The sequence below is a fragment of the Passer montanus genome, unplaced genomic scaffold (genome assembly GCF_014805655.1).
Source record: "Passer montanus isolate IOZ18808 unplaced genomic scaffold, ASM1480565v1 scaffold2, whole genome shotgun sequence".
In the NCBI taxonomy this organism is placed as follows: Eukaryota; Metazoa; Chordata; class Aves; order Passeriformes; family Passeridae; genus Passer; species Passer montanus.
The window spans coordinates 22,809,820-22,881,908 of record NW_024366591.1 but is presented as its reverse complement, the minus strand read 5'-3'; the positions used below and the strand labels follow the sequence as shown (position 1 = coordinate 22,881,908).

The 72,089-nt window shown below is 39.9% G+C and overlaps 1 long non-coding RNA gene across 12 annotated transcripts; it reads right to left on the bottom strand.

Moving 5' to 3' along the window:
• Positions 1 to 22,634: 22,634 nt before the first annotated feature.
• LOC120501407 lies at positions 22,635 to 64,161 on the bottom strand. 12 transcript variants are annotated; one of them, XR_005627283.1, is made up of 7 exons: positions 64,088 to 64,161; positions 63,787 to 63,845; positions 50,077 to 50,172; positions 47,110 to 47,273; positions 34,472 to 38,173; positions 28,801 to 28,915; positions 22,635 to 23,415 (listed from the first exon to the last, which is right to left on the bottom strand). It is a non-coding gene; the product is annotated as an uncharacterized LOC120501407 (long non-coding RNA). The 12 variants fall into 12 exon arrangements; XR_005627284.1 differs by lacking the exons at positions 63,787 to 63,845; positions 64,088 to 64,161 and adding an exon at positions 51,095 to 51,229 and having other exon boundaries at positions 34,472 to 35,176; positions 36,078 to 38,173; XR_005627282.1 differs by lacking the exons at positions 63,787 to 63,845; positions 64,088 to 64,161 and adding an exon at positions 51,095 to 51,229 and having other exon boundaries at positions 34,472 to 36,414; positions 37,822 to 38,173.
• Positions 64,162 to 72,089: the final 7,928 nt, after the last annotated feature.

The following is a 72,089-nucleotide window of genomic DNA, read 5'->3' as shown; positions in this document are numbered from 1 at the left end:
TAAAAAAATTGACTGAAGTTGGCCACAGACTACAGTTAAGCATTTCTGTCGAACATGAGAAACCAAGCTGTGTGATTCTAACCTTAACAGACCTTACAGAAAAAGTTTCACTGTCCTCCTTGGGTATGACACGAATCTGACACACAGCTCATGTCCTAAGTGAAGTTAAATGGAGCAAGGGAACAGAAAAAAGCAGAGAAAAATTTAAAACCCTCAAAAAACTGCTCAAAAGTAATGTCTTTGCTTTTTTTCCCCTTCCCTTTTCTTTAATGAATAGGTTGGTTTTTAAATAACAGCTGCTGAAAATATCTAGAGAGACTTAGCTCCCTGTATTAACACAAGGAACCTGTCATTACATGGAGAGACTTGACCAGGAGGGTTTCCTCCTGCAACTGTTTGTGTAAGGAACCATGTTGAGGAGTCATCCCCCTTGGTTCAGGGAGAGGTTTTGATCTCATTCAAATGATTCATGACATTACAGTGCTATGTTCTCTTTGGATGTTTGATGTTTACAGTGATGTAATTTCTTATGTTTTGAAGCATTGTGACTTTTTCTTTTCCTTCTACCTGCCTGTTTTTGAGGTAGTCATCAGACAAGGCAAATGTTCTTCTGAAGGAGTACTCTGAGTTCTCATAAAAAGATACTCTAATTGTCCAGGCACTTGCACAGCCCAGCCCTGTTTATAATAACCTAAGGGGCAACCTCTGTGCCAGAAATAGTTTACTAGGGAAACTGGAAGTGTTTAAGTCACTCTGTAACTTGCCCAAGGTCAATGTAAATGTTCCACCTGGGCAAACAACGAGGGAGGACATGTCATTGCAAACCTTGAACAAGGGATGCCAGAGCAAAAGCTGAACCAACTCAGAACAGCGTGTCAGACTCTAAAGATTTCGAAAACTAAGTGTTTAGGAACAAACCCTAGATTCAAACCAGTCAGGTCCCACTGACTGAACACAACATCATCTTCTTTACATCCCGTTTTGACCATCCAGCTTGGCATTGCTCCTACTCACCACACACCACCAGTGTCCCCTGCAGCAGCACCTGTGGTGCCAGGCAGGGTCTCTGGGGGAAGTGTGACCCAGAGCTGTGACAGAGATGTCCAAGTGCACAGGACAAGCTGCAGTGCAAGATGCAATGGAATCAGGGGATCAAGTCACCCTGGAGGATGTATTCTCTGTTCCCACAGCTTCTCCCCATCTTGACATATTACATTTCGGCCTCACCAGCATGTTTGATGCTCTCAGAGATATCAGAATTTCAGCATTTTAGAGGTCCAGTTCAAATATCCATACTACTGAAACCAGCACATTAATCCAAAACAATCCTCCAATTCCATGAAAGCACAGATTGAAAACAATCCTCTTCATCCATTTTCACAATCACATTTGCTTCAGAAAGCCTATTTTCAGTTTGAAATTTGAAACATGTGGGTAAGCTTGTTACAAACACTGGCTCTGATTAAAAGAAAAGCTTTACTTTTGGGTCTCTTTAGATTAGGAGAAGCAAAGTTTCTTTCTGTTACTTTACATCTCTAACTCTTTGCATCTTTCTCTGAGTTTGACAGTGCCAAGATTGCTTTGCAATGCTGTTTTGGCAGTGGTGAAATAGCATATGCTAACAAAAATATTCATTCATAATTTGTTCCTAAGTATTCCAGCCAACCTTTTGTCTTCAGCCAAGGCAAGCAAGTGAACAAACATATTCAGGCTTCAGTTTTCAAGCACTTTATTCACTGCACTTAGAATTAGCTGTGCTTCACTTTTCTGAAAACATTTGTACCCGCTGTTTCTGGCAGGTGCTTCCTTTTGGATCATTGCAGTAGAACATTAGATAATTCAAGAATATCCTTAGAACACTCAATGACATTTCTTCCCTCCATTAACTCTTCTAGCTCATCTCCACCTTTGCAGATATTTTTTCCCAGTGTATAGTAAGGAAAAAGAAAAAGTAATTATTTTAGACATGACTGCATCTACTCACATTGTGGTTTAGCCACTCTCACATGCATAGACTTAGTACTCAGAGTCTGTACAAAGTTCTAAAAACAGAGCTAAACACATTGTCAAAGAAACTATTTACACATCAGCCCAACTTTTCTGCACAATTAGCTTTTGCCACATGCATGTGCCTCTTTTTACAAGCATGTCACATGCTTCCTACAGTGAAAGTAAGGGAGTGCTGTTGGACCCCTAGGCTTCAAATGTTATGTGTGCTTTGTGTCCAAGTATTGTCTATCTAACAATGGAGCTATTGCACGGAAGCAGCAGAGCAGCTGCTTCTTTCCCCCCAGTCTTTGTAGAACAAAGCACCAGGCTCCTCAGGAGTCAGCTTTGTTGTTCTGCTGTTGTATAACTGAGCTGTCATCCGGCCACAGGCACCAGTGGCCACAGCCCCCCTTACGGGAGCAAGCAGTTCAAAAGCAGGGCTGGGTTTATGCAGTTTAATTTGATGTGTCAAGCATCTTTATTACAAGCATTCCTGCAATGTTTGCTGTTAACACTCAGAAAAGAACATGTATCAAATCTAGCCAGGACATGGGGAGGGGCAGAGGACAATTTGGGCAGCAACTCTAACTTGCTCTGACAGAAACTGCAGTTTTCAGGGCCTGCATGCAAAATTAGCAAGAGTATACTTTTGCATGCTATAATATTGATCTTCCCTGAACTTCAGATGGGATTTAAAACAGTAGTGTTTGCCAATAGCAATCTAGTCTTTGCCACTTCTCTATATCCTTGAATGTCACTTCCAAGGAGAGAATAGAAATCTTTTTGCAAACAAGAAATTTATGGCTATACTAGTCAGGTCAGATGTGAATTAAATAGTATGACACACCATCCCACTCAGTGAATGCTCAGTAGAAATCCTTCTGCCAGAGATATAACATATATCATGCCACAAAACTGTAAATATTACTGTGCTCACTGATCTCAGCATAGGAAATGACACTCCTCATCAACATGTTCTTCAAGGATTCACAACAAAATGAAAAATCTGGAACCACAACCATAACCAGTTGCTGACAGTTAGACCAAACCCTTCTGGAAATTTGCCAGTGTTTTCTTCTGCCATGTCTATGCACAGGCACCACAGCAATAAAGGATTCAGAAATATTCCTGATTAAATCCAAGGGAGATTAACTACTTGATAATAATGATATGCAGATGGACAGAATTATTTAAAATGCAGTCTGTTCATTCCGGTTTCTCACAATACCTGCATGCATTTTGATTCACAGTTTAAACTTCCTGTCTCCAGCTAACCCTTTCGTAAATAAAACTGACATACTGGGCAATAATAGACTTCATATAAGTGGAAAAGCTTTTCTTCGCTGCAAACCCCGTGACTAGCTCATCTTTCAATCTTTGCTCCCAACATGTTTCTTACAACAAATCCTCTGCCACTAACAACTGTGCATGAGCTGTCCATTGTAACTGCTGACAAGAAAGAAATGGAAACAAGCTGTTTGTTTGCACAGGACCAAGAATGGTCTTGTGGCTACGATACTTTTCCTGCGACTGAAGACATATGGATTCTCATCTTAATGCAGAGCCATGATTTCTGTGTGAGCTTGTACTATTTACCTTAGCTTTTGCCTCAATTCTCCTTCTCCTAAAGAGACCATTATGACACCAGGGCTGTGGAACCACCCTGGGACAATGTCGGTATTTACTTCATTTTGATAATGAAAAGGACATTAATCATGTTTAGTTGCAGATATGAGTAATCTACAGCAACTTTCTTAACCAAACTTTCCCTAAAGTCTGTATCTAAGGCTGTTGGGGAAGCAAACACCAGCTGAGCAGGACCAAGCCGTGTTATGGTAAGTAGATAGGCACCACCCAAGGAAAGTTGCCCAAGGCCATGGGCAACTGGATAGAAAACAAAGAAAATTCCTTTTTCATAAATGAGCTCCTCCCCGGCAGCACACAAACACGCCTAAACTAGCTCTCTGCACTTAAAAAAGCCCCACCCCAACCTTCCAGACTTTTCTACCTGGCAACAGAGTCCTTTACAGGAATTGCATGCTCTTATCCAAGCATTTATGCTGCTGTGCTATGTGATAATTCCCTCACTTTTCTTCAAAAGTATAAGGCAAAAATCTCTGGTGAGCATGTTAAAGAATAAACCTTGTTATGCCTCCTCCTTCTAATGGCACACTGTTACCAGAGAACTGACTAATCAGTTGCTTAATAAAAGATGTCCTTCCCAGTACCAAGTGGAAAACAAGCGTGCTTTCCAATTAGCAAGTTCTTGGAATCCTTTCCAGCAAATATGCTTTCCCAGCCTGATGGTGCTGCACAAAATGGTGCAACTGTGAGAAAATGTGTTTGCCAATGGTAAAAAAGAAGGAAAGGTGGTTCAAATTCTTTACCCCCTGTTCTTACATGCTTTATTTCAAACAGCGCTGTTTCCCTTTCTGCTCCATGCTCTCCCCTGCCCATTACCCCTGTGCAGGACTGGAAGCACTTAACCTGACCCCACATTCTTCATTAAAAGGTAAGCAACACACTCTTCAGAGAGCTGCTCTGTCTGCTTATCTTAGCACCAATCTCACCCACCATATTTTTAATCACTCTGATGTCTGCACCCGTGTGCTGCATGCCCTTGGGCTCATGAACCTTATCATAATGTCAGTCTGTATAGAGCCATGCACTCTCTCTGTCTATAAATAACAGAAGTAATTATTACTAGTAAATAATATATACTAGCTCATCTAAAATGAATCATGTTCTCCAGTCACCCTGGAGAATGAATAAAATAGGCAAAGCTACAAGGCATCACTTCAAAATACTTCTTATATAATTATTATGAAATTGCATTAGGCTATGACTCATTCCTGCAAATGTAAGGTTCATTAAGGGTAATTAAAATAAGTTACTATCTCTTCAAAGCAGTGACTCAGAGGCTGCTGCCCATAGTGGAGTGCAGTGAAGTCAGAGAGAAGCTCCTCTATTCCCACCAAAAAAGCAATTGCAGCTTATTGATGCACTGAGTAGGCTCAGTCTGCTCTTCCCTTTAGTCCATTTAGCCACCAGGTTTGGATTTTTTCCATATTCATGAAGTTAAAGCATCTACATATTAACTGTCTTACCAGGGCTGTAGGGAAAAAGAAGGGGCCTAAACACAACTGTGATATACCCAAATGCCCTTTCCCTAAATGATTGTTTTCAGGATTAAAAAAAAATGGTGTTGTCTGTGTGTAATGTGTAACAACATAGCAGTCATCTGACCAAACTAGCAGCTTGCTAAGGGTAAGCTGCCATCCTTAGTAGGCATATATGGATCATTTCATGACAGAAGTCAAGCTGCAGCTGAGATCACCAACTGTGGGAGGAATTACAGCAAGGCAAGAGATACACTGCGCCCATGTATATCTGTACCATAGCTGACAAGAGTTTGTATTATCAAATCTTCTTTAAAATGCATGCCTTAGCTGAGTCACATCAGAATAATTAATGCAGTTAGGGAAATTTGTCACCAAAATATAAAGCTACTGAATAAAAATGAGTGTAAAAACCAGGAGAATTTGGCTGCACTCCTCTCCCACTCTCCAGCACTAATGACAGCTCATAAGTAGCTCTTTGTTTATCTCTGTCATGGTTTTCCATGCTCTACAGTTGGTGCTCTGTATTTTCTAGTATGATTTGTTTTGCTAAATGCATTTTATTTTTCATAAGTATATCCTTTTCATGAGCTTTTTAGTTCTTTTGATGTCGGAAAAGCCAAACATCAAATACATTTCTCATTGATATTCTTAACAGTATGTCCTATCAGCAGATTGCTGCCCACATGATCAGAATTAACTTAAGGAAAGAGTATGCTTTCAATATTTAAATTAAATCAACATATAAAACTAGTGCTGAGAAATATATTTCTTGGGAATACATGATTAAACCAATATCAGGTTAAAGAATGTTTTCTCATTATAAAACCCTTTGCAATAACACAGATCATAACTGTAGTAATCCATGATAGTTCAATATTAATTAACCAGCTTATTTTGCTTAAAACTTAGCAGCCCTTCTAAAGCTTGAGAAAGTGTTGTGCAATATCCCTAATGGAACACATGCAGAGTTGAACCTGTTTATAAGCCTAAGCAGAATGAATCTAATAGAAGAAGCTGTCAGATACACTGAAGGAGGTGGAGAGTTCACACTGTCCAAGTCAGGTTAAGTGTAAACAGAGTTTAGAAAACCTACCTTCTCTTTCAGGCCTTGCAGGCACATTCCCAGTATTGAGTGGTTGCTTCATCACTTTTTCTACACCAAGGGGACACTAACAAACCATCTTGAGACAAGACCCAGCTGAATATAACACATGATATTGTCCATTGACCCCAGGGCCTCAAAGCCAGGGTGGAATTCATTTAGCAAACTAATATTCAAATAAATTTAATTGCCAATTGCATATATATATATGTAAAAAGTATGTGTGTGGGTTCTTTTGGTTTTCTTTTGGGTTTTTTTTTTGGGGTTTTCTTGGTTTTGGTTTTTTTTGTGGGCTTTTTTTTGGTTGGTTGGTTGGTTGTTTTTTTCTTTGTGATTGGGAACAGAGATTGTAACTGTTGAAACCAGTCTGATCTGAATTCATATCTAGGTTTCCGAATAACCATGGTACATCATTGGGTATAAGCCCACTGGTGTAAGAGGAGGTGTGCATTTATTTACATTTTTGTGATTGTACAGGATCTGGCCAGGATGGAGTTAGCTTTCCTTGTGCAGAGCAGTGCCTTGCATCTCTGGTTAGAGTGGTGTTGATACCACCCTGGTGTTTTGGCTGCTGCTCGGCAGCACCTGCAGAGCATCAAGGCTGTCACTCTAGTCTTTCCCACCAAATGCTGGCAGGATGGAGGTGGGCAAAAGGTTGGAAGGGGAAATAGTCAGGACAGCTGACCCCAACAGACCAAAGGCCTATTCTATACCATGTGGTGCCATGCGTGGCAACAGAAGTTGAGAGAAAGGGTACTGAGCTGGGGGAGACCGGAGCTAAAGCATTTGCCTTCCAAAGCAACCACTGCATGTGCTGAGGTCCTGCTTTGCAGGAAGTGGCTGGACACTGCCTGCTGGTGGGAATAGAGAATTCATCTCCTCATTTTGCTTTGCTTCTGTCTGCAGCCCTTTATTTTCTTATTAAACTGCCTTTATGCCAACCCATGAGCTTGTCCATCTCATTTTCTCTCCCTGACTTCTTAAGAGGGAGTGAGAAAACAAATTGTGCAGAGATAGGTGTCTGGCAACCAGACAAGGTCAAGTCACCACAATAATATTCACTAAATTTAATCTCCTATGCCTTGATATGACTGATCTTTCTGTTCTGAGCTCATCACTGAATCTGTCTGTTCTTCAGGCCTCATCTGTACATCTCCTTGTCCTTATGATTCAGGACCTCATGTGATAAAAGCTATAAAGGCACTCTGTTAATTAGGTCTTGCACCAATCTTTTACACAGAAACATCACATTACCGTTTTGGCAGATCACTTTGCACAGCAGCTCTCTTGTATAAAATGAATTTTTCATCCCAAAGCAGTGAGTCATGGATGTGCAACAGCACTCTAAAATAATCAGCATGACAAATAATTAGCCCCAGTAAATAAAATCCTGTTGACTCTTTAGGGATAGAGGTGATAATTTTTTACACAGAAGTACAGCAGATCATACTAAAATCCTTAATTGACACATTAGGACAATTGTAATGATATTAATCAGTGTTCTGGCAACTGTATCAAATGTTTCCTTCATATAAAGTTAGTCCCTCTCTTTGTTCCTCAGAAATCTTTGAAGAGCTTAACTAGACAAGCAAGGAAGCTTACTAAAATATTGCTCTGTCCCCCTTTTCACAGGAATGTTCTCAGCACTCCAGAAGAAATTCAGTATTTTTCACTAAAATTGCTTCTTAATGAAAAAAATGTAAAAATCCCTACTAAGTTATATTAGTCACCTCATATGCAAGAAATCTTGAACTTTGCTCTGTATTTCTAAAAGAAATAGTTCAGACTCCAAATTATTTGCCTTCCTGAAATATGATGGACTTAGGTTCCCTTATTAGTGTCCCTCCTATAAAGCATCCATTGCTTCATCAATGGAATTTCATTAGTGTGAAAAAAGAACCACCAAAGACATTATTGTAGTACCTGGAAAAAATGCATATGAATTATGCATAATTGTGTGTTATAGAACCGTGGGAGATTGTTTTTATTATAACCATTATCTTGTCCTTCACACTCCTTCTTTCTTATTTATGCTTTTGATTTGTCTCCATATAAACTCCCAGAGACCTTGTCCCTGTAATATCTGTGGCACTAATGGGTGGCACTAGGACATCAATAACTACAATGTTATTGCTTATAATGCTCATCCAAAAGACTTAGAAGCAAACTAGCATAGGTACAAAATTAGTTAGGGTATACATATATAAAAAGCAATTTCCTTTAATCAATACATCACTTTTATTGAACAAAACTGGGCATTCAACTGTCTGAATTGTGTCTAATGACTGCATTTAGTGCTATTCTTCATGTTAACCAGTACTATAGTGAATATCAGAGCATGTTGGTCAGTTTCTATGTGCCATCATCCAAAACAAAGATTTGTGCTTTCACTGGAGAAAGCATACTCACAGCCAGATCCTGATCAAATCACTACAGATGCAGTTTATCGAAGAGCATATCCTTCAAATACTTGTTGTAGTATTCCAGGATAAACTGAAACCAAAAATTCAAGTTATTCTTGATTACATATGCTTTCTTTAATCCACTGTATTTAATCCAATGAGTTCAAGGAAGAAATAAGCTGTTTGTCCTGTGAGTTTGTATCCATTGAGACAGCTTTTGATAGAATCTTACTTTTATTCCTCCCAGCTACTTTCATGTAGCACAGTCATGGTTTTAATGTATGTAATTTTGAAAAGTTGGTTTGATTTTCAGTGGAAAATCCCAGACATTGCCATGCCTCAGCAGCTTTGGAAGGCGTTCACAAACTCAGTGGCCCATTTATTTAAAAGCTGAGCTTTAAATTGTTTCTGTGCCACAGGAAACATTTTCAGCCATATTTTCAAATAGTGCAAGGAATGTCTGAAAGACAGACATTCTGCACTAAGACATGTAATTAATTTTGTCATTGAGGAACACATCCCCAGGCCCCTGTGAGGATGAGATTGATTACCATTTCCCTCTTTTTCTTGGTCACTTTGTCACTTTTTTTTTTCTTAATAATAAAAGAATTAAAAGTGGACAACAAGTACTTTCTAAGGTAGGTAATTGGTTTGGCACAAGGATGTCTGAGTAGGCTGGGCCCCTTCAGCTTGGGGAAAAGAGAACTCGTGACAACAAGTGACAGTGACCACATGACAATGTTACAAGTGCTTGGGAGGGAGTGAAGAGGCATCAGGATTTTTGCCACTCTCAGTAAAAATCGAGGGCCCATCAAATGAAGATGGTGGGAGCCAGGTAAAATGAGAGCTGGTTCTTTGTGCAGCAGGTGCTAGAACTATGAAATTCACTGCCCAAAGTCAGACTACAGGCCAACTGAGGTCTCCAGGAAACTGGGTGTGTGCATAGAAAAGATACCTTTTATTCTGGAGATTCTATCAAAGAAGCTTATATTGTTATCACTGCTCCTGAAGAACGTACTTTTGTCCAGTGTTGCAGAAAAAAATAAAGGACTAGATGGACTCTTTGTCTTATATCTTTGTAACAGTTTTAATATTTTTTTGCTATATATTCTTGTGACTCCACTTTCTAGGAATTGAGAAAAATGTTCCATTGTGAGAGTCCTTACAAATGCTTTTGAAGCAGCTCACCAGCTTTAGCCAAGGCTGACAGCTGCAGCAACATTTCTGAAATAGTAATGGGGTAGAAGTTTTTTGAAAATCATTGGGAAGAACAATAAACACATACAGATTATTCCTGGAATTACAGAATGGCCAGGCTTGGTAGGGAATTCTGGAGGTCATCTTGTCCAACCATCATGCAGGGAAGGCCACTCAGAGCCAGTTATCCAGACCCCAGGAAAAGACTTAAGCATTCATCCAAAACAGCAGAGAAGGTGTAAAGAAGAAACATAGGGGGAAAGATTTGCTTAATTTCATGGCTCATGTATCTCAGTTCTTCCTGCAGAAATTTTACTCTGAAATATTTGGGAGGACAGAGATGATATGAATTGTACTTTCAAAATCTGAATTTGATTTTATTGAGCTGGTTAGTACTTAGTCTTCCTATTTATTACCTCATTTCCTTGGCATAATTGCACTATGCCCTATGACTAAGATGTTATAAATAAACTTCATCTAAAAATGACTCATAGCTCTCAAATATATAATATCAAATTATGAAAGTAATACATATACAATGCATCAATATTTCATCAGAATCCAAATAATTGTTATGTATTGAATTGAATATATCTAAAAATATACAGATCTGACCATAACTTGGACTCCTATTGTAATAGTACAAAATAGCATGATGGACTTCAAAGAAATTGTACTGTCAGGTCCATGAGGAGCTTTCAAACACCACAGATCTGCCTTGGCCCACAAATTCTCCTTTTGTAAAGAAAGTAAAAGCCTTTCTCTCTGTTGTTATGTCCAGGATGTGGCTGGTTACCTAATACCCACTCAGCCTTTCTTCATATAATTTAGAATTTTAGTTCAAAAATATGCCTTGGGATATTTCAAGTATGAAGGGAACAATTTAAATCCCATTTTTATTTTTTGTCATGCCAAAGGGCAAATGTAATAGCCTTACACAATGTTGCACCACGTTGCATAGGCTGATGTGATATTACATAACATTGTCTAGGCACTGAAAGAAACAAATGTTTCCAACATGCACACAAAAAGCCCCAAAAGCAGGGGTCCTTTCAGTGCTGTGAATGAGCACAACAATACAGACACCATGAGGAACAAATCTGGCTTTCAGCCGAACTCATTCAGATAAGATGTAAGACCAGTGCTCCGACTGTGCTCACTTTGGCCAGGAATGAACCGGGAAATATTCTGTTTAATCTCCCAGCAAAAGGAACTGGATCCTGCCCTGTAAAACAGTGTTCCTCTTTTCCCTCAAAATTTACAGTGTTGGTAAGTTTGACAATTATTTTTGTGTCTTCTATTTCTATTTCAGTCACAAAACCAAGGTCAAAATTGAAATCTACTGTTTGTCTACATTCCTGTGGAAATATAAGGGGTGTTCAAGAAGCCAGCCATACTCCAGAGACAAGGGTCACTAGTGGACCATTACCAAGCATCTACACGCTGTTCCCTGTGTGATATTTGGGGCTGTCCTGTGCAGAAGTCCATCAGAAGATGGACTCAATGATCCTTGTGAGTCTCTTCCAACTCAGGATATTCTATTGTTCTATGAAGGTTCAGAGAATGACTTAACAATCTGTTACCAAATTTGACCTTTTTCCTTTCTCTCTTGCACATGTTCAGCATACTACCTCTGCTACTCAGACAGTAAATGCAGCCTCTGCTCAAGGAACATACTGCTGCTGCAGCAGGGAGCCCAGACTGGGATCATCCTTTTGAGTAAAGACCTGTGTGTGAGCAACAAGGGCACAACTTCAGAGTGAGATGGTTTCTAACAATCAGACTTCAGACACTGTTGGAAGAAAAAAACAAAAAGATTAGACAGCAAAATTTTAAGCCAAAGGTAAGACTGTGCCTTGAAGCATATGTCCTCCACAAAGTACTTGCACTAAGCCATTTACACAGTCATGTTAGAAAAAGGTGGCAATGTATCTGGCTAAAGTTCTCATGAGAGGTTTATATGCTCAGGTACTGTAATTGCCAACTCCATCTGGGATAAAGAAAAATAGCAATATTTCATATTTCTGTTCTTGCAAAAAAAGTGTAGCATAAACCCTGAGAAACTGCTGGACATTAGTGACTTAATGAAGGATGCCATGAATCAATTATAAACCAATCATTTTTCAATCTTTCAGATGATGACAATAAAAATAAAGTGAAAGAAAGGAAAATACAAACAAAAGTTGGTGATAGACAGGTTACAGAATGTGAAAATATGAAGCAAAGCTGTGCTTCCTCCTGCTTGGCAAATTGATATAATACAGCCAACAGAGGAAACAGAGGCATCACATCTTTAGCAGATAGAACATTACATATTTATGAGTAAAGCTGAAGAAAACATATGAATATTCATCTAATTATCTATTCAAATACATGTCCATTTTCTAAGTTAACGTGTTCAGTTTTCTTTCTCAAGGTCTTGAGGAAGCTTTTCCCATTATAATTTCAAGTGTGATATTTACAACAATAATGAGGAACCACTTTTCTGCAATATTGAATCATGAAGGATCACTGGAGAATTAAGGCAAAAAACAGGCTAGTTTAGAGAAACTGTCAAAGAATATATGAGATCTGCCCTAGAGATACTTCTTCTCTTAAACTCTGTGAAACAAAGTCTTATTTATGTAGTGGGGGATTTTAAAAATCTTTCCCTACCATAAAGAAGGATGTTCTGATGATGACAGCCAAAAGACCTCCTGGAAGTGATATGGCTCTTCAGTCCTAAGTGGTGTTATAAATAACTACATTACAAATAAGTGGCTGTCTCAGTTTAGGACTGGTACTGCTCAGTTTAGTGCCCCACTGAGACTCTCCAAACCATGTGCCATTCTCTTGTTCCCCTGCTTTCTCCTCCCACTCTCCTCTGCAGTAGGATGGAGAGGAGAATTGGGGGCACAAAAGACAAAGATCATGGGCTGAAATAACAACAATTTACTGGAAACAAAAGTGAGGTAAGACAATGAACAGCAACAGCAACAATACCAATGACAGAGGGTACAAGAAAGAAACAATTCACATGGAACATTCCCCCCCCACCTCCACCCCTCAACAACAGACAAAACCAGATGACTCCCTCTGCCACATTTGCTACACCAGAGCCACTTCTCCACAGAAGAGAGTCCCTTTTCCCTACCCTAGGCAATGATGTGAGGAGGTATAGAATGACCTCTGGGTCCTGGCCACGGCAAAAAATTAACTCTGTCCTGACCAGAACCATGATAGTGGTTAAATAAAAACTCAGTTGAAGTTTATCAGAGTTCATGCACTTCAGTGAAGTGAGATAACAGTGTCCAGTGTCTGCCACAAATATTAGCTCAGTTAGTGGTCCCACTTGTATAACATTAAAAATCTGCTTTTACAGTATTTTACATTTAAACTAAGCCAAGCCAGCAGTGCCACAACAAAGTGCACCTGAGGGTGATGAACTCAGTTTGATGGATGTCTCAAAGCCACCACAATCTGCATGTAAGGTACAACTGCCAGGTTCAGCTGCTGATCAGACAGTGTGTCTCTTTCACATCCCAATCTGGGAATTAATCTTCAATTCCAAGTCGCAGAACAGAGGAGAGAAAGGCGACGTACAGATTCAACTAACAGAAAAAAATTTGGAAGGAAGCTGAATGCATCACTGATTGTTCCTGCTTCCTAGGGCAGGGCAGGCATCTGTACATGAGGTGCTTCCTCGGAGCCTTTCCCTAGGGTATACTCAGGGACCTCCTGGTACTTGCAGCCATTCCTCAACCAGTCTATTCCAGCACTTTACTATCATTTTGAAGAAAAAGAAAAAAAGGAAAAAATGTAGAACGTCTAAGTCCCTATAAAGAACAATTGTTAGTTTTATACAGTTTCATATATTGTCACTGTCTGAGGATAAATCACACTAACACAGTTTAAATTGTCAGAGTAAAACAGTCTAAGTAGGAAACATAGTATTTTCTTTCCAAACAAAAGAAAAATGCTAGCTCCTGAGGTTTTTCTGGAATATAGGCAAAAATCATCTCATGGGTCAACACAAGTCTGTTGCAGAAAAGAAAAGCAATTTCTGTAATAGTTATGGCTCTCTTGTCCAGATCCATGTCAAAGTCGTTCTGAGTCAGAGAAATGCTTATGCCCACAAAGAAAGCTCCACACAATCTTTTTGTTCACAAAAAGATGAAAGCTAAGGGTGATCTAAGCAGAGGTCCTACTCTGAAGAATAGGAGGTTATTCTTAATAAATAGCAAAATACTGGAAGAGCAAGACAGAAGAATTATTGCGAAGTGGTGAGAAAGAGGGTAACTGAGGACAGGAGAGAACCACCTGGGATATGGCAGATCTAATTTCACACTAACAGGGCCAAGAACTTTGTATAAATGAGAGTATGAATATACTGTGCTCTGTCTTTGCTTCCCTGGTTATCTTTAGCTATAGGCAGCGTGAATTATGCAGGCCCCCAGCTAGGCTGTGCATTTACAGATGCAAAATAAAAGCCAAGTCAAAAAGATTGCTACCCTTTTTTGCTTGTTATTTTCATCTCACTCACCATTTATTATGAGGAAGGTGATGATATCTCAATCCTATACAAAACTGGGCTGAAAAATCCCCAAACACTAAGATATGCCCTGGGGCAACAAGGCAGTTACTCATGGGTCTGACACTAAGTGCACAGATAGCCTCCCTGAACCAGGAGAGATTGTTTGAATGATGCTCTGCCTAGTCTTAGGGTCTTCATGGGATGTGAGATGGGATGTGTGTCTTTGCAGGTATTAGGGGACACACAGTAAATCATACACAATGCTATCCATATTCAGGATGTTTTATTTTTGTGTACTGCAAATAGTCTGACCATACACCCTGCTTGCTTACAAAGTGACTGCTTGTCGCTGGAGGTATCATAGGCCCACTAAAGCAAGATTACTCCCATACAAGACAGTGATGAACAGCTTTCATTTCAGTCACATCCCTTTTTTTGTCTACCATAGCAAGAGCTATTCCACTGCTCTGAATGATAAAACAACTACAGACACCAGAGCAATTAAAGATTTATAGTAGCGTAAATAATTAACACTCCCCTTTCCACTGAACATAAAAGTCATGCTTAGATGAATACAAAACCAGCAGTAAACTCATAGCAGGCAGTTGAAACCAATTTATCTATGATATATCTCAGAAGTCTCACATCATCTCTCAAAAGAACATTTTCTGTTAGTCAGGCTATATTGGATATAAAGTTATATATTGCATATTTACTTGATTTTAGAAAACAATGAAGATGTCCCCTATTTCAGAATTCTTTTATGAAACCAGTCTGTTTTGTGTTTAAATGCAGCATAGTTATGTGCTGAGCTCTTCACACTCTGGAGACTGTACCATCCTTTCATCCAGACACCAGCACTCTTGTTGCCATCTGGAAACTTCATGATAAGATAATTTTTTCCCATTTGCAATTTAGGTGCTACTCTATTAGGTACCACTTTTTTCCCCCCCAGTCATTTTTCCACCATAAAAACCACAACCACAAGTTTTGAAAACAAACTCTTGAGCAGTACTTAACACAAATGCAGGCCTTAATTTAGAGGCATGCACTATTATGTCCCTACTTTTTTATCATAATGGGATGGCTTAAAATTCCTTTAGAATGTGCTTTTAAAGAACTGTTCAAAAAACAAAAAGCATGCCCAAGTTAAAATGTTAAAGTTGCAAAGACCAGCTATCAGAAGGGATGAAGCAACGCCAGAAAAAAGTGACAACATGGTAAATGTAATATAGATCCTTCTGTTGCATACATCATGGTAATGTCATTAGCTGCTTGGTCACCTGCTCTTTACTTACAGGTATTTTTCTTTCAGTCTTTGCACATAACAATGTTCTTCTGGTATGAATGAAATGGCAAAGGTTATTCTCTGCAATTTCTCTGCCTCGGTTGCTGCAGAAGCTGAAGCATGAATAGCAAAGTTGAATAAGCTCAAAAATTCTGTCTCCTAGGGAATTCCAATGTTCTCTTTCAGGTACTTCAAGTCACAATTAAAAGCAATACTTCCTGCAAGATGGAAATTATGATGAGGATTTGTTCTGTAAAACTGAAAAGCCAAGTAATTTGTCTCAGAAATGTGTTCAGAGCTTGCAAGTTCCTGCTTTCTTAGGGGCAGACTGTTACCAGATTGCCTAGTAGCCAAGAGGAAAGGTGATTTCATGTGTCTGTATTTCTGTGTGGCCAGAGAAAAGGCCCTGTCCCCACGGTCAAGGGGAGAGAGAGCTTTTGCCCAGGAAACCATGAAGACTTTGCTGACAAGCAGTAATGTGGAGGCAGTGCCGGCCCCAGGCTGGTGCTTCTTTCACAGAAGAGTTTGGGTATTCTTGTACCTGGGCCAGGATTTCTGTGCCAAAACCCATCTAATGAATAAGCCTCCAGGCCTTCCTTATAAACCAGTTTCATTCCACAGTCATTTTTTACAGACAGGGAAACATTATTTTTGTGACAGTCTATTTGTAATATGTCTTTTTTTCCTTTGTCTCCTTCTCTTTCCTTCTTTTCAGAGTGGTGTAATGTGACCCTTGGCTGCTGGCACCCACATGCCCAGGAGCACCTGCAGGAGCCTTTCATGTACAGAGCTGGTCTCCAAGTACACAGGGGTCATATTCATTTCTCTTGGAGTTTCTTAAAGACATTTGATTCCTGTGACACAAAACTGGTTACTAATTAACAGAGATTCAAAGATTCATGTTACTGATTCTCCTCCTCCTGCAGCCAGGCAGTGAGGGAGAGGAGGAAGGCCATTATGTGAGCTGCAGAGGACACTGAGCCTGCTACTGCCAATGAAAAGACTCATTATTCATCAGGGTTTCAAGCTGAAAAATTAAATTCAGCTGTTTTTTGTGGCCAGTATTGATTCTCTATATTGCATCACCAACACCTGCACAAGGTATAACATTGCCTTGCTATCAAAATTTCGCTTAGGCTTGCCAGTGGTGAAAAAAAAGCTTAGAAAATAATTTGTTGTAACATGAATTTGCAGTGCTTTGCAAATTACGGAAATTAAGTGACAGTTGAGGAGAGGCCTTCCCTGTTCCATAGAATCAGAATCATTAAGGTTGGAAAAGACCTCCAATATCATCAAGTCTGACTTTCAACCAAATTCCGTCATGCCCACTAAACCGTATGTCAATGAATATGTTTCCCTGAGACAAAAAGGGATGTACAGAGAGAAGAGACTGAGACACAGCAAAGATTAGGTTCAGTGACTGTGTGTACATGCTGCATAGTTTCTTGTGCTGGGAATGGGGGAAATATTTGCAATCTAAATCACACCCATAAAGCAGACTGGATATGGGTCAGCTCAGCTTTTTTGTGTGTTGTGCTTTGAATACAGACTCCTAGACAGCCTGTTGGTCACTGGGTGCAAGGAGTTCCCATTCCTAAATGCACACAATGCAAAACATGAAATGTCTGAAAAGACAGAAGGCTTTTTCATTTTAATTAATTTTAATTAGTGAACAAAAAAAATGTTTAAAACCCCAACAACCATCAGTGAAGCAAGAAGGTGTATCTTTTTGTCTCCCTGAGACTATAATGGTCTTCTTTACTTCTATTCAAGAAAACTCTGAAGCAGTCTATAGATGTTTTAAAGCTTTTCATTGCATTAAAATATACTGAGATTAGGGCATATTCTCAATAATATCCTTCTGCAAAGTATTCAAATACTCATATAATGAAGAAAAGGGCTGTATGTTTTAGTTATCTGCAGTAGTAGTTCAGGTGTTTAGAAGTCCTGTTTTTCAGACAACCATTCACTGAATCTCTGCCTTTAAGCACAGAAGATTATCCCAGTACTTCTTGAAAGCATTGCAAATAGCTTTATGAATCCATAGATTCTTCGAGAAGTTTCCCCTGGAGTCAGAAGATGAACCCTGGGACCATTCAGAAGCACAAAGCACCTAAGAGTTTTGCACTTCAGGCTTGTAGAGCAGATATGAAAAAGCTGCTGTGCCAAGGGAGTCTGGGAAACCCACTCTCAAGGTTTTGCAGGAATTTCTGGGTTCAGCTGGTGCTTTCTGCCAGCCTGCAGTAATCCCTGAACCAGCTCTGACCACGCAGAGCCCCAGCAAAGAGCAGGAGTGAGTGCACAGCTGATTCCTTTTCACCTGCCAACTTACATCCACATCTCAGAAAGTTGATCTCCCACTGTGTACTGCTGCCTCTCTATCCTGCTCCTGTGACAGCAAGGAAGCAGCTTTGAAAGGGCTGAAAACACAAGCTAGACTGTGACTGGGACCTTATTGTTCTTGTACATATGCTTCATCTCAGCCACCGCATTCATTCCAAAACATAGGAAAGCTTGTTAGAGAAAGGTTTGTCATGCACAGGTGTATGATTTCCCCCAGAGTTTACCAATTCATTTCGTATCTATCTGAAGAAGGCAGGAAGAAGGAAGAACAAACTCTAATTTTAATTTTTATACATGTAGTGAATAAAAGAAACATGCTAAAAGGCCAGAACACTTAAAAAATCTCATCTCTATCTGTCGATACCAAAAACTTTTTTTCTTTTTTTACCTATGTAGTATTTTTCTAGCAATCCCTAAATAGAATTAGGAGTGTAAGAAATTATCAAAGAAATCTGGTGATGATTCTGAGGATTATCCTGTGTGTTGAGGATGTCTGAATAACTTGAATAACTCTGGTGCTCATGGACTTCAACCACCCCAAAATCTGTTGGATGGACAACACAACAGGGCATAAGCAGTCCAGGACCTCCTGCATTGATTATAATTTCCTTTTCCAAGTGGCAGAAGAACCAGCAAGGAGAGGTGCTATGCTGGATCTTGTATTCACCAACATGAAGAGACTGGTGGGCAACGTAAACTCCAAGTGCAGCCAAGGCTGCAGTGATGATGAATTGGTGAGGTCCAAAATCCTTAGGATGGCAAGGAGGTTGCACAGCAAGGTCCCCAACCTGGTCTTGAGGAGAGTAGACTTTTTCTTGGTGAAACACTGGAACAGGTTGCATAGAGAAATTGTGGATGCCTCATTCCTAAAAGTGTCTGTGGCCACGCTGGATGGCACTTTGAGCAACCTAGTCTAGTGGAAGGTGTCCCTGCCCATGGCAAGGAGTTTGGAACTAGATGACCTTTAAGGAAGGCCCCTTTCAACACAAAACATTCTTTGATTTTATGATTTTATAATAAGTGCTGATGACAAGGCCTGAGATATCATGCTGGTTGGAGTAGGTTTTAAATTTTCACCCATGACTACAGTAGTTAAAGTCTCCACCATCAGTTTTCTCTGGCTCAGTAACCAGAAAAACAGAACTGGTTAGCCCTTCCCCTAATGAAGAATAAGTATTTCATCCTGCAGGCAACAACCATCCTCTTCTTTCACAATTATTCATTGTGCATGTTCATTGACTTATTAGCAGAAGAGTTATAGTCAAGCAGACTTCCTGAATAAACGCTGGGTTATTTTACCCTTACTACTGCATGATACTTTGGAATTATTTCAAAGAACAGAAATAAGTTGTTCAAAGAGTTTATCACAGAGGCATACATGACTGACAGCCCCTTCCTGTATCATTTCATGCATTTTTGGTTTGAGAACACTTTGATCCCGTGATCCCTTTGGGTTCTCAGTTAAGGACATGACATTGGTATATCTTTGCTGACACTTATTTGCCCATCTCTTGTGCCTTCTTCATTTTCTTGGCAGTTTGAAAGGTTCTTCAGACATGAAGCAAGGAAACACTCCTTCCTTTCCTTGTGATCAAATTATCATTCCCGTTCTACCTTCAGACTTGCTGTCTCTTTCCTACTTCATATCACATCAATGAATCAGAATCTGGCTTTCTAGTAAAAGCTGCCATTGTGTCCACAAAAGAACAACCTCTCCATGTACCTCAGCATCCCCTTCTTACTTTTCTTTCATTTCCAACCCTGTGTGTGAGCTATCCCAAGCATATTTCTTTTACTAAAATTAATTGCCATTACAATGTCTTTATCTTCTGGCAGGTATGAGGCATTGCTCAGGGTGAATTTCACCCAAATTCAATGCTTTGCTTTGCATGTAGCAATGATTATAGAAGAAAAGTAAGCACTGTCTTGTCTTTCCTACCGAGACCAAAGCAGAGATTTGCTGTATTTCAGATGCAAAACAAGCCTTTTTTGTTCAGGCTGCTGCTGTTGATACTTGGAGCTGTACCAGTTGCACTGTTTTTAATTTGGAGAATAGCAAGCATAGGGGATTATTGGATGCAGCCACATGGTCTACATTTTCCCTCTGACACCTTTTCCTGTGTGACCCTAGTCCCTTCCCAAGAGCCAGGCTAAGATGCTTCCATTTGATAACACAGAAAAAACCTTCCAATTTTAGTAGCCTTCATATTTCTCTTATGTGAAATAAAGACCATACCTTGAATTTGATACAAGAGCACTTAGATCATTAAAGAACCTGGCAACATACCCCAAGGGTACAGAGGCTCCTATATGGGGAAATTTTTATGTAAACATTTCATTCTGATAGTGAAGAGTTAAAAGTAGTCCTTTAATATGTACTTTCCACAATCATCAGATAATGCCCAGCCTTCTCTCATATTTTTTTTCAAACACTTCTTGTCATCTATATGTGTGCATTGCCATGCAACATTATGTTGCATAACCACTAGACAGATTACCTGATTTTGCAAACTGAAATTCACTGTAAGCTAACATGTATCTGATAAATTAAATCTGTAATAAAGCCATGTCCATTGCAGATCACCTTGGCTTTTAAATGCTGAAGAGTGGGAACTTCTTCACAAATGCTTTGATTTTTTTTTCATTGTTTCCTTGTGGCAAAACACTCAGAATAGCTGCTTTCATGCATCAAATGTTTTATAGCATTGGGACAATCTAGCCTCCCCTTTATTATTTTAATCATATTTCTGCTTTGAATTTTTGGCTGTGTTTTATTCTCTGAGATTCTAGTAGGTTCTTATGATGAGAGGTCAAACTAAAAAAAAAACAGCCCTGCTGGTTCTGTCAACTAAATTCAAACATTACTGTGAAGCTTTATAACAATAATACCTTCCGTGCTACTATATTCTGTAAGCAATTCAAGCGGAATCCCTCTTCTGTGTGGTTTATTATAACTCAACCATAGAAATGTGCTTTGGGCTGAAAGTGGATTTATAAGATTTCTGCCCAGAAGCATACGCTTTGTAAAATTTAATTTAAATCAGCTTAGCTAGTTTTTTTTCTTTAAATACTGAAGAACATAAAAACAAAAATAGATTGATATTTTTTCCTTAGCAAAAAAAAACCCCTCAGTTTTCTTTCAATAACAGGTAGTCATTTTTCTTGCCCTTCATGAATATACATAATTCCATCATCTTTGGGGAATGCATGTGGAGGAGCATGAAAGAAAAAGTCATTTTCCTTTTTTTAAAACAAAATATAGAGGCTGTCTGTGTCTCTATATTTCCTGTGTACTAGGATTTTCTGTGGGTACAGGGAAGAATATAAAAAGTAATATTTTTATTGGAAAGAAAAAAAAAGAGGCTACTGCACTTAACTACTTTTCACAACAGTCAAAACAGGGTTTTATGAAACAGCAATAGGAAAAAAATCTCATTCAGTGCAGTATAACTTAGCTTACATACCCACTATACTAGAGATTTGTGGACCCAACTTTTTTTTCTGCTCTGACAGGCATATGCTGAATTTGAGGTGTTTTTATCTGTTTGTTTACTTGCTTTCACAGTTCCTCTGGTGATATTTGAACTCCCGCTGGAAGTATTGCTTATGAAGATCTGCAGCCCTGGGTACATTTCACTTCAGATTCTGGTTACATGAAGAGCACCTTGATAACCTGCCAGAGGTCATGTGGGCACTGAGCAGATCAGATTGAACAGAGCAGCTCATCAGACACGGCTGTGCCATTTCATCTGGGTCTGCAGACCAGCTGCTCAGCAACTAACAAAGAGTTTGAAAATGTTACAGTGACTCTGCTCATGGAAACTAGGGGAAAAACCTGTCTCATCCATGTAGATGGTCTAATTCAGGGGCCTCTTCAGTACACCTTCCCTTCCCTTCCCTTCCCTTCCCCTAATCCAAACACAGAAAGTTGTCTACAATGAAAGTATCACTTAAAGAAAATGACTGAAATCCTGTGTTGGGGAGACATTCTTACCTTCACCTTTTTTAGTACTTTAGCCCTTGATCAGCTATTAAGTTCTGTTTTATCGGGCCAGGGTTTTGTGAGCCCTTAAAAGGGAACTTAATACACCTAAGGATAGCTTAGCTATTACCTTTGGAGGCAAATAATGAGCAGGATGGCTTCTGCTGCAGTGTTAGAAACAAAAAGGTTTAATAAAAGGAAAAACGATAAACAGAAAACCCGATTCAGGTACAGTGGTTTGCCCCTGGTAGAAGCACCTTCACAAAAGCCTCGTGGTTTCTTTGTCCTCTCCTTTTCTACCTTATGGCCCAGGCGGGACCTTTTGGCTTCCATCCAATTAGGTGACCCCAAGGTTTTAGTGAAGTCTCTCCAAACACAGAAAGTTGTCTACAATGAAAGTATCACTTAAAGAAAATGACTGAAATCCTGTGTTGGGGAGACATTCTTACCTTCACCTTTTTTAGTACTTTAGCCCTTGATCAGCAACTTCCAGGAAAAAGAAGATGAGTTATAATAAATCAGCTAAATAGCAGTATAGAAAGAAAATAGGTTGCATTTAAAAGCAACTTGGGAGTGAGGATAATAAAGAAATTATGTCAAAAGAGTCTAATGAGTTTCATGAATACCAAGATAAGAATATCTCAAAAATATATTTCAATATGTAAAAGTTATTTTAATATGTAATACGTTGTTACACTCATCAACATGTATGTATATATTTACAAATACTCAGACATACACATACATATACATATATATGAATAGTGTTGATGCTAGTTTAATCTTAAATTTATCTCAGATTTTAATACACCCAGTTGTTCAAGATGTTAAAGTATACCACGTGAAGCTGACACACATCCCAGGATAGGAAGGAAGTAACCTGAAGGCATCTGGTTTCCTAGAGTATGCTCACAGGCTGTTTTTGATGCAAGAGGCAGTGCAACAATTCATTGGCAAGCTAGAAACAGCAAGCCAAAGTGACTTGGTCTGTGAGCAGTCAGTGAACTGAAGACAATGCTGCATGTCAGAGATCCTGCAGCTCTGCCATGTCAGATCATGGAGCTGGATCCAAACATCCATCTTCAGTTTATATAGTGGATTTTTTTCATAGCAGAAGAATATGCAAGTTCATTCACAACTTGATTTATATCAGATTGATCAAAAGCTAACATGCATTTCTGCCATGTGTTCCAGACTGCTTCCTAAGGGATAGTCTTTCAGTCTATTCACATAGCCAACCTCTTAGTTTCTGAGTTCTCACATCTCAGTAGTTTTCACATCCCACATTAGAATCCTGCCATGGACAGGTATTTCTTGTTCCACTCATTTCTATTCATACAGCTTGCTGTTCTACAGCCTGTGTTCATCTGAAATACATTTCACCATCCTTTTCCTCTAACATAGAAATAGAGACATGTTCTTTTATCTTTGTAGCATTTCACAGACGATCACACCTCTTCTCAGACTCTTCTCAGCACTATCAAGTGATAGGAAAACATAATGAAATACAAGAAAATTCATTCAAACATTAGAAAAAAATTTCTTATTCTGTGTCTGAACTGGTTGTCTCTGGTGGAGGCAACCTGTGGAGACATTCCCGGAGATGTTCAAAACCCACCCGGACATCACCCTGAGAAAACTACTCTCACTGACTCTGCTTGAACAGGGTTTTAGACTAGATGACCTCAAGAGGACACTTCCCATCCCAGTGTTTGTGTGATACAGTTGTCTTGAGGACCATGTCTCATTAATTACTCACTTGATGACTCTTCTATTCAAAAACTGTATATAGCAGGTTATGACACCTAGGAGTTATGTTTCCAAACTTGTTCCCACATCTTGGAAATCACCCCACAAACTTGTGCAAATCTTCCCTCTTCAGGATTCTCCTGAAAACCCTTTCTTGCAAACTATATAGCCTATAAAAGGAAGTTGCTGTGTCTACTTGTTTGTTCAACTGTACTTCCATGTCTGCTCCTCCCTTTATAATTCAGGCTGTAAAAGGCCTGTGACAGAAACTATGCCTGGGTTTTTAATGCACCTACCACTACTGTTTATTGTACATAAGTAGGACTGCTGAACACTCGTTAAAAACAACAAAAAAAAAGGGTAACCCCAGAATGATCACAGTATGTTCCAGATTGGGTCAAAACTAAAGCAAAGGTCTTAACTACTATTTTCAGTGTTAAGGGATTATTTTGCTTTTACAAACACACAGAAACTGTAAAGCATCTGGAATGCAAAGGATTTCTTTGTTTTCTTTGTTTCATTTAAGTTTTACCAGTTCTATGGAATTTAGTCTGAACTTTATTGGTTACTACGGTGACTAAGTGTAATAAATGAAGTGACAAGGATGCCTCAGACTTCATTTAGTGGGGAATAAGGAGCAGCTAGAAGCAGAAACCTCTACTTTTCCCAGACAGGTCATTCAGTCAGCCACTTGCATAGCTGTTAATACCCAGCTGGATTTTGAATCCTTGGCCTCCTGTACAAATAGGTCTGCTTCCCCCTTATTTAATGGGGAGTGCTGAGTGCAATGAGGCAGGCAGTCTCAATAAAGTTCTGAAGCTGTTTCCATCAAGTAGAGTGACACTAGGTCCTAGACAGAAATATTTCTTCCAGCTTACCCTATGCACTACAGCCTGAGCCTAATGCCTGAGCAGAAGTTGTTTTCCATGTGTTTCTACCTCTCACTGGCAGCAGAGATGATACTGTGTTGATTGTAACTAGAAATACACATCCTGCTGTCCTGTTTCTTTGATTCAACAGAGGTAGGAGGGAAGACCTTAAGCAGGACTGCAGTTGTGGGTGGCCAATTACCTAGCAGGATGTCTGGGAAAGATCTTTTTGCTGTTTGTACTTCCTTACCAACTGTGCAGAAAGCAATTAATACTTTGCCCCTCTTCTTTCATTTTTGATATCTGAATAAACAGCAAAAGGAATGCTGCAAGCAACAGAAGAAATCCAGACTGACTCTTTATGATGAGAGTGGTCAACTCTGTCCTGAGGCAATAAAATCAGCAATGCTTGTCATTGTCATATACTGATTTCATAGAGACAAAGTAGCTGAAAAACAATAATGTAGCAGCTTTTAAAGATCAAAATTAGTAGCTTGATTGGAACAATAAAACGTTCTCTTAAGATTTCAGGATATGTGCAGAAGATATTTCTTGCTTTTGGCTAAATCTTGGAGTGACATAATACCTGTGGGTGTCATGTAATATGTTTTGTTATGTTTCATGCAATCAGCTTAAATGTAAATACACATGTGTGTAAAATTCAATGTGTGTGTGGCAGTCTGACCCACATGTCACCAGAATTAACTTTCCTGCCTATGTTTGTCTCTTTTCTATATTCCATACCCAAAATCTACACTACATTGTGGAACACTACACTGCTTAAGGAACACAACATGGACTCAATCCTGCTGCATGGACAACAAATAAAAGCCAAACCAACCACTTTCCTACTGCATTACACCCATATTCCTCAGAAACACCTCCCTGACCAAAAGATAGAAATGCTCATTTCCTCCTGCCAACACAATTTTTTGTGGGAGTGGAGAGTTGCAACCTGGACAGATCAAAGATGGAGAAGTATGGCATAGGTAGAGTAAGTTCTAAGATTTGCGTACAGAGCACAAGTCATAGAGTTAGAAATATAATGTATGGCTTGCAAAATATGTAATTAGTGCTTAGAGATGTCATTTGAAAAACAAAACAGCTCAAGCTCCCTGTCAGCTTGGGTGACATAACCCAAGGCAGAGTTACAGGCAATAAAAAGCTCATCTGAATATATCTTGTGGCAGTGCCTTCCTCTAAGAAACAGAATCGTGTGGCACTGGTTTTATCTGCATTTCATGAATGGCCCAGATGTTGTCCTGGTAAGCCTTTGACTCTACTGGTTTACTATCCTGTTAAACTGGTATCTGGCATTTCAGCTGGGAAGAAGTAGCACCATCTTTGCTTTTGAGAATTCAGTGTCCCCCTTGAGATGAGAAAGATAGGTGACTGTGTCACACTCTTACTCTCTTCCAGAGTGCAGTCCAGCTAGTGATCTCAAATCACACACTGCTTTAAAACAATATTTAAAGTCCATGTATATTTAGCCATGGATCAGAGTATGTGATTTTATTTTATGTGTAAAGGAGTTGGGAAGACACCTCTCCCATCTGGCTTGGGAGAGCTCCCAAGGAACCTTTGAATGGTTTGTCTTTTTCTTTAAGGCCCCAAATAACTGTCCAACTTTCTAACACGCACACCTTGGGGATAAGCAATTATTCATGATACAACAAGAAAAATACAAAAAGTATGTCACTATAAATTCTTAAACCAGCTGTTTCACTTTCTAATCTTTAAGCATTTTCTTTGTTTGATCTGTCATAAATATTTCTCTTTGCTCTTTAAAAAGCATTGGCTTATTGATGTTTGGGGAAAGATGATTTATTGCGGTACTGGAAGAAAATTAATTCACTTTTAAATGTGAGCTAAGTTTTGCAAAAGAGAATGAGTGCTTCAATGCAAAATCGAAATGCCAGAGTCCCAGTACTGGTTGCACAACTCTGAAGGACAAAAGTTAATGGTACAAACAGAACAACATCATTGTTAAGATTTACTCACTGGAGACTTACGTTCCTTATCACCAAGACCATTATTTTTATTTACATCTAAAGAGGAAATAAAAGTTATGCTGGGCACCTATCTTTTTTCACAGGTCTAGGGAAAGCTGGAGATTATCAATTATGTGAATAGCTATATAATCTCCCCTGATTTCTAAAAAACTCAGCTACCATTCAACATTAGCTCACAGTGGATCGAACATCTTCCTGCACTTTTCCTTATGTTGATCTGTAATCTTTGTGCAACTTTTTACAGGGCCAGGAAGAAAGAGAGAAAAAGAGGATGTTTAAAATTCATTGAAATTATGCTTTGACTTGATTAAACACATATCAGTGTCAACCAGAAAGCCTGTGATAAGTTACCTAGCAGTGATAAAAAAGTACCATGGGAGAAAAAGTATGTTTAAAACAAAAATAATTGAATGCCATTTTCTGATCTACACATCAGGATTCCTTTTTAAAATGCCACTTTTTAATCATACCTACACTAACTATTATTTATGTCACAACTAACCAGAGAACTGGGCAGAAAGATCTTGCATTTCCTAGGTCTGGTCCTGTCCTGCCAGATCTTTGCCACACCAGTCTGTCTGAGACCCTGAGGTTTTGTTCATGTTCAGCTCCCTCAGCTGCAGGCAGCCCCAGAGGTCACAGCATCCTCTCCAGAGCTACTGGAGCAGTGTCCTCTCCTAGCTCTCTGCTGACCCTGACAGACAGCTTGATGTCAGCAGCCCTGGATCTGCCAGGTGTTCTCTCCCACCTGAAGATGATCTTTCCCAACCCTTCCCATTTGTTTAAGCCAGAGCTGAAGAGTGTCGCTGGGTTCCTAGCCTGCCCTGTGTACCCAGGTTTTGTTGTGGCCCATTTTAAAATGCTTTGTAGGCACTGCAGCTGCCCCTTGAGCATTCACTGCCCTGCTTCAGTGCTGCCTGCATTGCTTCCTCCCTCCCCTGCCTCCCAGCACTAGATGCTTCACCCAGTTCATTAATAACAGGGGTTCTCAACTATTAATTATGGCACCCAGAACAGAAACGTATATTTAAAGGACCTGTGATTTCTGCTATAAAAAATGCTTTTTTTCTTGAGGAAAAAATGAAATTGAGGTTCTGACACTGTTATAATTACATAAAATACATACAAATATTTACTTTTAGGTCTCTAAAGACATACATTGAGGCCAGTAAGAAACACATCACACTGTGATCAAGGGTGATACAATTCCCTTAAAGTCAGTTCTTGGAGTAAATGTTCCTACTCTCAAAGCCCAGTGGGCTGCACAGAAGAATAAACTCTCTCACACAATTTACAATATGCTATCCTACAATCCAGGTTTCTCTGCTGTCCTTTGGCAGCCCATTAATACCCAAGAAAAGATTTCCTCTTTACTTTTTCTGAAGAAATGCCTGTTCTGCTGTGACTGCCAGAGCTCCTCAGCCTCTGAAGGCTAGGAAGAGAGAAAGCAATGTGGGTTATACATGACCTTTCATTGAAAAAAAAGAATAAATAGCATCAAGTGGCAAAATTCTTTGCTTCCTCTGTGTTTTGGCAATATGCAAGAAGTGGGCAAGTTGATCTGCAGCAGTATTTCAGCTAGGACTTTATTCACATTTGGAGCCAACAGATAAGCTTACATATTAACTCTCCTGATTTACGTTAACACTTAGCCATGGTGACAAGTACTCTTTGCACTCAGTGCATACTGACTTTGTCTTTCTGCTTGCAAGGAATTCAAGTAGACATTAGTGACGTTAATGAGAAAGAGTAAGAGTGTGTATGTAAGCAAAGCTTGAGATATTGGCAGGTACCAAGTCTGCAAAGGCAGCAAGCAGAAAATACTGATTAACACAACATGGTTTTGCATGTTCTTTTCATCAAAATATTTGTTCTTGTTTTGCATTTATTCTTTAAAATATTGATAAGGTTGTTTGGTTTAGGTGGTTTTGGTTTGTTTGTTTGTTTGTTTGTTTTGCAGAAGGAATTATAGTTTTTATTCATTCTGTTACAAATATTGGAATTTTTTAAACTTGTTTTGTTCCAGCACAGAGGTTATAAAATTCAAGTCCAGAAGCTACTGTTAAATAGTAGAAGTCTCATAATTTGGATACAACTGTGAATCTAGAGATCCACAGAAAATATTTTCTCTGAAGCAGAAAAGATACAGTTGTCATTTCTGCTCAGAAGCACAGAAAATCAGTTTGTCTTTGAATTGCACAGGATTTTGTTATTGAAAACAGAAACACCTACCTGTTTAGCCATGTCAATCAAAGCAACAGCTGCAATTCCTTTGCCTGTTTGCTACTGCAAAACACCAGCATGTGTACAAGTTCTTCACCAACCACAGCTGTGCACAACATATCTCCTAAGTGAAAGCAGAATCCACCATTTCATATCTATGGCATGAGTTTCTACCAGGACAATTAGTGCCAAGTAGCCACAGTGCTATCAGCCCACACCCAAACTGAGACCTACTTTGGCTGTATCAGTGACCAACATCAAAAACAGAGCACAAATATCATGATCTGTTCTTCAAGAGGTCAGGACTGGGCTGTGGCAAAATAAGGACATAATAGCTCTGAGTTGTCAGGCAACAGAGGGTATAGAGGGAGGAAGGCAACAGGAGGGAGAAAAAAACCTGCAGGAAATTCCAAGACTGGTGGTTCTGAAGGACATGTGGAGAAGAAGGCAGAAACTTTCAGCCTTGCATTTATTTAAAAAAGAAAGTGGAAACCCCTGCTGTTGCACTGTCACACTGACCTCACTTCACGTATTAACTCTGTCTTTAGATGAAAGGTCAAAATTTAGGTGAGGAGATGACACTTATCAAACTGTCTTGTCATGGGTCACTTAGGAGGCAGCCACTGATCCATTTTCCTGAACCAGGGGATAAAATCCATGACTCCTAAAGTGTTTCTGATTAACATTTTTTGCAGAGCTGGCCTTGGCTGTGTAGCAGGTAGTTTGTAGTTTACTCTAATGAGCACACTGCTGCTAGAGCTAACATTGACATAGCTGCAGGTGGATGCTGGTGACGTTAATAGAGATGGATAGGAGGGGAAATGAAAGCCAAACCTAAGATAGCAGCAGAGATTAGACAGGCATAGGAAGGTAGCAAACAGAAAATATTGATTGCTGCTTAGTATAGGACTGTACTCCCAAGCAAGAGCACTCAGCTGACTCAGGAGGCTGTATTTTTCCTCTCACAATTTCACTAAGTCATTTCAGCAATTTTACCCTGTTGCCTTCTTCCTCTCTGGCAAGTAAGAACAACTGGCTTCTTCATAATACACTTTTCCCAAGCCAGATAAGTGTTCATGGCCCTTCAATCTTTTGTTGGTTTAGTTTCTCCCAGTTTTGTCTTATTGTGGTTTTATATATCAAAGAGGACTTTGCTGAAGTCCTCTGAGCTCCATGACAGTCATTCAGTTTACAAGGGAAATGTCTGTGCTACTGTCAGTAATCTTACTCAGCGTGGGAAAACATATATCCTGATGTTTGTGTGCTAACAGCACATTGGTAGCTCAAAACCTTCTTCATATAGTTAGTATAGGATGGATCAACTGGACAACACGCAGCTCTTGCTGGGAAAACATATATCCTGATGTTTGTGTGCTAACAGCACATTGGTAGCTCAAAAAAACACATGCCCTAAATTCCCTGACAGCTCCTCTCCCCCAACAGCAATGCCCATATTTCCCAAGCCTATGGAGCACTCTCCCTTTGGAGTCGATGAGGGAGAAGGGACAAAGACTTTACAGGATTTCTGACAACCCACAAAGCACAGCTGGCAAGGGGATATGATTCAGGGGATAAGTGATATAACAAGAAAGCAGGTGGGAATCATGACCAGTCAGTAACAAATACCAACTGTCCAAGAAACTAGCAACATACCAAAAAGGATGCTTTATGCTCAACCTCCTTTGCCTCAGCAATGTTGCCATTAAAGCAGAACTTTAGAACATCAGAGCAGAAAAAAGTAGGAAAGTAATTTCTAATTTATCAGACGGGAAGCACAGTGACTTCTGCAGCTGATCTAAGAGTTTACAGCTTAGAACCCCTTTTTGGGGTCTGCTCTTCCAAATACCAGAATAAATGCAGAGGCCTTATTGTATTCTTCATATATAGTACATTGGGCTCATAGCTACGACATATGGCAAAGAAGGTTGCTGTTTACCTTTTGACTCCCTGGAGTAATTTATTGCATATATTTTTAGCTCTTTTTTCAAGGAACCTCATCCTAGAAGAATATACATGCAAATCTCTAATGTATAAGCATTTTATTTATATTACAAAGACAACATCTTTTCACTAAAATACTATCACAGACTATCACAGATGAGAACGTCTGCTGTTAGCAGTCCAGGTCATGCTGCCCTCAGACAGCTGCAACATTACAAAGACAACATCTTTTCACTAAAAGACTATCACAGCTGAGAACGTCTGCTGTTAGCAGTCCAGGTCATGCTGCCCTCAGACAGCTGCAAAGGCAGGAGCAGCAACAGGCTTGGACTTGTGGAGAAAAACCACAAGGCTGCATCCTAGCAGTTAGTACAAATCACTGAGTGTGCGTGCTCTGTGTCTGTGTGCTCCTGACAGCAACACGGGGACTCTCAGGCTGTGACTGCACTAGACCGTCCTGAAACACAACCTAATCCTTTCTTGACGAAAATAGGTTGGAGTAACAAAGGTGTGCAAGAGACAATATTTATATTTAAACAACAAAACTGTCTAAGTCAATGCTGCAGACATCATAAAGGCTTCAGGAAAGCTAAAATTAAGGCAGGGCTTCACCAGGGCCAGAGAACAGCACCAATTTCCCACAGCAACAACAGTCTAGATCAGTCTCAAATTCACTTCAAATTTCTTGGCCTCTGCTTAAGCCTCTCATTTATTAAAATATCAGATAAGGACTGTTAAGGTTAATTTCCTCATATTTTTTTGAAGAAAATTTAAAATTCTTTCATGTAAGTTTGCACCCAGAAAAGAATTGTATTTTTCCATCATCTGAGCTAGAAAACGAAGGGAGATGAGGTATGGCAAAGCAAAAAGAGGCTGGAATTCTCAATAAGAGGATGAAGAAAAATAATAATGAGCAAACAGCATTGGGCACAGGCCTATTTAATACGTTAATCAATGATTTGGACAAGGGGATTGAGGGCACCCTCAGTAAATTAGAAGACAATACTAGGTTCTTCAGGAGTGTTGATCTGCCGGAGGGCAGGAAGGCTGCGCAGAGGGACCTGGACAGGCTGGATCCACGGGCCAAGGCCTAGTGCCAGGTCCTGCACTTGGATCACAACAACCCAGTGCAGCACTACAGGCTGTGGGAAGAGTGGCTGGAAAGCTGCCCCTTGGAAAAGGACCTGGGAGTGCTGGTCAGCAGCAGCTGAACACGAGCCAGCGTGTGCCCAGGTGGCCAATGTCATCTTGGCCTGGATCAGCAATAGTGCTGCCAGCAGCACCAGGGCAGAGATTGTCCCCCTGTACTCCACACTGGTGAGGCCACACCTCAAATCCTGCATCCAGCTGGGGCCCTCACAACAGGAATGACAGTGGGATGCTGGGGTGAGTCCAGAGAAAAGCAATGGAGCTGGTGAAGGGTCAAGAGAATACATCATATGAGGAGCAGCTGAGGGAGCTGGGGGGTGTTTAGCCTGGGAAAAAGGAGGCTCCCAGGGATCTGAATAATCTCTACAACTGCCTGAAAGGAGGTAGTAGCCAGGTTGGGTGGGCATCTTCTGCCAGGCAACCAGTGACAAGACAAGGAAACTGCTTTAAGCTCTTCCAGGGGAGTTTCAGTCTGGACATCAGGAAGAGCTTTTTCACTGAAAGGGTAGTTAAGCATGGGAACAAGCTGTCCAGAGAGGCACTGGAGTCATCACCCCTGGAAGTGTTCAAGAAATGGGTGGACATGGCACTTATTGCTATGCTTTATTTGGCATGGTGGTGTTTGGTCAAAGGCTGGACCCAGTGACCTTGAAGGTCTTTTCCAACCTTAACAATTCTATGATTCTATCAAAACAAACAAAAAACAAAAGTGAATGGTTGGAAGAAGGAAGAAACCTAGAGAAAGAATGCACTGTGCTGCAACTGAGGGCAAAGAGTACCTTGCTTTCCTGCATTAGAAAGCCAAGTCAACATGAACTCCAGTGTCATGAAGTCAGCATCTATGTCCTCACATCAAAATATGGAAAACACGAGGTTAAGAGCAAGCAGGCGTGCATGACTGCATAGAGAAGAAGGATCTGGACTGAAGAGCAATTCATAAGAGAAACAAAAAGCCCTCTTGAACTGTTTTCTCTCTGCCTTTGATATCAAGGACCCTTATCCTGCAGTCAGCTGCAGCACTTGGGTACCTGTGGCCAGCCATGGACTAAACTTTCCAACATGGGGGGACTAAAGTATATTTACAAAATGTGTGAATGAAAGTAAATTTCAAAGTAAATTATTTTTTTTTACAATTCCCCTCCTATGTCCATGTTACCATCAGCAGTCAAGCCAAAGCCTTTTTTTATTTCTTGCTATTTGTAACTGTGTAGTAGAAATATCTCAGAGACTCGAGCAATACTATCTCAGATTGTTCAGACCTCAGTATTGTGCCTTAAGGAGAGGGATAAAAGGTTTTTTACTCCTTTTTAATACCTGACACTGAGCACACACTCCCATATCAAAAGGACTTTATTCTTCCCCCTCCCCCGCACCAGCAGAAAAAAAAAATTAAGTCTACAATATACTGAGCAGGAGATGGCAAACATCTTTATCCCTACAGAGGTACAGAGAACCTGGACCAGGAGATCCTCTGAACATTAGAGGAGGAAAACTAACCTTCGAAGATGCTTTGAAAAACACAATGTGAAGCTGATAGGCCCTGGTTTCCAATACCAAAAGAAACAAACAGAGTGAAACTTCACTACAAAAATAAATACTTGGATCTCCATTGTACCTCTGAATGTTACATTAAGCATCAGTTCTTTTCAGTTGAGAGACAGCATTTTTTTTTAGATTTCTCAAAGGATTTGGATGCTCTATTGTGGCCAGACTGTGATCTGGCTTCACTTCCCACAAATCAGTATCAAATGCAGAGAAGCAACCTGCTACACAGGCATTTTGCAGACAAAAATAGTGCAGAGCCTAATCAGAAATCTTGTGGCAGGAAACAGGCCTTCCTACAACAGGAAGCATAGGAAAGACTACTGGAGACAGCCGTCCAAAAGCAGCTGCCTTGCCAAAAAAGACAAAATGGCTGTATACTGGCAACCCTTGCAGCAGGAAATCACTGAATTAAGTACTCAATCTACTGAGCAATTTAGTGTGTCATCTGCTTCCTGGCAACAGATATTTGGAATCACTTTTACATTGCATTTCAGCTGTATCTCATAACTGGGTTGAGTACAGTGTCCTCTGCAGTAACCAAAGAGGTCAAGGTCAGAGGCTTTTCTGACTCCTACCCAAAATAAATATTTTTAACCCTTTTCCTTTCTTCATTTTCATCATTTTATCATTTCTAATTTAGGGGACTCACATTCCTGTTTCTAGTCTGATTTGGGGCCAGGGCAGACTGAGTCACTGATACAAGTCTGGCAAAGTTAACTGTGGTCTCCATGGGACAGTACAACAGTCTGATAGGAGATAAATATCAGGGCACAGTGAAACAGGGAAAAGAAGACCAGTGGATTCTCCCTGTGATTTTTTTGATGGAGTGTCAGGAAACTTTTCAGGAAGTTTCTTTTCAACATATGCGAAAAGATAAAGAGAGAGAGAATGAGACAGAGAGGAAGACAGGGAGTTAGGGGAAAAGGAAAGGAAAGGAAAGGAAAGGAAAGGAAAGGAAAGGAAAGGAAAGGAAATATTCTTTAGACTTGATATCCATGTATTAATGCAGACAGTTGATAAATTTAGTTATGTTTTCAATCCTTACCTAATATATGCTTTCACATCTCACTGAAGACGCGAAATGCAGTTTCTGTTTCTTCATCGTTTCCTTAACACAGAATGGCTGAGGTTGGAAAGGACCTCTGGATGTCATCTGGTCCAAACCCGCTGCTCAAGCAGTCTTCTAGAGTCAGTTACATCATGTCCAAATGGCTTTTTAATGTCTTCAAGGATGGAGCCTTTACAATCTCTCTGGCCAATACGTGCCAGTGCTCAGTCATCTTCAGAATAGAAAAATGTTTTCTGATGTTCAGATGGCATCTCCATTATTTGAGTTTCTGCCCATTTCTTCTTGTTCTGTCATTGGTCACCACTGAAAAAAGCCTGGCTCCATCCTCTTTATATCCTCCTTCAGATATTAATATATATTGAGCTATATTATACTAGGGACCCATTGAACTTGCTCTTCTCTAGGTTGAACAGTTCCAAATCTCCTAGACTTTCCTCACAGGAGAGATGCTCTCATTCCTCAGTTATCTTTGTAGCCCTTCACTGGACTCTCTCAGGTGCGTCAATGTCTTTTCTGTACTGGGCACCCCAGAACTGGATCCAGCAGTCCAAGTAGGGATCCACCAGTGGTGATCATCTCCCTCACCAAGCTGGCAACACTCCTCCTAATGCAGCTCAGGATACCACTGGCTTTCTTTGCAGCAAGACATGTCTAACACAATCCTTGTGGTTTTGTCTTTGGCTTTTGAAAACAGACAAGAGACTGTGGATAAAAACTTCTGCACATGAAAGAAGCCAGACAACAGATAATCACAATGACAGAGTTCACTTTTCTGCTGTCTCATAGTGACACGTGCGTGCCAGATTTAAAAAGAAATCATGTCATTGTGGCCAAAGGAGAGAGAATGTTGCAGCCAATTAGTTGTGAATTTTTTTAGCACAGTTATGTAAAGTAACTGAGTTTGCATAAAGTGACTGATGTCGGTTAGATTTGCTGCAGTCAGTGATGTCCATCTACTGCTGTGGTCACTACAGAAAATCTCCCACTTCAGGAGACTGGCAAGTTGTGAAGAGACTAACAGCAATAATAATCACCTCAGTTCAGCTTCAACTTTTCTGAGGAAAAAATCCATCTGGTTTTCTATTCTATCCTAATAGTTTCAACATACATCATAAGACCAGGTTTTTATGTCTGAGGAGACTGGCTAACAACATTATATTTACAGCAACCAATGGAAAATATTTTCTGGAGAAAAGCTCGCTCTTTCAAAAGGACACGTGCCAAGTTTATAATATACATGAGCCAGGAGGATCATGAACACTTCACACTTTGCTACAAAAAAGGTCAAGCAAATTTTGAACTATAATTTTTTAATTCAGAGAATAAAGTTTTAACCAAAACTTAAAGAACAGTGTTACAGTTTCTAAATTATGTGTTTGCTTCTTTCATTTTGTTTTCTTGGTTCTTTTCTGTCATATTCTTTGGTTTATTATTTGTCATGTTTTTAAAAGCTTCCTGTGACATAAACAACCTCCTATGGCTATGAGCATTAATCACTTGGCCAAGGTTCAGTGTCAGAATAAGAAACTGCACTTAAGTTAATGTTTTTGCAGTTAAGAGTTTTTTGACAATTAAACATTACCAGACAATTCTGCAGAAAGAGCTGATGTGTGACAGGACTTGATGAATTTCTGTGTGCAGGTTGCTGCTCTATTTCACTCCATACAGCTGGGCTCCACTAGGTAAAATATGGGAGAGGATCAGGATGAAAGCTGAAGGATTTAAGGATGGAGTAAACACTTCTGAAGTCTAGGCCTTATGTCAGGATAAAATTTATTCATTTGTTGCCATTTCCATTGTTTCTGTTCTCTCATATTCTTCTGCTTTGCCTCAGAAATAGGAAGACGTGCAGTTTAGTGAGATGGTTTTCCTGTGTTAATTTGAAGGGATGAAGCATGTGACTTTTCTTTCACCCTGCACTGAAAGAACAAAAGAGTCTGTCTGTTGTCTTGTCTCCTCAAGACCCCATCCCTGGGCTTGGAGACATTTAAGTTCTCAGTGTTCCTTCCAGCTACTTGCTACATGTCTAGAAGTTAAATTCTCCAAATATATATAAATCAAAGCAAGACCAAGACTACCTGTGTCTAAACAGTCCTCTGGCTCCCTGAATTGTAGTAATAGGGCAAAAACTGAACAGACAAGACTTTTTAAAGCACAAGGATCTTGTCCTTGTCCTAAACTCCCTGCCAGTAGCTGAGATCGCTGATCCATCTGAACAGCACATAAATTTAGGGGGTTTGTTCAGCCTCGATATACCCAAGACAGCATATGTTCAGTGAACTCTCTAAACAGACACAGAAGGGCAGCTCTGCCTGAAGAAATTCCATTTTGCATAGACCAGTTGAATAGTTGTTAGACCATAAAGAGAGAGAAAACAAACTTAGGAGCTGGGACAGCCTCTGGCAGTGAATACAAGGTAAAATGTGAGTTCACAGTAGACAGAGGAAAGAAAGAGAGGCCAGTCCCTACTGGCATTAACATATCTGCATTAACAGATATGCACCAGGCTCTGACCACTGATACAAATGTACCAATGCTGCCACCTCTGCCTAGCTCCTCTCCTACACATTTAAATGAGGCCCTGACACCAGAAAACCTCCAGTCAGAATTGAAGACTCCTCTGTGGCCCAGAATAAAACTTGTTTCTCTTTCCCTAAGCAGGGAGCCTTGGCCAGCTTGGCACCTGGAATCTCACCTGAGATGCCCTGATCTGGTGCTGAAAACATCCTTTTGAACATCTTCTCTCGGCAGCTGATTGTAAAAACAGGCCATGCTACAAGCACCATAACATTTCACAATGTAGGCTGGTGTTTATTTCCTGCAAGATGCCCTGTTGATACTAGCTCAGTTTTGGTCTTTCCTGGCATAAGGGAGATTTTCAGTGGAGTAAAGGAGTGAAGGAAAAGGAGGGAAACTAAAAGAAGAAGGCAAAACAAAGAAAAAGGGAAACCTGGATTGAGAGGGGAAAGAGAAAGGCCTTTGGAAGAGGGTAATGTAGATAAGGTGTGTAAAGTCTGGTGTTCCACTGTGTTGCTCTAGTTCTGCCAAGACACAGGTAGAAGATGAGAAGACATAAAAATATGGCAAGTGTTCCTGGAAGGACTGACTTCTATCTGGCACCACAAGTCTCTAATGCTTCATCAGTGTTAATGACTGTGCAGAGCTTGCAGGGCATGCAAAACACAGTTGCCCAAGGTCCTACTCCATTCAAATCATTATCAGTTCTCTTTCTGGCCCTTTCCTTCCTGCTAGACACAGAATTATACCAAAATCCCAGTACGTAATGTCCCTGAAGCACAGAAAAGTTTTGATGATCAACCTCTTACTTCTATGTGCTGTGATCCTTGAATTACACGCACGTGGACAGAGTTCAGACAGTTGACCCAAATCAAGATTTCGCAAGTTGGAAACACTTGAAATTCAAAAGAAAATTGCAAATTACAAAAACAGCTCAAGTCTTCTGGCATATTGTGGGACAGACATCCATTAGCACAATTTCACATGGAAACTAGGTGGGTGGGTAAAGCGATTGAGTTCAAATGCAAGGGTGGATGATGAGAGGTGAATAGGGAGCTGAGGGTTGAATGTTAGCAGCACCACCCTTGATTTCCTTTTAACCTACTATAGCCAGGCACGTATCCACCAAGCAGTGCAGCATGTAACCACCAACTCCTCCATCTGAGAAAAACAGAAGAGAAAATTTAAATTAATTTTCAGAGCATTCTATTTGCACTTTTTCTTTTCTCATATTTTTAACTTTCAAAGACTGCTTAAGGCAGTAAATTAAATGACAAAGAGGGAATTTAAATAAGTTCTAAGTATGATGTAAATGCCACAGCTTACATGTGCATTGCAATGGTGTTGTTCCTTTCAGTAGCAGAGTAACATAAATTATTTTAATGGCAGTGGTCAGCCTAGTCCTCCAAACATGGACAAATTTAAGTAGGCAACTTAGAAACATGGCAGAGTCATTCAAAGATGCTCAGCAACAGGTGAGCTCCTCAGAAAAGAACTTGGCCGATATTGAGTTGGGTCAAGAGATCCCAAAAGTCTGCACCACCTTGAAAAATTCCTGCACTTCATAGTCACCTGTCAATTTGTGTCTTTGATGAACTTTGGTTAGTAGGGAATTCTGCTGCTTGTGGCAGTGGTCTCCCACTTCCCAGCCTAAGGCTCGATCCCTAGAATGCCATAAGGAATGCAGCACTTGAGCACAAACAAGCAGCAAGCTTCCACAACAGTGGCTGCATTGCAGAGCATGGAACAGCAAATAGGACAGGGCAAAAAATTCCCCTTCAGTCAGAGACAAGACAGTGGTAAAGAAAGAATATTAAATCAACATTAATTTTTTGGGTTTACATACCTCTTGTAGAGATCTAACAACAAAAGTCTCTTACTTCTTCCTAGCCTGACCCAGAAACTATGACAGAAAGAATTGACAGGCTGAGGACATTTGTAGGATGGACAGTTGCATTGCTCTAGAGGTTCTGACATTTTCTCTCTGAACCTTAGTAAAGAAATTCAGTTGTGGAAGTTGCACAGTGCAGAAAGCACAGCATGCCCTGCTGTGAAAGAAATTAGTCTGACAGTCAAGTTGGAAATTACAGTGCCACTCTGAATGAAACTGAAGTTGTTATGCAATATCTATTAGGGCATGTGGCTTCAGGGCATAAAAAGGTTTACCTCTCCTCGACTTTTAGAGACAACTTCAGTTGTCCTTTGTGTATTCATGTCTGCACACAATACCAGAAACTATTAAACACAGGTTTTTATGTTGTGTATAAAAAAATTTATACTTGTTCATTTTTTTAGAAAGGCAGAAAGGCCATTGTGAAAGCAGCTTGAGTGTTACAAATGAAAATGGCAAGTTAAAATCTACAAGCACAATAGCCCATAGCAGGACCTCCAGACAAATTCCTCAAAGGTCACGGAACCTTCTAGTTAAAAAAGTGCCAGCAAGCATCTTATTCCAAGTAACTGTTTGTTTTTAAAATACAATTCTTCTTTACTAGCACAAATAATTCCACTAAGAAACAAGTGACCACTTCCACAAATGTTTTAAGTATACCTGCTTTGTCAGCATTATGTCACCACTTTCAAGTTCAGCAGAGAAACTTTTTGTAATAAAATTATCTCTACCTATTATTATTCAAAACCACCTAAACTACCACATCTGGTACAAAAACCCACCGAACTGAATCTGTTAGTCCAGCAAAAGCTGCAGGTGAAGCTCCCTAACTACCTAAGTTGTAAGTAGAAAGACAATACTCATCTGCTTCTTGAAGTGGTTGCATACAGATTTTTTCCCATCTACATTTCCTCTGGCAGAATAATGTATGGGGCATGACACCCTCATTTGCCTTCTGATTAATATCCCCAAACCCTGAGAACACAATTAAAAGCTCAACAAAATATTGCTATGTTGTCCTTAGCCTTTGGCTTCCAAAGTATTATTACTGATCTAATAAAACACTATTTCATACCCAAATATAAAACTACTGCTGACTGGATCTCTTAGACAATTGACTGAAAAGTCTGGCAGCTTCCCAACTTTTTTTATCTGCTTCATTTCTACAAAAGAACACAATGTTTTTATTTGATTTATGTGAATTTTCTCCTCCCTGTTTAAAAAGCCCAGTTAAGCATGATCAGGAATATTAAATATGTGAGGAATAAAAAAAAAAAAAGCACATCACTTAAATAAAAAGCAGTAGGTTTACATAGGCCATTCTGCATGGAGTCTTTATGTCACAACTGATCTTTTAAGTCCCATTATGCTTTGTAGCTATTTATAGCTGTGTATGTCCATCTTTTGCATCCTATAGTTTGGGGTTTCTTTTCCAGATATAAACGGAGCTTCCTCCCTCCCTTTGTTTATGTGTCTGCCTGTCAGCATAGCGCCAGCGACTGTCTCTGCACTTTGCTGCTGCTGCTCCCTCATCCTGTTTATAGGTCAGCAGCAGCTTCCATCGCCTCCCCGCTGCCGAGCAGAACTTCCCCTAGCACTTCAGGATGTTTTAGTCACTTTAACCTGTGCCGCCAGCCTGGAGCCAAGTGTCTCCTCTTTGAGCTAGTGATGCAGGCAGCATTTGCCTCAATCAAACTCAGTCTTTGTTTCCTGGGAAGCCCAAACCTTTTCAACTGTTCCTTGCATGGAAATGCCACTGGGTCCTATTCATTGTCCCTTGCAAAGATCATAGACAGACACACAGCTGAAGGGTGAAAAATTTCTTGTACCCTTTCAGTTCCAAGCACATGAAGCCTCACACTGGACAGCATCCTTGCCAGCCACTGAACGTGGAGGGAAAAAAAAAGTACCTCTTAACTAGATATCAGTTTTTATTTTTCTAATCTAGTGATGTCAAAAGTCCTTAATACAACAATTCTTTAGGCATTTACTTCAACAGGAGACACAGCAAGAAAAAGAATCCAGCAACATCATGTGATGAACACACACAAGACACCGGAGGAGGAAGCAAATCAGCTGTTGAGCACAGAGCTAGTTGCCCAAATGGAGCCAGAAAGAAAAGTGTCTATATCACCACAGCACTGGGGATATAGACAAGGAAGTCAGAAGAAGATTAATAAATCCAGGACCTCTGATGAACATTAGGACTTTGTGTTTTATGAAATCCATAGGATTAGGAGTATAGCACTTGTATAGATCACCTTTTCCAGTTACAAACACATAGTAGCAGAGAACTATTAATAAATTCAAAATATTTTGGTCGGAAGTTGTTGAAAGACAATAATGTCTGTCTCCACAACCTCCTCCATATTACTGCATTATAATTTAGGGTCCATCTGCATCTGTCAGGCAGGAGTATGCAGACATCTCCTTTGACAGCAAGATCACACAATCAATTTTAAAACACACCCCGATAACAACTTTTGCGGGGGTTATGATGTGCTTCACAATTGTTCATGTGCTACCTTTCTGCACTTTGCTATTTATGAAAACAACCAAAGAACATACACTGTTTAAACTCCTCTTTAGGCTTGAAGATGGAGTGCAACAAATGAAAATAAAAATGAATGAGGGTGACCTGATATGTGCACACATTACAATCTCTGCAGAATTCCCAAAAAACCTAAATGGCAATTACATTCCTAATTTTCACAAGGTTAACATTGATAGTGAGGCTCCTAGCTATCACTTGTGCCTTTTAAAAATTTTCTTCCTGGTCTTTACACCAATGTCAAAAAACATGATGTACAAGAAATTCAACATCTCAAATTAAAAGTATATTTTATGGACAGTTGAGCAAAATTAATATATCACCAAAGCATTGTTGGAATGTAGATTAAGTTAAGCACATGGTACAAATGCATATTCTTAGACAAAAAAGCTTATCTAATAATTTTGTTTCTTTAGATTCCACTCTAAACTTTTAAAAACCTTTTGCTATAATAAAAAGTTGATGATGCAGACATCCAGGCAGCTTCCTCTGCACTCAACAGCCACCGATCTGTGTTGTGTGACAAGATCACAACTTCACATGACCCAGTGTGACTAAGCTTTGCAAATGCTGTTATGAATCCCATGATATACTTTCTCTGTGATAACACCAGCTCCTGGAGTCATACAAACAAGTTTGAATCTGTTTGGGTTTCCTGCTTCATAAAAAAGCATATCTTCATCCCACATTTTGGGAAAATGAAGTTGAAAGATCTGAAATTATTAGAAAACACACAAGACTTTAATATTTAAAACGTATTTTTTTACCTTCAGGTATGCTTAGATTTCACTTCTTGTTGTTCTCCATACCTTTTTTACAATGCAAGAGATTCTAGTTATGTTTATAATTTCCTCATTTTGTGACACCAAAAAAATGTCACTGTACAAAAAAAACTGCCTCACTTCAGTAGTGCTGAAGGAGAGAGGTCCATTTTGATTTGGTTTAATGTCTTATCAGAAGACCAGTGGAAGAGCTAATTACGATACTTTTCATTAGCATAATCACAACATTGTCTTTCTGCTGTAGATCCTTTTGTTTTGTTCGCTCATATTGTTCTCCTCTCCATTTGTGAAAATCTGTATGCATTTCACAAGCAGCTTCTCTCTGAATCTATTATTCAACTGCTCATTGTCCTATTCTCCACTTTCTTTTCAAAGGTTTCAAATACATGCAAAAAGATTTGATGGTCCAAAGAGATGCATATATTTGATATGTTCCAAGATGCTCATCTGTGCATCACATTCTTAGTTTCCTAAACAATAAGGACAACAAACCAGAAAGGATCAGTGTACCTGAGCACGCCCCTGTTATTATCAAGCACCAGCTGAGTAATGTTAAACTTGCCTAATGTCTCTGACGAAAAACATAATAGCAAGCTACAGAAAGGCAGGATGACACTTAACTCATTTTCCATTACTTCCCTGCCAGCTTCTGATGGTGTGCAGTGATACAGCTCACAGTGTGCGGAATGACTCTCCTGCTTGGAGCCACTCTCAGTGCCAAGGCCCACAGATGTTCAGATTTTTCCCCATGTGGCTGGGATATGAGATACAATCTTACCTTCACATCTAGTCCTGAGAGAAACCAGAGGTGAAGTCTACAAAGCAAAAAGGGACCCTCCTTTTTGAAGAACTGGTCATAAGGGGTTAAAGGGGGGAAGGACTGGGGGGAGTCAGACTCAGGCCTAGAGCTGCCTCAGAAATGATGGCCCAGAAATAAAATAATTTCTCACTGATCTTTGCATACCATTTCTGCACCTAATAGAAGAATGCTTGTCTTCCTCTTTGGGAGACTCTTGGTGATTTGGGAGAAAAATATTTAGGAAACTAATATATTTTAAAATATTTCTAGTTAGCTCAGGGCATGCAAGTACAAGAAGCATTTCAGTAACAGATAGCAAAACTGGAGTCCAATAAGTGCTACACACCCAGGAGTTAAAATTTATTGAAATAAGAGTAGTAGACAGTGGGAGAGGAGAGGAGAGGAGAGGAGAGAAGAGAAGACAAGAGAAGAGAAGAGAAGAGAAGAGAAGAAAAGAGAAGAGAAGAGAAGAGAAGAGAAGAAAAGAGAAGAGAAGAGAAGAGAAGAGAAGAAAAGAGAAGAGAAGAGAAGAGAAGAGAAGAAAAGAGAAGAGAAGAGAAGAGAAGAGAAGAAAAGAGAAGAGAAGAGAAGAGAAGAGAAGAAAAGAGAAGAGAAGAGAAGAGAAGAGAAGAAAAGAGAAGAGAAGAGAAGAGAAGAGAAGAAAAGAGAAGAGAAGAGAAGAGAAGAGAAAAGGTTTATTCAACCCCTAAGTACATATTCCATTGGTGTGATCTGGCTCATGGATATGTCCTGCTCTCCAGACATATTCAGCATGTTCCCAGGAGGCAGAGTGGGAGGTGCCTTACCACCTGCTTCTCCAACCCACATAAATTAAGACCAAATCAAGTTCTGTCAAGATTCAAAACTGGTTCTAAGTCACTTTCAATTTTTTTACTGCTTTCAAAATGAGAGTAAAGAAAAGTCACTTGTCAGTGAATACACAGATACATATATTCATGCATATGTACTTGTATATCTGCACACGTGTATACATGTGCATGCACATATGCATGTGCACTTATATCTACATATTACCTTGCATTCTTATATGCCTATCAAAACAATTTCAGACAATACAAACCAGTGCAAGGGAGCCAATTTGAACAGCTGAAAACCTATCAATAAACATAGATAGATTGGCAGGATTTAATACATGGATAAGACATCGTGGGTTAGAGCTACACACAGCTCTTTACAATGGTATTTCTCAATGGACTTTTTCTTTCCCTAAATGCAAATAACTTTATTTACCTTCACAGAACGGTATTTACCCTTGCAGAAATACAGATTAATGTGTTTGCTTATTTGTTATCAGCTCTGCCTTGTGTCCTGGGACAGGACCATTGGCTGCTTTACTCGGCCAAAACCAACAGCTGAAACAGCGCGTTGCTCTAGGAGCAGCTTTTCCCAGCTGAGACGGCAGTGTAAGAGCGCCTTCTATGCTTAGGCAAAAGAAACGCAAGGCACAAAAGCCATGGAAAGCTTGAGTCTGCAGAAGCCCAATGTCTCTCGGGTGCAAGTTGTTCTATTCTTAAATCCAAAGAAAGAAGGGTGGAAGAGCTTTCTCCTTGCTAAAGGAAATGGGTCAGACTCGTCCTCAAGGTAGAAGGATATAGCTGTCATCTTTGGAGTGTGATTACTGCACTTCATACTGCAGCGTAGGTGTAGTTCTCTAAGGAGTCTCAGTTGTATTGCCAATTAAATTTTAAAATAAAATTTTAAAATATTTATCATTTTCTCTGTGGCTTTTAAGGACCTATACGGGCATTAATGTGGTGGCTTCACAGGGCAAAATGCCAAAGAGACATGTGAAGAAGCTCTCATTACAGAGCACTATTTTTTCTCCTGGATCACTTCAGTGATTCAGTTTCCCAGGCAGCTTCACAAACAGCTGTACTTGCACAGCTGTACTTGCACAGCTGTGGTGGAAAGACACAAAAACCAAACACAGAAGCAGACAGAACAGGATGGGAGCTACCTAAACCAACACAATGCTGTTGCATATAAAATTAAGCAGAATTTGGACATCCAATAGCCGCCTTCTAGGTGAGAGTTTAATTCCTATGATGCAAAACCATGTTTTTCTTGGTAGACATTCCTGAGGCTTTGCCAAGCCACAACTTTACTAGACCACCTAGTAAAGTTATGGCTTGGCAAAGCTTAGGGAATATGTTAAGTTGAAGCTGCACAAATATGCCATGTCAATTGCAACCTGCATCCTTAAAGCAGAGTGTCTTGGCAGCTGAACTTACTGTAACTCATATACCAAGGGTGCAGAGTTAATTCCATTGAAATCAACTGCAGAGTAGTCTTGAATTTCCATGCAACAGTTCTACCTTGACTTCAGACTCCCTATAATCCTTCATTTTATTTTTTCTCTACACCTTGATTTTGGTACAAAGACTTAATCCATACATGATCTCCATATGAACAGAAATAATTATAGTCAGAGTGAGTTACTTTTCTACTTTTCTCTGTTCTTTCATCATTCTAGTCCATTCAGTACATCCAGTCCTTACCCATTAGTAAATTATTTTGAGATACAGCTTTCATGGAGCTGAAGGCAGCACCACAGCACCATATCAATACCACTTTTGCAACCCTAACTGCTGTCTGCATACTTTTAGCCAAGGCAAGAGTACAGAGCCCACACTACTGTCCTTACACGCCCTAGAGGAGATTTACTAGCCAAACTATCCTGGAAAACTCTCTTAGTTAGAAATGAGACATATACCAGCAAAGTATTTCCTCTCCCTAGAGTCTACACAAAAGCTTTCCACATCAGTTCCAGGTCTTAGCCAGGCAGTTTCTTTGTTCCATTGTCTGCCTCGTGACACAGGTGTGGTCTACTTTTGCAAGAATATTATTCTTGTTTGGGAGTAGAATAGGTGAGATGACAGACCAGCAAAAGCCATATTTTAAATATCACTGAATATCATCTGAAATGCCCTCTTGCTGATTACAAAATAAAAGATTTAGTGTAACCCCTAAAGGATGTTTTCCTGCCAGTTAGTAATCTCACACACACACACACAAGGATAGGATACAAAACTTAAGGCAAGGTGTCACCACAGGCCCCCAGCTGGGTAATAATTAGCATTGACTCCATGCTTTCTCAGACACACACACAAGGATAGGACATAAAACTCAAGAGTTAAAGCAAGGTGTTGCCACAGGCCCTCAGCTGGGTAATAATTAGCATTGATTCCATGCTTCTCAGAAAACTGATCCACCACTTTATTATACTAATTAAGAAACCCATCGCCCTTACAGACAGCCATGATACAGGTGTACACAATTGGTCCTTCATTCTAAACACCATCACCATTGGCCAATTAAGAAACCACTCTTTGGTAAACAAATCTCCATAACACATTCCACATGCTCACAACAACAGGTGCAGCAAGTGAAGAATTGTTTCTCATTCTTTTCTCTGATCTTTCCCAGGACAATGCCTGGGAAAGTTGTGCATTGCTCTCTGTGATCAGAGAGCTCCAGCCACACAAGGCGTAGACTTTTTAACTTTTCAAATTGCATCTGTATCAAAGGAGAAAAAAGATGTGACTGGCTGAACAGTATAAAATCTAAATCATATAAGGCTTCATGTATTTTGGCTAGTCCAGTCTTCATCTATGACACTGGCTTTTCTATAGTCATTTTCATCTTATTGAAAATTAATAATAGAGGCTTTAAAAAAAAAAAAAAGCACTTTCATTGTAGGCTGTATGCAAGGGATGGTATGTGATCTGTTGTCAACCACAATGAAACAAGAGGCAGGAAAACAGTTCCTATGCAGTCCTGGGCTTTTATTCCCCCCTACATTTATGTGTTTCAAGATTACCACCCTTTAGACAACAGTGCAGTTATTCATCCAGGGATGTGCTGGAGACAAATTGGTTCATGTTTTAAAAGAGTGATGAGAGGTGGCTGTTATGTAAAGTTCGTAATACTCAGCATCCTACCTCTGTTACTTATTTGATCATCACAAAGCAATCCAGTTTCATTTTAAATACAGCATATTAATCATACAAATCTGAAACAAATTGAATATATTTTTTCTTTTCTGTCACTCACCTCTGACTTCATATGCGGGCAAGTAGTGCTGCTTCTCTCTTCCTCTTCATCTATCTTGCTGATTGATGCTGAAAATTCTTTGGAGCCATTTCTGGACTATATTTCATGTATGGATCCCATCATCTGAAAGATGTCCTAAGCTTCCCTGCAAATTCTCTGCACCACTGTGAAATAATAATAATTAAATGTGCTTGAAGAAATTTGGTCTGACAAAGACAAAGGTGGTAACCAGTGATTTAGCAAGCAGTTAGTTGGATTAAAATTACTCTCTCAGATCTCTCACAGAGTTAGTTAAGTATACAGCTTGAGGAGTTTTGTTATTCTTGGAGTATATTACCAGAAATAAATCAAATTTAAAAGCTCTTGTGGAAGACAGGTAGAATTGAGAAGCTGCCACATGATCAAAACAAACAAAAAACCCCAAACAACACAGCATTTTCTCAACGTTTTTGAGGTAAGCATAAAGATGGATAGTTTAAATAATTGCTTCTGTCAGAGAGATCTCAATCTTTAATCTTAAATGATGAGGGAGTTACCCTAAATGCTATGTGCTACAAAGTTTCAGTTACCTAATTACACAGCTGGTGTATTCAGGACTGCACAGGTAAATTTTTCAGCTTGGAACACTGTTCAATAAATCTTAGGAAACTATATTAAAAGAGTAGAGCTGAAAGTTAATATTTCAAAGACTAATGAAGTTTTTGATACCGAGAAGCTTTACTTTGGCCCATGAATACTTACATTAAAAACTTGTCTCAGATTGAGAGAAAATAGCCTAGTTTTCAGAGCACTCACTTGAAACTTTGAAGATCCATAGTGAATTCATTATTCTGCCACTAGGCACCATTTTACCCACTTACTGAGAAAATTTATGCAGGGTAAATCAAGAAAGTCTGCAGTTTTCAGAGACAGAGTTATCTATTTCTAACTATTTCAAGTTGTCTCTAGAGACACGAGTCTGCTCAGTTCTGCATTCTGTGGCTCACTTTTGAAGGGTTAGTTCATTTTTTTGTGCATAACAGATTGAAAACTCGCATCTTCTGGCAGTGAGATGAAAACCTTTCCAACTCTGTACAGAAGCCCTGCAACAATGAGACAAAAGAGTCAAGATTCATTGGGGCAAAAATGACAAAGGAAAAATTTGGAACTGGTATTCTTCCAGGTTCATCTGGGAAGAAGGAAATCCTTGTACCTATGAAGATTTTAAATTTTCTATTGGAAAGTTATTGGATAAACAAGCAGAAATCTGACCACCCACTGATTTAAACCTCCCCCCTACTTTGAAGTCTCTGCCATAGAATCATAAGTACATTTCAAAAATTAAATCGAGGAATTAAAAAATTAAATAGAGGAATTACTCAGTTTAGCATAGCAACACTAAAGAGACCAGTGCCCGAGTCTCTGTGCAAACAATGGTCTATCACATATGGTCCATGCCCTTAAACATTCCCAGGTGCCTAAAACTGCCAGAAGACAGTGTATGTGTGTTTAGTATTTTGGGGATCTATGGTCTCCCAGTAGCAGCACTCCATCAACACAATGCTGTAGGTAGCACCCAACAGAAAGACTGTAGCATGCTTAGTTGTAAACAATCTCAAACATAAATAAGGATTCTGCTTTCCTCTTACTGCTTGGAAAGATCATACAGACTATTTTTCACAGCCTCCAACTAATACTGCTGCAAACATTTTAATGAAACCCATTAAAAATCAGACTTGGATTGCACTGGCACAATTATGGCAAAACTTGCTTCAGGCCCTCTGTGGATTACACAGCAACATATGAAAGCATGGGCACAGCAGCATTAATAACCAAATTCACTTAGACAAAAGCTGTCTTTGTGTCTGTTTGGTGTGCTGTGGAGTGCTTGCTGACATACCTTGCATTCCTACCCTACCTAAGCCCCCGACTTAGATGTACTTTCTGTGCATGGGAAACACATGTGGCTTCACTGAGTGGGAACCTATCTCTTCATTCCCTTTTATCAATCCTTGAGAATGATAAGAAAAGTATATCACAAGGTTTGGGTACAAGTGATGTTATCTTGCACATTTTCTGCAAAAGCTGCCAAGGACAGTAAGGATAAACTAGGTCCTAATATTTTTAGTATAGAAAACCAAATGGAAAAGAGAAAAAGTTCACATGGAAGCTGTAGTTCTGCCATGCAATATGATAGTGAAGTGCCCACACATAGTGCATAAAGCTACACCATAGAAGATGCAACAGACACATGTATGTACATTTATTTTACTGTTTTGACAATTACCTTCAAAAAAACCCTTATGAATTCCACTGTATTACCATGGAAGCATGTCAGAAACCCTTTAACTTTACCTAGATAAGTAACTGCATGATGGGGTTCTTGTTTGTTTGCATTTCTTTGAATCAGTAGCATGGAATGTACCAGAATATCAGACCACAAAACATTCCTGACATTTCTGAAAAAACATGTTTTTATACTGCTGCTGTCAATCTTTCAGGTGACCATTTCTTATCTGTTCACACAAACAGCCCCCAAATATGTACGGAAACCCCACCTTAGTGGTTGCAGGCTTTATGTATGTGCACAACAGCACTGGAGGTAAGTTCCACATACATGTAGAAGTGACCTACAGAACCCCACTGCCATGCTGAAAACTAATTTTATCCTGTACATTTTGATAGGTACTTGAGTATTCTTATTTTTTCCTCTTTGGCTGTAGCACATTTATCTTTATTTGCAGGTATGTGTGTATGTACTGTACACATACAAACATGTATAAAAACAAGTCATGCAAGTCTTGAATAGATTAAATGTCATGGCAATGCACTTAAATGGAATCAAATGCAGAAATTTTCAGGCTCAAGTCAATGTTTAACATCATTAATGTGATTCTTCAGCTATCCTTATAAGTATATGCACCAAGAAACCTAAATTCTGCAATCTTTGTTGAATTTTCCCAAAAAAATTGTAGGAAAGTAAGGTACCTTTACCATGCAAAAACCCCAGAGCTGAGTTCAGGACTGATGTGTTCAAGAAGAGGCATTTCTTAATAGACTTCAGTGCCCACATGTTTCAGCTATCTGCAGAAATATAATTTCTTTTCAGTTTCATTCCTTTCTTCTTACATTGTCATTATGATGAATTGCCTCCAATTCCATAAATCACTGCAGTTCTCAATATATTCATAAAAAGTAACTCACCAAATAGCAAGTTTCAATAATATTTTTCTGTCACAGTTGACACAGTCTTTCTTAGAACTGATCCTACTGACTGTTTTCCCAGTTGAGGCCAGAAATTAGAAGATATAATACTAGTTGGTTGATGGTTTACAAAATATTTTTTTACTCTAGTGAGTACAAACATACAGAATAAACAATAGCTTCCTAAAACTTGAAAAATCCTCATGAACTGTGAATTCTTAAAAAAAATATGTGTAGAGAGAATTGGCTCTACCAGTCCATTAGTGTAATCAATGTAAAATAAGATAGCAAAAATTCACACTTGGAACCAAGAGCAGCATAGGTCCCCAGGACTCCACTAGCCATCCCTATTCAAATTAGTATCTCAGGTGATATGAAATAAGGAGCTAAGACTTCTCAAAATACATGACTAGATATGGTTGTTCCTCTTCTACTACTGCCAGCTAGTGAGAAAATTCCACATAGTCTAGTCACATAATTTAAGGCCTGAAGAGACTACTCGGTTATTTGCTGTTCCCTCTAGTACATCGCATGTCATTAAGTTTCATCCAATTGTCCCTGTGCTAAACTCATGAACCTGCCAAAAAAAAAGGCATTGGATTTTGATTTGAAGAATTTAAAGTGCAGCAAATCCACTTCCTAGCTTGTCCTGAAGGTTTATGTACTTCACTAATGAGTTGCTCCCCCTTGAAATTTCTGCAGGATCAGCTGCCTTCCTCCTCTGTGCCTTTTTATAGCTAGCATGTGCTTCCTAGGAAGACAGATTTCAATCAAACCACCTCCCAGAAATGTCTATATCCACCTGCAGAGAATATTCTTCAGCCTTCAGGATCACTTGCATGTATCTGTTCTGCTGTCTTCAGTTTCTCATCCTCCTGTTTCCCAAACAGCCTCTGTGTTGACTGCCAAAGTGAGCAGCACTGTCACAGAGGGAGAAGCTGTCTCCCTGGTCCTGTGTTTTGAACAGCCCAGCACAGCTTTAGCTGGCACTGTCTGCAGAGGGCTGTTGCTGAAATCTCTGCACAGACACCTCTCCAGGTCCAAAGTCCATGTTCTGCAGTCGTGTCCATCCTTCTTTGGTCCTGCATTGCACTGTCATTGGAAAATCACTGAACAGCCTTGCTTATCACATTGTTGCTATCCCTCAATTTAACAGTCTGATGATTCCTGTATTATCTCCACATTTTCTCAGTAATTAACTTAAATTGTTGCTAAAAATAAGCACTAGTTTCAGTCTTATGACTGTCTTGACAATATCTCGCTTAATCTATGAGGGCTCCTCAGCTGCAAAGAGTTGAGAAAAAAGAAGGACTTTTCTTTTATCTTGATTTTGACCTATAACACTACTTCTACTCAAAGCAGTACTAATATATAAATCAGAACACAACAGTGCTGACAGAGCATCTCAACAGCCACTGATCACACTGATGTACATCAATCATCTCTTTAGCCAGCTTTTCCATGTTATATTAGTACAAGTTAACTATGCCTACTGGCTTTGAAAGATTTGCCATAGATATTTGCCATCATCCTTCTCAGATAGTAAAGGTCTGTAAGAGTCTCCACCAGGTAAAAATTAATTATTCTTTTTTACAGGTACACAGAGCTATATTTTCAAAATTTATTTTTAATGCTTTATTTTCATTAAACTCATTTTTTCTCTTTTTTCTTTTGTTTCCCTAATATTTTTTTTTGTTTTTACATAACCTGCCATTTATTTGATGACTATATAATTCTGTAGAAATTTTTTGTGTGCATGTATGTGTACATATATATGCACATATAAATTTTTTTTCCACTTCATCTTTGAGTAATGGAGTCTTTTCTTTCTGACTATTTGGTACACCACTACTTCACAGAGTTAGCAAGCTGTATAATTGCACCAAGAACACAGAAAGTAGTAGTGTCTTAAACAAGGGACATGTTTTCACTGACATAGACTTAGCAAAGCCTTACCTCTGTTACAAAATCAAGAATCTCAATGACTGCATGAATTTTCAGTTTTCTCATTCAGAATATGACATACACAGTTCCCTGGGACTGCAATATGCTGGCCCACCCTGAACTACAAAAGACAGCAAGAGAGGAGGCTAAAGACATTCCTTTTTCTTCTTGCCCTTCTAATGCCCTGTCCTTGCAGCCAGGCACCTCCAAAGACAAAGCAATGCTAGTCAAGGCTGAAGAAAGTGTTTTCACACAGGAAGAGACCTCAAAAGGGGGGAAAAAAACCCCACCACAACACCTTTAAGATCTATAAGATCTATAAATTTTGAAACTGAGGTGAAAAATATCATTAACTGCTCAGAAGTCATTTCACAGGCAGCAGAATAAAGCCTTTGCTTATGTACTGAAGGAAATCCAAAACCCAAGTTGAAGCAACCCATTCCCTGGCCAGTACAAAGTTTGTACACATAAGTCACTTTCTTCCTTGTGCAGATAATGTGTCCAATAAAGCAAGGTTTTAAGTATTGCTGTCTGTCAGGGGAGAATGAATCTATTCAGTGAAGAAGCATGGAATATTTCACAAATTTCAACTCAGAAAAAAAATAAAGGCATGGGGAGACAATTGTAAGGATATATTGTAAACATTGGAAACTATTATCAGGTGAATTATCAGCTTATCAGTGTCTCATACTCATTTATCTGTACAAAACAGAAGCTACTAATACAAGTCATGAATATCTCACCCACTCTTCAGCTTCCTCTGCCAAACCTCACCATTCACCTCAAATGTTTGTGAAGTTTTTACTCAGAAACAAATCCAGTTATAACAATAATTTTTAAGCTTTTGGAAGAAAGCAGCAGATTAATCATGAAAGAAATGTCTTTATTCTGTTTGGTGTTTGGCCCTGCCTTCATTATCAGGAAATGGAGTCTTTAAAAAGGATGATTAATATGTTCCCAGCCCTCCCTCGTACTTTCCCACCAGGATGAAAAGCTCCATATCCCAAACATAAAGATTTGACATTTAAGAGAGCAAGAGAAAAGTTAATAGCAAGGCCAGGTGCAACAGTGCTTCTTGTCTACTTTTCTTTTCATTGTTCATAAATAAACTAGTACAGTGGTCCAAGGAGGAGCCCTTCCAGCAGAACTATCACAAGATTCATCTGAAAACAGACTTTTTTGGCTCTTTTTTTTACCTTCTCTACTAAAGGACTTGTCTATTTTCATACTTTGATTTTTCAGTGCCTGAGAAACAGTCAAAATCACTCCTGTATAGCAAATGAAGGTGTGTTAGAAGTACAGGAAGACATCATTCCAGTAGCTCCAACCCCTCATTCACTGTGAACAGTAGCTGTTAAGATATGACAACAGGAATTTTGGAGTTGTACAGTGTGCCAGAGATCCAACAGATCAAGTCACTTTTTATCCATCCAGTAATTTTCAACACTACCCACAGTTGCTAAATTAAAGCTGAGCGGGTCAGCTAGCCTTGTTACAATCTGTGCTTTTATTCAGCTTTCTAAAAATGCCTAATCTGACCAGAGCCTTGTGTAAACTCACTATCTAAAAAGCTAAGTCTTGTTTTAAAAGGACTGCCTGTTCCCCCAGCAACCCTGTGTTTTATTTAACATGAATTATGAATCATGCAATGCCCCTGTGTCACCATTTTGCACCAGTCATTCTCAAGGATTTACAGGGAGTGGGCACAGATGATGTGGCTGGATGAAGTAACATGGATTTGCAATTATCCCCTGGTATACACTTTCAGTCACTGGCATTAGGAAATGAGAGTTCATTGCACAGAGCTAAGCTGCTTTGGGAAAATACTCAGGAAGCATGTGGAAGAGATATTAAAAAAAGCATTTCAGCTACCCCTCACTGGTGCCAGATGCTGAGTAGCCAGCAAAAGCAAATTATTTTTAGGTTGCTGCTCATCATCTGTCCTCGGGTCAAGAGTTTATGCCCTTCAGGGAGGGGAGGCAGGGCACACTGGGAGGCAGCAGGGTGATGCTTCTGCTGTAGATTGAGCTTCCTTCTCTTTCCTTTTGAGTACATGATAATCTTTAATGGGAGTACTCTAGATGGGAGAAGAGTCTGTGGATAGAAGCAAAGAAGTCAGAGACTTGTGAAAAGACAATTCACTCATTTCTCACGCTGATTTATACTCTGTGTATCCAGAATTTTTCTGCCATATTCTTAAACCATGTACTGTATTAGATTTCAGGGCCCATTTAACCAAAACATGTTCTTCTGTATGGATAGATCCAACACAGCTCTCGTTAATTTGCCACTAGATCCTGCTGTAATGCTAATAAAAACCAAGATATTTTTCCAAGATCAAGTGAGTCCCCCTCAAATACTGTAAAACCCATGAAGAGAAACTTTTCTGGAGAGACAAGAGACTGTATGAGAAGCTCCAGTGAAAGGAACCACTCAAAATCCTGTAAGCTCTCATATTGAACTAATATTGATATAACATTTTAATTATATGCTAGCAAATGTGCTTCATATATTAAACACATACCTTTACACTTTCAGCAGGCCTGTTCTCACTCATATTTGGTGTGCAAATGTTATTATTTGTAAAAGTGCTTGCTCCTATGCATAGCTTCACATTACACAAAGAAGAGAGGTATGCAAAGGTCCTAGGGTGAGAAGGAGAACCAGAACATTTCGTTCTCAGTCACTGACTCAGCTTAAGGTCAGTAGCAATCAAAGTTGTTTCCAGATGAGTGGAGTTCAATGGTTCACATGAAATAAATCATCACTCTAGGCAGTCAGATCCACACAGCCAATCACTGGTGTTCCCACAAAGCAACATGAAGAAAAGAGAATCCAGAAGCTTGTTCCTGAGCATACGTCCTGCAAAATCCCTTGCTGCTAGCTCCTATCCTGAGTAGCACTAGCATAATGGGGAAGAGGAACCATGTATCCACCAAATTTCTTGAGCCTATTAAATGAATCAAGAGATTTCCTTTTGCCAGCATGTGAGATGGTCCTTGTCAAGGGAAGAAAACCTTCAAATAAATGAAGCCTTTATTTTGAAGAAATAGGAACTTGCTTCTGTACACCTCAGGAAGTAATTGGCATCAACACAAAACGAGTAAAAAATACCACCAAAGTTGGTAGTGTCACAACTTTGAAACAAGGCAGGAAGTGAAAAATGCCCCACCACTATCAGCCAGTCCCTATATGCTGATCACTTTTGTCTTGGCCAGCTTTAGGGGAAGCTCTTCTTCAATCTGACAGTGGCTTCCAAGATATCATTTCTCTGCCACTGACCCACAGACAAGATTTACTAGTGACAGAAATCCAGTGTCATGGGCCAGCACTTGGTCCAAACCATCTGTCACTAAGAAGTCAGTAGCTAATGAATGCCTTTCTTCAAGGGAACAGATTTCAAACTTCAGGTTCTTCTACTCAAGGCGCACATATGCCCAGCTCTGAGCTCCCCCTCAGTCTAAGACCCAAAACAATGAAGGAAAAGAACCAGAGAAAATAGAATGTAGAGAATGAGGAGAGAGGAGTCTTTGATCCTGACCCCCTGAAACTCATAACAGCATCACTGTGCAATGCAAGGCAACACTGATGTGGACAGATTTTTCAGGTGCTTGTCAAGAAGCTGAGCAGACGTGATTTTGGGCTCCTTTGTCATGCAATCAGTCTGGGTCACTCAAAGGTATTGCTGCACATGGCAGAATTCCTGAGAAATTTTTACTTTACACAGATGTGACTGGGATAAGCCTTAGTACTAACAAAGTAAACTGAGGCCGGTTATTAAGGCACATGAACTCTGTGATTTCTGACAACAATCAGAAGCAAACTAGCTTATATCCCAACCAGTGGTCTTTTCCTCCAAAAGGGAAAAGACTGACTCATGCCCCATGAGAATCTGAGAAAATTATAGCAATAGGAGGAAGAAAATGAGCATATTTTGAACATATTTTACATATTTGTACATATTTCCTGGTAGTTTCACACACTCAGTTGGAAAAGCTATAGATGACAAACTTTCTAGTGACCTTTCTGCCATAAAATTTATCTAGGTGAGGTCATAATTCATATAGTTGTGCTTCAAAGCAATAATGCTGTCTGATCTTACTGTCCCAAGCTTCTCCAAATTACCATTTTATTGTTTTGTTCAGACACTCTGATTTATAAAGGAAGGAAGAAAAGTTACTGACAAACTGTTCAAGGTGTTCTCTAGACAGTGTAATGAGATCCTGGTTACGCTGTACCTCTCCCTGGAGAACAAATCATCTCAGAGTGTCTTCTTGTGGCAGCGACCTGCAATCGAGATTTTATCACAGGCTATTAAAAAGCACTGAGGATGGTTTCTTCTGGTTTTGTTTGATATTACAGCTTTGCTTTTTTTTAAAAAAAAAATATACACTGTGGCAGTGAGAGCTGCCAGAGAAGCAATTCAGAGAGGAGAGCACCAATTACTGGGTACTTTTAGTTCATGCTGGGTTTCACAGATTTAAGTTCAGCACCCCAAAATCAAGAGAGAAGATATACCAAACAGTGAACATCAGATACCTCATAAGCAGCCCACTTTTGTGTTAAGCCTGTCTCTTTTGGTTTGATTGACTTATGTAGGTCAGAGTCAGTCAGAGCTGAGCAGTGAAAAGGGAATCCAGCAGCAGTCACACAGCTTTCCTCACAGATAGGCTGGCAAGGCAATAGGTTGACAGTGTTGTACAATCAAGTATAAATGACTCAACACAAAATTTGCAACTTGAAACTTATAATTGCTTTGGCAATCCATTTCTATGGCAGCAGCTACTTTCCTGCAGCTACTTCAGTGACTAGTAATATCAACTATTATTACCAAAAGACGCCTCTCCTCATGACTCAACCACCAGAAGCACTCACTACACGTGCCAAGTGTTTAGAAATGTTACCTACACTCCTGAACAGAGTCTCTATTGACATATGAATAAATTCAGTATTTCTGTGCTTTCAAACTTTTGTAGTGAGTATTTGAAGGTCAAAGAAAGAAGAATCATCTGAGATTTACTCAAATAAGCCTAGCTCAGCAGTTTCTATGGCACAGGAAGAATAACCATAGTAATGCAAGGAAGAAAAAGAGGCTCAAGGGGAGACCTTATCGCACTCCACAACTACATGAAAGGAGGTAGGTGGTGAGGATTGGTCTCTTTTCCCAAGTAACACAGGAAAGGGCAAGAGGAAACAGCCTCAATTTGTTCCAGGAGTGGTTTATATTGGATATCAAGAAAAAATTCTTCACCAGAAGAGTTGTCAAGCATTGGAACAGGCTGCCCAGACAAGGGTTCACTATCTCTGAAGGTATTTAAGATGTGCACATGTGGTTCTTGGAGCGTGGTTTACGGGTGAATTTGGCAGCTCTGGGTTAACAGTGGGACTCAATGACCCCAAAGCCTTTTCCAGCCTGAACAGTTCTGTGATTCTGTGCCGGCTCACAGAAAGTCACCTGGTGCCTGTAGTGTGAGCAGGAATTATACCGCAGGGACACCACTGAAGAATCAGTCTTGAACACTGAGCATTCCTACCAGAGTGAAGCACGAGAATATGCAGAAGGCAAAGAGAACCATACCAGAGTCATCCTCCTTGAGACAGGAGCTGTGTTCATATCACATCTGCCAATTTACCTGGGGTAGCTTCTGTATGGTGCAGTATGGATGCCCTGAGAGCTGCTGCTTTAGAAGACACATGTGATAAAGGGGGGGAAGGGTGTTCAGAGTCTTCTCTCTTCTCAGGCAGATGATGCTACCAGTAAAAAATACATCAGTTGCTCAGTTATCCATCCCAGCACTCATCTGATTTATTTCCCAAGAAAAAACACTAGTTTGTTTCTGCTACTGAAAGGTTCCAGAAATCTGGTGAGGACAAGCTCTGATGACTAATTTATCTGGTGCCTTATTCACAGCCCACATCAGGTTTCAGGGTTTGGGAATAGGAACAGGTCAAGAAATCTTATCTCTAGAAAGGCATTTACAGGAAATGTTCTGCAATACTGATGCTCAAAAAAAACAAGCAGCATTTGTTTTGAATAGAACAATTAAAAAAATATTTTAACATTTGCAATATTTATTCCAATTTCCTTCAAATTAAAGTAAGAAAAAATGCATTCAGTCTTAAGCTGAAGCATTCTGTGTTGAATCAAATCACAGAAAGTGGATTAATTTTTTCCATTTCGCTTTGGTTTTAATCACAGATTTTTTTTTTTTTTTTAATCAGCACAATTTTACCCCAGGGAATTTAGACTAAATAACATTAAATCAATTTTAATTAAAAGCTTTAGCTATTTCCCTGCAGGTTTGTTCCAAAATCAGAAAGAGGCATGGAAGTTACTGCCACTATTCAGCAAATAAATTTTTACTGAAATTGTAGAAAAATTTGGGTTGGAGGGAATCTCTAGAGGTCATCTGATCCAATCTCTCACTCACAGCAAGAGTGAGTGTACTGAAAGCCTCCTCAAGCTATGTTTTCAAAATCTCCAAGGATGAAGAGTCTCTAACCTTTCTGGCATTAAGCTGCCTGTGTCAGATACATTTGCTCCATGAAATAGTTTTTGTGGTGGTCTCCCACTGTGGGCTGTGACCTACAGTTATCAGAGGTAAAGTCATAATGGCTGCAAGTAGAACAAACTTCACCTGGTTATTCCTCTGGATTAGAAGTAAACATGGACAGCTTTTAAGGAAAAAGTGAGTTTTTCTGAGCTGCAAACTTTCACAAACCCATCTTTAGGAAAACAGAAATTAATGCCCTCATAAACAGCAACAGTTCATTAGCTTACCAAATCCTCATTCAACTTACTCTTAGGATTGTAATTAAAGAATACTAATAGCTTTTATCTAGCACATCCCTGAAGTAAGATCTGAATCAGACTCTGGAGGTATCGATCTCCCTTTGCTGTGTGTGGAAGGAGCTGCCAGTCAGTGAAGGGGCAACCTTGATTATTTGCCCAGATATGGTTAGGAGGAATCAAGGTCAACATTTATGTCTTTTAGGAAACATATGCCCTGTACTTTCATCCAGCAGTTAAAAAGAAACTGACGGTTTGCCATTGTTTTCCTTCTTTTCAGCTGAAAGAACCAAGCAGCTGTAACTACAACAGCATAACAGGAAAATACAAGACCATTTAAATCTTTGCTCTTGTTGCGCATTTCCTGTTCATTTTTGGTGTACTCATTTCCACACAGTTACCAAAAATTTCTCAAATCTTCCAACAGTAGTGTCATAACAATTTAAAAGGCAAGTTACATCCAGGTTTGTCAGATGCCAATAAAGACTCAACTGTTTTTATAAATCTCTAAAAATAAAGCCCACTACTCTCTACAAACTGATAGTGCACAATGGTCACATGATAAGCTGCAAAATACCAAAAATCTGATTTTTTTTCTTCTGTAATCTGTTTGCAAACTCCTATTCAACTGGGATCTTCAGATTCAGACCTTCAACATGTTTCACATACTGATAGTAATATTCTGTAGATGTAGGAATCCTTGACAATTTTCTTCCCTTGATGCCTCTAGATCCTTCTTCTGGCTTCCTTCATTGCATATTTCTTTCTGCTCACCTTCATGGTCCTCCCCACATCCCCTGCTTTCATCTGTTATGCCCCCTTCTTCCCAGCCATACATCCCAACAGACAACTTTGCATTTCCCAGTGCTTTTGTCTTGTGTTTTTTAATTCTCTGTCCATAATAGCTGCTAACATTCTTTCCTGATGGACACGATGTCATTCAGTCTTGAACATGCACTTCTCTGAAGATGTCCATAAACCATAGCTCTTCTCCTGAGAAATGCTGATTGGCCAAATGACTTAGAGAGAACAGATGTTCTTGGGGGTGAGCCTGGGGTCACCAGAGCACAGAGAAGCAGCAGGTGTTCGATACTCTCCATTCTTTGAAGACATTGTGTTTGCCAGCAGGTTTCTAAGATCATAGTTTCACAACTATCTGTAAAATGCCTCATTAATAATAGTAATAATAACTACAGTCATCAGTTCTGTCCAGTTGATCACAATTATCAGTCTTAAAATTTTCAGGGAGGTTTTTCCAGACTGAAAACTGGCAGCAGTGCACAGGGCGACAAAACCTCAATGCTTTACCACTCCTTGCTTCCTGTTTCTGGAACAGTCATCCTGCAGAGCATCTCATCTTAACAGCCTCATGCAAGAAGGGTCAGTGTCTTTTGTACAGTTTTAATTGGCTAGAAAGTATTTTCCAATTCTCAAGTCTTTGAATTCCAGCTTTGCCAAGCAAAGTAGTCCCAGCAGGGTCCCATTGGTTATTTCTGCATTGCTTTATTTGAAAGGCTCATTCACTTGAGAATGAATTATAACATGTGATAGTAATTAGCTGCGGAAGTTTCATCAAATTCTAAATAAATTCCTTGTGATCAAAATCATATTAGGTAAAAAAATACAAAAAAATTGATAAACAAAGGCTTCTGCAGGAGTTCATTGTATGAAGAAAAGTTAATGAAAGCACTGTGTCCTCAAGAACTTCCCCGAAGAATAGAAAAGCAGCAGGGACAGAAAGGCAGCAATAACAGTAGGATTAACATGCTCTTAAAAGGAAACAGAAATTAAAATAAGAGAGGATTGAGGAGCTGGCCAGAGGATGTGGATGGCAGAAGGTTGACTCACTCCAAGACTCCTGGGCCTGGAGGTTACATGATCACTCCTCAGCCTTCTTTAAATGCACTGAGATGAAGTAGGCTGGATTATTCAGTGCAAAAAATACAGCTCTACTGATCTTAGTCTACCTCACTAGGATAGTTCTGTTTTACACCTGTCCTACTCATTAGACTAATTCTTGATACCAGCAGGTTGGCTTTACACCAGACATTACAGAACACATTTTTGATACCAACAGGTGTTTGGTTGGCTTTACACCAGACATTACAGAACATTGCTTGTCCATTTAATTCAGATTTTGAAATAAAATAATCCACATCCATTTGGGGTTTTTTAAAATATTCTTTACACTCTATGCAGGAAGGTAGGAGGGGTGGGGAAAAGGGGAAGGGCAGGGGCAGGCCTTTTGCAAAAGGATGAAAACCATTTGAATTTCTATATTTTGTTAAAAAGAAAATGAAGTATGAAATTTAGAGGAGCAAATTTTCTCAGTGAAAATCAAAATCCACTGGACTATGATACAGTCTCAAGTTATCCCTTAGGGGATTCATAAATCTTCTGTTAATTTGAGGAAAGATACGCTCTAGGGAGATAATACTCCTAATGGAATTGACAAAACAAGTGGAAAATGTCTTTTCAGTCAGATTCACACTCTTGCTTACTCAGGAGGAATGCAGACACAACTGAGAGCTCAAGGCAAGGAGTTTTCTTGAGGTTTCTTAAGAACTGGAAGCTGGAATAATCATCTTAGTCATCAAAAGATGAGTATTTAATTGGACCAGCCATGTCCTCTATTTTAGAATCAGAGCATGCAATGCTACCTATAAGCCATATTTATTGAAGACAGCTTTGTCATTTGGAAGAATATAAATAGAACCTTCCTAAAGCAGAAGAATTTTCTGTCCAAAAATCTCTTTTCTAATTTGAATGTGGAAAAGACAAATATGTATAAATGCAAAGAAATGAGGAGCAGCAGTAAATGAAAAGCCTTTCAATGAAATATTTCTCGTCTTAGTGCACAAAGGTTTCATGCTGTTCATCCAATAATGAATGACCACACTTGCAATCTAAGGATATTTTCTCTGGAGAGAGTGCTATTCAGAAGACTTCAGCTCCATCTGTGAAGCAAGGTACCTAGCTTTGTCTTGAATAAAATAGTGCCAAATTTGTTGCTGTGATGATGGGACAGTCCTACAACAAAGACCATACAGAAGACAAAGCAGCTTGCTATCCTGAATGGTACTTTCCCAAATAATTTGTCTCTGGGTATCAGGGAGGAGAAACATTGAAACTTTTAGCAGGGGAAAATAATATTTCTCTAAAACGCAGAGGTGAAGAACTCAGTCCACGTCAAGGTCAGATAAATTCAGCAGCTGGAATGGGCTGTGCTCTTTTCTGCATCTGTGATCTTCACCAGGTGAATCAATATGAAAACATGACCAAAATCTTGATATTTGGCATCCAGCTGACTGGATTTGCCAATAATTCAGTCAGTGCATTTATAAAGACCTTTGTGATGATCTTCAGGATTCAAGAATAAAATTCAAATTTCTTTGAATTACATCTTCAAACCAAACAGAAAAAATACATTTTTTACAACCTTCTTTCAAAGCACAACCATGGGTTTTCAGCATGATATAAACTTTTGCTTTTACTGGAATATGATATTCAAAGCTACAAAGCACTTTCAAACAATATTATGTTGAAACCCCAAATCTCAGAGCAGCAAGGACATACTGAGAGTTAATATAGCCAAAGCATTCTTGACACCACTTCATTTTTCCCAGTTGGTGTGCACATTGTCTGCATGCCAATAGCTCTTACACAGCAAAGTGTGCCTGAAATAAGTCTCTAGGACAGCTCTCAGAGCTGCTGGAATGATCAGGCAGGAAGGTTTTGCTGCTAGGTCACTAATTAAACACTAGCCTCGAGATAATAATGACTAATCTCTTTTAGCTGGTGTTTAGTATCCCGTGCAAAGCAGTGCAGTGGTTTCAGCCCTGTTTCCAGCAGCCAGAAGTGACAGTACAGAATGAACTAGCACACCAGCAAATTTGTTAGATTGTTTGCTTATTTATTTGTTGCATTGAAAGTCTCCAAAGGCAGAAGGATATAAAGGCTATGGAAAAGAAACTCAAATGGCACAACTGTGACATTTGCTAATGATGCAAAATGTTAGAACAATGGCATGGGTGAGCTTCAGGACTATCCATAGGCCTAATTAGCTGTCTCATAGCTGTCAGGGCAAGAAACTGTATTCTAGTTTTCTTATACCAGGGCCCAAGAAAACCAGGCTTTTCTTCTACTCACATGTAAAGAGGGTCAGGACCTATGTTCTTTCTCTCCCATTCCATTGTCCTGCAGCAACATATGCTATGTCCTGTTCTTCAGGGATGTCCTCTCTCATCTCCTGTCTAAAATCCACCTTCTACACCTCCAGCTCAGCCACATTCCTTCTTCTTTAGGAAAGCAAAGGCTTTGCCTTGATTTGGAGAAGCCCTGGCTGGGGTAGGAGACCTGACCTGCTCCTGTTCCAGTGGAGAGCTCCCACCCCATGCTGTGAGTCTGTCACTCCACCCACCCACCCCAAGTTGGCTGTCAGGCACCACTGCCTGATGTCGGGCTGTGGGACCTCCTCCACCAGTCCCTCTGCAAAGTTTTCACTCTAAGAGTTCATAAAGTAATTATTCTATTATAAGAGCTTTGCACTGCCAAGTGCAACATTAAATCCCACAACTATGTACAATGGTAAAGGAAACTTCTGATCATTACAGTAAATGTATCTCTAAATGCAATTTGAAATCCCTTTGGTATTTCTTCAGGTATGCTGCTTTTTTTTTTCTTTTATAATAAAGATTAAATTGCTAGAAAATTCGGTTCTGAAGAATTGACCTTGGAATGAAATTCAAACCCTTACATACCTGGACTCTGCAGTGGAACCAGTTACTTCCTCTTGCTAGCTCCTGCATTTCTCAGAGAACTGCAGTTGAAGATAAAGGCAGCTGGTGAGAAGGAGCAGTCAGACAAATGTGTACACTTATGATACTTTCTGTCTAGAGGATTTCAGCTTTTTTCCTACATTCCTTTGGTGAAAATATGGAAATGTTAAACTTCCAAAGCAGCCTGGACTTTCCTCTGGACCTCTTAAGAGATAAAGACTCTCAAGACCTGGATAGGAAATGACCTTTAAAAACCCACAAGCTGTACCCTGAAAAAATTTACCTGCTCCAAAACCCCTGCTGACGTAAAAGAAGAGAAAGAACATGAGTTGTTTTTCAATATCAACCCTGTTAAATGACATCTTACAAGCACTTCATAAAAGAAATCCACTCGACTATACAACAGCTGTAGGAATTTACTTTGCAGGCACGCATTAAGGCACACTGAAAGCTGTGCTCAACATTCCTCCCCAGTCACATGGAAGCTGGCTGCTCCTGTGCTCACACACGTGAGGCAGGAGCACTTGGCTGCAGCCTGTGGAACACTCACCCGTGACACGTGAGGGTGGCTCTCCCCCAACACCAGACTTCCCCCTGGCTTTTCCTTCCTCCTGCAAATGTCAATCCTACAGTTATCCACTTCTGAAAATATTTTCATTTATTTATCACTGCTATTTTGAACTGTATAGCGAATTCTAAACCAGTCTCAGCATATACATGAAGGGGTCTTTTTGAACTAAAACCTCGGAGGAGACAGGGAGGCTGGAACAGCCATCTTAGTGCTGAGGGAGCCTTGCAGCACAGGCTGCTTCATTAATTAATAATCCGTAAGCATTTAATTGGTACCGCTGGATAGGTTCAGAACATAGAGAGTCTGAGAAATGAGGCAGCAGGGGTAGAGCTCTTTCAGGAATGCACAGGAAAACTGTGAGCGTTTCTGTAACTTGTAGCCTGACACTGGAGCAGCACAGCTCTGCCTTCCACACAACATCCAGGGTGTTTCTGTGGGGTGCCTACATCTCATGCTTACTTCAAAAGCTGTTGTTGGTATTCTTGGGTCTGTGGAGCAAGAAGCAAGGCCCACCCTTGGGCCCTGCCCAGAGGTCTCAGAGAGCGATGGAAAAGTTTCCTGCTGACTTTGAACACAACTTTTCCTTAGCATACACTCAAGATGGAGGATAGACTTTCTGTGTAAGGGCTTGAAGGTCTGCTCCAGCAAAGGGTTTTGGTGTTGGTAAAATCTTACCCAGCTGAACGTAATGACAGTGCCCTTAAAAGGTCTTTTATTACCTAAGGGTAAGCATTAGACTTGTTGAGGACTGTTTCTAAAGCATCAGGGGAGAAGGCTGAGTCCCATTAGACACAAGGACATCACTTCCCACCCTTCCTCTGGCTAAATATGTGCATGACATAAAAGGAAGCACATACCTTCTTTTCTAAAAAATATAAGTGACCAATACAAATTAGGGCTGCTGTGTGCAGGATTGGAAAGCATCTTGGTAAAGCATCTTACTTGCATCTTCAAGTAAGCATATAAAATGTTCATTGTTCATTGGGTCAAAATCCTTCATTAAAGTACTGCTTTGCTTCCTCTACAAAAGGAACCATGTCCCTGCATTGAGGCAAACTCCCAAAGGACAGAGTGTAGGAGTGTGAGCACAGCTGCATCTTCCCAGCTGGACTGGCAGGTCCACAGCTCAGAGCTGCCACCAGGCCGGCATGGAAGCTGCCATGGTGCCCACTGCAAGGCCAGAAAGACCTGTGACACAGGACACAAAGGTGTGAAGGGAAGATGTCTGCTGCCTGAAACCTCTTCTCAGCTCCTTGCCTCAGAACAAGTCCCACTGCACACAGCAGGGACAGAACTCCTTCTCCTGCCATATCTCCAGGAAGATCCAAGAGGACTCAGAGCTTTGCCCTGTGGAAATCTGATGAATCCACAACCTTTTAAAAAACACACAGTAGTTTCAGAGAGAAGATATCTTTTGGTTAAAGTGCTTTGCCAGAAGATTTCCAACTAACTCCAATTACAGCAGGAGCTTTCAAAACTCAACAGTCCCCAGTTTCTTGATTACATGGCCTCTCCTTCAAACTTCAGCTGGGCCACAGAATCACAAACACTCTTCCTCTGCTAACCCTCTAATTTGTAATGTTCTCTGCAGTTTCCTATTTTCCTGTGACTGGTATGAAACAAAATTTAAGCTCTGTGCCCACATTATTCAGGTTGTTGCTGACTAAAAGTCTCCCTGTGCTGTCTGACCTACTGACTTTGGCTTTCAGCTACCCACTCACCATCTCACCCAGGTCTTTACAGACAGCTAAGAGAGTAATTCAGATTCTGGGTTATGTGAAATGGTTTTTATTTCATTTTGCACCACGTGCAGCCTGAGAGGAGAATTTAAGCCCCACACCCTGCTCTGTGAGCAGAGCATCATGCATGGAGCAGGCTCTGGACAGGAAGGGTGTGGGGGTCTCCAGGTAGGGCAAGCATGGGACTGCTGATCCTGTCTGTCAGAGTGCTCAAGGCACACATGGTGGGCATGCCTTTCCAGGTAAATCATCCTGCATAACTTAGGTTGCCATACCCAAAACTCCTTCCCTGTTCATGGCCTTGTTTTTCAGCTGGGCCTTTTGGAATGTTGGCATTTCCCTGCCCCAAGTGTGTGTCATGGCAATATTGAGGTGAGCACAAAATGCCTGACTTCCCAGATCAGGGCACCTGACCCCACATGCCTGGGCTCAGATACTCATTCAGGGAGCGAGCTGTGCTCTTCTAAAGAAAGATGATCAAATTCAAGGTTGAGTTGAAGGGCAGGATTGCTTATCTTTTCAGATAAGTTCCAGCTAATTCCCACCTTAAGTACATAAGGCAACAGTCCTACATATCAGTCTCTATTGTTATTTAGAATTTGTATGTACAGTTTGCATTAGGAAATCTGATTAATTTGTCTGCCAGAAAGTATCTGGCAAATATAAGGTTAACATAAAGACATAAAGACATCCCTTTGACTGCTTTATAGAAGTGGTTAAGGAATTTGCATTATTATTTCAGAGGCATTACCTTATACCTGCTGAGTTATGACAGGCAGGTAAAATAGCAAGGACATTCTAACAAACAATAACTCCTGCTGAGGAAAATGTTCACTTCTAAGATAAACCAGGTAGGGTATGTTCTGATCGTCTGGTGACAAGACCTTGTAAGTTTGTATAATAACTGCCAAAGGCATAACTTCCAGAAGGCAGTCATGTGTTCTCAATGGGTGACATATTTCTAATATTTTGGGATTTTGCCATGTTTTTTCTTATATACCCACTATTATATTGAATTTAGTGATAAATACTACTTGTGGACAGCAGCTCTTAAGTCAATCATAGCAATCAGTGGTCACAGCACATTAGCACCATTAGAGACCATAGAGCAGTACAGCAGAAATTATTACATATTTTATATTAGACACTCGTTAGATTACTCATTAGATTACACCCACCTCACACCTCCTTCCTCCCCTGCTACCCTGAATAAAGAAGACAACTAAAAACCTAGTGACAAAACTAACCACTAGAGTGTTAATTCAAACATTAATCTACTATTATGAAACCTGTGCAATCACTTTCTCACAGGAGAGAGAATTATAGGCCATAGGACCACCAGTTAAATGTATTAAATGGCACTATAAATATTTTTTCAAGCAAGAGAACATCTGATAAGTAAGCAGTAGAGAAATAAAAGGTTCTGTTATGGGTATTGGAGATTGCTCCACTTTTTCACATAATGCTATTTCTTACAGGTCTTTCTCTAACTGCATTTTAGAGCAATTTACTAAGGTTTTATCTCTGTTCCCCTTTGTCTTGGAAACTTTGCATGCCACCACATCTCAACTCCTGCATAACAGTATGGTGACAGACTGCAGGTGCCTTCAGACTCCTGATTAAATTCAAAATGCAAGGGAGGGGAGAATTTAGAAACTGCAAATGGACACATCAAAAAACACAGCCAACAAAAGAATCTGTGCAAGATGTTGAAAAAATTTTTTCAGAAACCTCTCTTCCTCGCCTTGCTCATGGCATTTGTTACACTGATAGCTCATTTCCAATAATAGCAGCTGCAGAGCTTGTCGTACATGATTGGGTCACACGTGTGGAGCTTCCCCAGTCTGTCTAATTCCCTGTGCTTATCCCTTCTCCTAGCCTAAATAACTTTTTTTTATTGACCTAATTTTTTTTTTCCTTCCTTTTTTTTTGTTTTAATTCAGAAAGTTCTGCATGCTTTCATTCATCTGGAGGCTTACATCAATCCTTTATCTGTGCTCAGCCTCAATTCTGCTCTGGGGATACAGCTCTGTGTACCCAGCTCTGCTCCTGGCTACACAGACTAGCCCAGCCCATAAAGGCTTCATTCAACTGAAAGTCCTTTAAAATAATCAATCCCCTAATACCAAGGCTGACTTCTTTTTCCTGGAGATGCAAAGCTGAGAAATTGCCAGAAACTTAAATTTCCGTAGATTTAATTACTAATTTTAATTTCAGATGTATCTGAATTCTGATGTCTTCAATGGGAAGGCATCTGACATAACTTGTACCTACACTTTGAAGCTGACAGCATTACCTGTCTCACCTAAAGTATCAGCCCTTTAAGTGCATCTTTTTGTCTTAGTGGTCAATGCCACTGGCTTTGAGGATGTACTTAGACACAGGAGGTTGTAGACACCCCTCCTGCAGCGGGGCTCAAACTTGTTCAGCTGCTGGTCCTTTGCAGTGGCATCAGATGGCACTTCTTTTCAAACAGAATTTCTGAGTCGTCTGATCTCCTAATTCTCTTCTGACAGTACAAAGTTGATATTCATAGTTCGGGGATGTAGCTAGAGGGTAATTTTAAGGGGAAAATACATGGTAGTGCTAACTGATCAATAACCAGTGCTTCACTGCATTAAAGAAGCAAGTTCACAGCAACCATAGGTTCTATTCAGTCAGGTCTATCAATAGAATGCTTTAGTTTCATACTGCTGAACTTACTGAGCTACTTCATGAGAAAAGGGATGAATCTGACCTCTGGGTATTATTTGTGCTCCAGTACTTGTAATTGAGCCAAAGTCTTGGACAATGTTATCTGTCTAACATAGTCTTGTGTTTCCTAAGAGTTTTGCTATGGGGCCTACCATTTGTTACAGGGGTTTTCAGGAGGCCCATGGAGCAGAGTTCATCTGTCAGTAGCTATTACAATTCTTTGAGCCTCTGTTGTGAAGAATTGTGCTATTGTCTTTTGAGCATCTCTTAACACCAGGTTTTCAATTGTTCAGTTAAATCACTTTCCTAAGATCTGAGTCACTAATGTTGTACATCTGGTGCTGTCAGTCACCTTCCAAAATAGTGATACATTATGCAATTTCACTGTTCTGATTGGTAACAAGCCAAAAGATTCATTATATTATTCATCCTGTTAAGCTGCAACTCTCTCTCTAAAAAAAAAAGCGAGATTACTTCAGCTGGCATAACATTCACTTGCCCTAAAATTTCTCTGATGTCTCCTGCTGGTCCATATATTACAGATGGAAAATGCCACTCTGGCAATTTGATGCAGGGAAGTTTAAACTTTAAATTAAGAAGGCAAGATTTTCACTGAAGCATAGTGAATGATAAAAATTTTCTATCCCAAAGTTGATCACAGGTTTTTCAGAGCATTTGTGAACATCTCCTATCTTTGCCAATTAAAACAATGCTATGCCTACACTGCAGTCACTAATCTCACTTCTTGAACAGCAGATTAGAGAGCTCCGTGCTGCCTCACTCCCCAGCAGCCACCCCAGCCACCTCATAGGGCTGACAGGCAGCACAACCCTGGCTGACAAACCACTCTAATGAGCTAAGCAGCATTGTTGGAGACCAACCAGAGCAGTGGCATGAAAGCTTCATTTTTCCACAGAGCCCTTTTACCTTTTATTTCAGTGCTGCCTTTAATGGCTCATTTAAATTGTGCTGAGCAATTGTGATGTTCCATTAAGCCAGGTCCAGATGTTCCTTTGCTCGAGCCCTGTGACCACCCCCCCCTCACATATCACAACCTCTTCATTCTGAGCCAGCTTCACATCTTACCCTCACACTCAGCAGCTGTTGCCAGCGCTGTCATGCCCTGATGCCAGCTTTGAGCCTGCTTAGTGAGTCTAGGTGACATTGTAGCAGATGTCACCCTTTAATAAAGGAGAGAGGTTATATATATTCTCCTATCCTAGAAGAAAGGATGGCCCAATGTATATGCAAATAGCATAGAAGTGCATTTCATCCTTTCATAAATAACAAATGATTGCAGTGCCTTGAGAAACTGAATTCAATTAAGAAACATTTACATCACCATTTTTTGCTCCGATCCTCCTGTGTTACAGTTCTCCTTGGAAATCTGCCTTCCTAGCAAAGAGCTGCACTGGCATAGGCACTTTATAAAAGCACTTTGCAGAGGCATCCACTTCTAATTTGATATCTGGGCTATTATATAGCAGTTTTAATGAAAACCTGTTAATTCAAAGGAAAAATTAGAACAGCTTCTGCTCTCTTCTTTTAAAAACAAAGTTTTTACTGATGGAAAGCAGACACATATCCCTAAGGGAAACCATCAATTCCACTGTGTGCAGTCAGTGGAATATATGAAACCAAGAGCTGCTATGGGAAACATGGGTAAGAGGGCCACTGTTGCCCAGGTTTGTATGAAACATAACAGCTGGTTTTGCATAAAGATTTCTTTTTGTGTATCACTGCTACCTGATTTCTCAGTGGTCTGTTTTCTACTAGACAAACACTGAATAATCACTGTTTCTCTAGTGTCCTATGCAATCATCTCTGGAATTTAAGATTATTATGTTGCTTACTGTAACTGCCCATCCCTTGGTTAATGACTACAGTTATAGATGAACAAAAAGCCTTTCATGTGCTTACATAATCTGCCAGACACAGGGCAGTAGGAAGTAGGGTTCAAATTCCAATTTATTCTAATTCCACACAGTGGTAATTGTCACAGCAGCTGTCCTCTGATGATCTTGCTGAGCCTCGCTATATGTTCATGAGAGTATGAGAGTGACAACACTCCACCAAATGCAATAGCAGAAAGTGTCTTACCACCCCTACAGCACTCCTTGCCTAAGAAGGGCACATTCTCTGAAGAGCATCATAATCATCCTGAATACTGCTATTCCCACCACACTGGCAGCCCCCAGAGCTATCAGGAAATTATGAAAGAGTTAGTTTTGCTGAAAGAGTACTCCCAATAATGAGAGAAAAATACTTGATCCACATCATTTCAAGCAAGAAGAGACATATCCAAAAATGGATGGTTAACCAAAATGTGAATCAGATGTTGAAAACTTTGAGAACTTCCCAGACTCTGGGGGCAGAATTGAAATTTGATGCCCAACTGCTAGCAGCGCTCATAAGACTGCAGATAACCTTCCTGAAACCACATCTACCACACAGTCTTCTGCCACAGCATTAAACTGTACACAGATGAGTCTTGGCTGCTGCTGGCTTTGTCTAAGTTACAGTGGAGGCTTCTCTATTTTGCTTACACCCAGGACTGTCAGCCAGACCAATGAATGCATGGCAGCGTGTTTGCACACACCCTAATATCAGCTGTACCAGAATGTACTCCAGGTATAATTTATCATGAACATGGAAGTAAATTATATAGCTCAGATGAAAGTTTTTAGGGCCAATCTATATAACACGTGTGGGATGAATGAGCACTTCCCAGGATAGGACCATGTGCTTTCCCCAGCTCTGTCCTAGATCAGTGCTAAAAGGAGACATGGTTGTGACCCCTCTCTCTTACACCTCAGAGTCCCTCTGCATGGGAGAAGGGAGCCAGAGCTCATCCAGGGCTTCTTTAGTTGTCAAAATACTCCTGTGTTGCAAATATAATTGTGAAATGCCAGGGTCTTCTCTTGAGTGCTGTCATTTCTCTGCAACTTCTCATGAAGACATCTGCATCAGAAAAACTCTGCAGCTCTCAGGATTCAGCCTTTGCATTAGAGATGATCAATCTTTAGCCTTTGAGGAGGCATGATCCACCAACACTATGGCAGAGATCCTTAGAAAATGAGCATATGCCTGATGAGAGGAGAAGAGTGTAAGTCCAGATGCTGGTTTTCTCATGGTTCTACTACATCATTGTATGGTGAATGCCAGCTATGACAAATTGTGGGATTTTCACACACCTACTGATGTAAGCAGCAAATCTGGTAATGCAGACAACAGAAAGTCTTTAAAACTATGTCACAGAACAGCTCTCTTTGTGAGCTTGT